This window comes from Jaculus jaculus, chromosome 5, assembly GCF_020740685.1.
Source record: "Jaculus jaculus isolate mJacJac1 chromosome 5, mJacJac1.mat.Y.cur, whole genome shotgun sequence".
Taxonomy (NCBI): domain Eukaryota; kingdom Metazoa; phylum Chordata; class Mammalia; order Rodentia; family Dipodidae; genus Jaculus; species Jaculus jaculus.
Window position 1 is genome coordinate 127,874,086 of NC_059106.1, and position 72,089 is coordinate 127,946,174.

A 72,089-nucleotide genomic window follows, 5' to 3' on the forward strand; every position below is an offset into this window, starting at 1 on the left:
GGCTTACATGGGTCCTAGAGAATCAAACCTGGGTCTTTAAGCTTCACAGGCAGCATATGCCTTAAGTGCTAAGCCATCTCTCTAGCCCTTCCTTCCTTTTTTTTTTTAATTTTTTTTTTTTTTTTTATTTGAGAGTGACAGACACAGAGAGTACAGATAGAGGGAGAGAGAGAATGGGTGTGCCAGGGCTTCCAGCCTCTGCAAACGAACTCCAGACGCGTGCACCCCCTTGTGCATCTGGCTAACGTGGGACCTGGGGAACCGAGCCTCGAACCGGGGTCCTTAGGCTTCACAGGCAAGCGCTTAACCGCTAAGCCATCTCTCCAGCCCCCTTCCTTCCTTTTTAACTTCATGTCGTTTTAAGATGCCAAGAACCACTTGACTCATTAGAATTACATATTTTTACAAAAGCCTCTGTTTTGTACTTAATTTCTCAGGTAAAACCCACTTCTAAAGGCATTGCAACAGTAAGATTGACACTCATGAAATGCATCTGAAGAGCTTACCTCAGAAGCATCAGTCAGTCTTTTAAGACTGTGGACTTCTACAACTCCCTCTAGGTGGGAATCAGCATTGTCCTGAGTTTACAGAGCTGACTTTATGTCTATGTTTAGTAGTTTGCTCAGAGTCAACAACTAGTAAAGCATTACTGTCAAAATTCTGGCCCAGTTCAGTTGATGCTCAAGTGCCCACTGCAGCCGACGGCACTTGGATAGTCTAGCTATGATCCTTAATGCACGATAAGAAAGCTGCACTTCAGCCTTTAATGATGTGTAACCAGAAGCCCCACAGCAGATCCATGTGGCAGGCGTTCAAAGGACAAGGCACAGTGGTGGGACATTGGCCAGAGCATTGGACCATGAGGCTGGGAGTCAGCAAATTGAGACGTGAAAGAGAATCCTTAATGGAGGACAAGGCCACCATCTTCCAGGTTAAATGGCAAAGGGGAAGTGAGGAAAAACAAAGGCAGTGGGTAAGGGCAGGAACTCAAAGGGTCTCCTTCCCTTCCTCAGAGACTTTGGGATCTCCAGTTTCAGAAATTGCAAAAGGCTATGGGATTTCTAGGACTGCAGCTGAGGAAGAGTGGAATGGAAGGTGTGAGGCTCCACTGAGGTGCAGCAGGGAGCATCCTGGACTGAAGGGGCTGCCCCTCGGGCTCGGCGAGGCCACAGCAGGAGGGAGATGTGCTCCTTACCCCCACACTGCAGCCCCCCTCACAAAGTAAATGATGAATTGTTTCTTTAAAAAATGTATATATATATATATGTATATATATATATATACATATATATAATATTTAATTTATGACAGAGGGAGAGGCAGATAGAGTAAGAGAGAGAATGGGTGTGCCAGGGCCTTTAGCCACTGCAAATGAACTCCAGATGCATGTGCTACCTTGTGCATCTGGCTTACGTGGGTTTTGGGGAATTGAACCTGAGTCCTTAGGTTTTGCAGGCAAGTGCCTTAACCGCTAAGCCATCTCTCCAGCCCTAGTTGTTTCCTTTGAGGTTTCCACTGCAACTTCAAATAATAATCTTAAGAATTGGGGCACTGATGATGAGACAGAGTGTTGTCTGGGCTGTGGACTACATTTGGTAAGGCAATGGTCTTCATGTGTTTTTGGATCATAAGCCAGTGACACATTACATATATAAAACTGAAGCAAAAAGTTCTATTTTTTTCTGAAGCAAAATTTCATGGTTCAATACTTGCCCTTACTATGTATGACACACTCAAGTATTTCCTATCTTTTTTTTTTTTAGAGTAAGCCAAAATGTTGGTACCACTTGCTAAATTGATTTCTCAATCCATTAGTGGGTCATGACTTATTGAATGAAAAATCCCCATTCCAAGTTGTCCCATGTACCAGACAAAGAGAACACCTGAAGGTGTCATCATCTGACCCCTCTGGAGCCTTAGGCAGCAGAACGAGACTTGTGAAGAGAGAAGAGATTTAAAAAAAAATAACGGATGTTCTAATTCTGGTTAAGCCCCATCCTTTTAGTCTACAAAAGGATTCAGATGCACATGGGATGGTCCAGAATGTAGATTTGTAAAGCCAGGGCTACAAGCCCTTGTGGAGTATATGCAGAAGTTTCTAGAAGACCACTTTGAGCTCAGCCTTGCTTTTGCTTGAGATAGGGCATCCCGACTCCCCAGCTTCCCAGGACCCCTTGGCTGTGTGCACAAAGAGAACTGGGCTTTTGTTTGGGCCTTTGCTCCTTTCCTATTTGACTGAATGTGCAGAAGAACTGTTTGCCTTTGGCTGCACATCCTGAATCGTAATCAGGATGCTGCTGGCACAGAAAAACCGCCCCCACCCTTGCCTGAAATAACTGAACGGGGAAGTAGAATTCTTCCCCTCTCCAGCCTTAAAGCAAGAGACTCATAATTTATTGTGTGCTGGTGATACATCAAAAGTCAACTCGTTCACTTCCAGTAAAATCGAGGAGGGCAGGCCAGTGAATATAGAGTGGGGTTAAAACATCTCACTAAAAGGAACAAATTGTTCAGTCGGCACCAGTAGAGTGCAGCTTATGTATTTGTCAGCCAGAATCTGGTGGCCTTTGGAGATCATGCCTCCCTCCCAGTAGTACTGAGAAGGTATAAAGCCATACACTCGGCTTTCTCAGCTCTTCGATTTAACAAGTACACTTTGGCTAAGCTGAGTGAGTGAGTATCTTATTCTTCAAGCAATTGCTTTTAACCATTGAGTCATCCTCCCAGTCTAACTTTTCTACCCTTTTGCTATCAGGAGCAGAGCTTAAAGTATGATCCACTCCTTCACAGTGCTGAAGATCAGAAACCTACAAGGAAGGTGGTGGACCATGCTCTGGCTGAAGGATCAGGAGAGGAATCATTTGTCTCATGCAGCTTCTGGTGGCTTCCAGGCATCCCTTGGGTTCTGACTCTGCCTCACGGGTGTCTTCATGTCCCTGAATGCCTCCTCTGTGTCCTCTTGTCTTGATAGACACTTGCCATTGGGTTTAGTACCACTTGGTAATCCAAGATGATCTCACCTGGTGATCCTTAATTTCATTTGCAAAAACCATGTTTCCAAACAAGGTCATTTATCATGCACTGGAGCTTAGGTCTTGCACGGATCTTTCCAGGGACTGTCACTCACTCAACCCACTGCACAGGGATTACAAAATGGAAAAGGACAAGGCTTTTGTTCCCCAAGGGTTTAGTCTAAGGGTGGAGGAAGACAAATAAATAACAATGTCAAAAGACTATGCACACACGGGCTCTGTTCCAGGGCTGAGGGCGTCATCACAGAGTTTATGGTGGGAGTTGACATGGAGGCTGTGGCAGGGCAGAGAAGGGGTGTGTGTGCTTTTCACCTTTGAACACTGTCATTTCCTGTCATTCGTGAAGCAGCTGCGGAGCCCATCAGGCCAGAACACGGGTTTCGTCCGCACAGGGAGGACTGAGACAGCCCCATCAGATCTGCGAAGTTGCGTTGGGTTCAGCCAACCCTGCTGGTTGTCCTAAGGTCTGGGGGAGTTGGCAGCAGAATGAAGGATGGTCAAAGCCATACATGGTTGGGATGTCTGGTGAATATATTGCCGGGAGGCTATGAAACAGGTCACTGGCTCTCTCTGCAGAGAACAGTGGCAAGGAGGAGCATTCGTGTTGGCCTCACACAGCCCGGTGATGCATGTCTGCCAGCCTTCCTAGGACACAGGCCAGGGCAGCTGCCCACTATGGTCTCCCTTCCTCTTCAGCCTTGAATCAATATTCAGGCTGAACCTTGGTGTGTTGAGGATGGTAGCTAATGCCTAAGACCCCAGAAAAATAAGGAAGAAGTTTTGCTTAATCCTCTCTTTCTGTCATTTAGTGACAATACGACGTGATGTAAATAAACATCTCCTGGAACTTACCTAACACCTGTCATGTTCCAGGCACAATGCTACATACTTTTCAATCATCATTTTTAATTCTAAAAACCAGTCTTAGGTTTATGATTAAAGCTGTTTTCCAGTGTTTTGTTTTCTTAAATATCTTTAGTTATTTATTTGTAAAGAGAGAGAGAGAGAGAGAGAGAGGTTGAGCATGTCAAGGCCTCTTGCCACTATAAATGAACTCCAGATGCATGTGCCATGTCATCCATCTGGCATTACATGGGCACTGGGGATTCAAACCCTGACTGTCAGGCCTGTCAAGCAATTGTCTTTAACTGTTGAGCCATCTGGCCAACCCTGGTTTTATGTTATTGAACAGAGTTAAGTTGAAGTAAAGCTGAGTCCAAAACCATGTAGCTGGTAGGGGGCAGAGCTGGAGTTTCAACCTACTTTTTCTTTTTGCCACACCACTTACTGTATAGAAAAATAGCTAAATAAGTTGCAATTGTTATGTTAGCTAAATTTCATTTGCAAACTCTAAGGCATGTCCTTCTACTGTTATAAGACAATGTTTATCTTTCATGATATTCATTAATAACAGTAAGCTCACTCAATGTGTTCTCAACATGAGCCTGGAAATCAAAGTGTTATCACAGATAATAAAACTGTTCTCATCATCAATTCAACTATTTAGAACCAAACTGATCCGATTCAAATGGAAACATGATTCAGATATTGAATTAAAATATTCTATTTAAAGCCGGGCGTGGTGCTGCATGCCTTTAATCCCAGCACTTGGGAGGTAGAAGTAGGTGGATTGCTGTGAGTTCGAGGCCACCCTGAGACTATTAGTGAGTTCCAGGTCAGCCTGGACTAGAGTGAGACCCTACCTCAGAAAACCAAAAAAAAAAAAAAAAAAATGCTATTTAGTCATATACATGAAAATTTGAGATCCCATTTTTTTTTTCCTCTTTTGGATGCTGGAAGCAAAGCCTCACCATGTAGCTCAAGCTGGTCATGCATCATGTTCCTCCTGCCTCTACCTCTGGAGAACATGGACTCCTACTTTTGAGCCATTTCTATACAGAAAGATTCCAGCTTATAATTGTCAGCAACAAATATTAGCCTAAGAATCCCCATGGAGATCACAGTGCTAAAACAATTCAACATGATGAGTTTGCACACACAGAAAACAAAGCCGAGCCTTTCCACACAGCTGGCGTTGTGATGACTTTGTGTTATGTCACTGTCTCTTCATGACATCTGTATTCCCCAAAGTCTGCTTGATGAAATGCCCCAATTGCCAAGGGGGTCTACTCTCCAGCAGCCTTGTGTGGGCTTAGCTGCTATTCCAAAACCCAAAGGAATGTCCGCCATGGAATACACCAGCACTCCATGGAACTGAGAAGTGTTCTCAATGATTTGACCCAGACCAGATTTCGACACGTGGTTTCCATAGAGGGAGGGCTGCTCGGTTCCAGCTCTGTCCACACTTCGTGCTTGGCATAGGGTGCAAGGTAATGAAGAGCTGTAATGTGCAACCAGAACTTGTGTGTCAAGGTGAATTTTCCAAAGCAGGTCCCCAGTGATACCAGCTTATCATTGGAGGTCCTGCCACTGGCTTCAGGATTTTCTCATTCACACAGCACACCCGGTCATGATGTAGCCTGAAGCAGTAGGTGCGGACGGGCTTGTTCACCAGCTGTTGTACATTTTCTCCAATGTCGACCCCTTCCCCTCCAACACTACGCAGGTCTTTTCTTCAAAGACTTCTTTTCCTCCTGGTTGGGCTCAGCAGATCCTCTTTTCTCAATAGCCCGTATTGCAGTCAGGATCACATTAATGGCAGAAAATACATGATCAAGAGCTGCTTGTGGGTAAAAGGTTTAGTTTGTCTTTCTTTTTTAGTTTTTTTTTTAAATTAATTTTTAATTGTTTTTTTTCTTTTATAGAGAGAGACAGAGAGACAGAGGGAATTGGCACATCAGGGCCTCACCTACTGCAACGGAACTCCAGATGCATGCTCCACCTAGTGGGCATGTGCAACATTGCACTTGTCTCACCTTTGTACGTCTGGCTAACATGGGATCTGGAGAGTTGAACATGGGTCCTTAGGCTTTGTCGGCAATCATCTTAACCACTAAGCAATCTCTCCAGTTGTAAAGGTTTATTTTGGCTTATAGACTTTATGGGAAGCTCCATGATGGCAGGAGAAAATGATGGCATGAGCAGAGAGAATGGGCATCACCTCCTGGCCAACATCAGATGGAGAAACAGCAGCAAGACAGTATGCTAAACACTGGCAGGAGGAAGCAGCTATCACACCCATAAGCCCGCCCCCAACAATATGCTGTGTCCAGGACATGTTAATTCCCAAATCGCTATCAGCTGGGAACCTCGCATTCAGAATACCTAAGATTATGGGAGACACCTGAATCAAACCACCACATTCTACCCCTGGCTTCCATAAACTGATACATAATGTAAAATGCAGAACATTCATCCAACTTTAAAAGTCATAATAGTTTTTAATTAATCCCAATGATATTCAACATTTCCATAGTCCAACATCTTTTAACTGAGCTCTAATAGCAAAAAGCTCATAATGGCACAGAATAAACATTCACACTGCAAACCATGGCATTGGGCATAGCAAGGAAATCTTCAACCAATACAAGATTTAAACAGGGCAAACATCAAACTCTGTAGCTCCAAGTCCAATAACTTTAGTAAGTGACAAATCTCCAAGTCTGATAATTCTTTTTGATATTTTTTTTCTCAAGGTAGGGTCTCATTTTAGTCCAGGCTGACCTGGAATTCACTATGTAGTCTCAGGCTGGCCTTGAACTCCCAGGGATCCATTTATATTTGCCTCCTGAGTGCTGGGATTAAAGGCGTGTGCCACCACGCTCGGCTCTAAGTCTAATAATTCTAATCATCAACAAGTCTCTGAAGTTCTAATTCCACCCCTCTAGCTAGGCTACTCACAGTCCTGGAAAACTTCATTCAGTGCTGACAGCTCTCCTTAGCAGCCATTCCATACTTCTGGCATCTCCAATGGGTCTCCACTGCAACCCACGGTCCATCCTCACAGCTCCATCAGGTCTTTATGCAGGTAATCCAGCAAACCTGCTTCACACTGTCCATGGCCATTTCCAAAATACAAGCCCGTGTTGCAAATTCAATGACCCCTCTTTCCTGCATTACGTATGCTCAATAACACCAGGTGGGCTGCCAATTTGTTGATCTGGGGTGGGGGGGGGGATTGAGCAGACTTTGAAGAACAGGACACTCTTTTGGCATTCAGGCCCCTTCAAAATAGTCTATATTCTTCATGTTGCCCCAATGCAGGTCAGCCTTCCCAGTCTCAAAAGTTGTAATCTCTCATATAATTGCAGCTGAATGGGCAGAAGTTTCAGCCCAAAGCTTTTATTTCTGTGCCATATCCATCTGCTCATACCAGTCCATCTCTATGCATTGTAACCCTGCACAAGTTCTCAGGACATGGGCATAACAGCAAGCTTCTCCTGTCAACTGCTTCTAGCCCAGTCCAGGCAAAACACTTTCCCATCCTCATAAGCCAAAACTCACAGTCCATAGTTCTTACTCTACCAGAATAGTCTATCAAGCTTTACTTATAGCACTGCAAGAATCTCTTAAGCCATGATTTCAAACTCATCCACATCCCCCTGCAAAGCAGTTCCAAAAGGCCAAAGCCACACCGAATCAGGTTTCTAGCAGCAATAACACCACTTCTTGGTACCAACTCTACTGTTGTATTCAGGTTCGCATTGCTGACAGAAAGACCAAGAGCAGCTTATGGGAAAAAAAGGTTTATTTTGGCTTGAGGGGAAGCTCCATGAAGGCAGGGGAAAATGATGGCATGAGAAGAGTGGACATCATCTCCTGGCCAACATCAGATGGACAACAGCAACAAGAGAGTGTGCCAAACACTGGCAAGAGGAAGCTGGCTATAGTACCCATAAGCCAGCTCCCAACAATACACTGCCTCTGGGAGGTGTTAATTCCCAAATCACCATCAGCTGGGAACTTAGCGTTCAGAATACCTCAGTTTATGGGACACTTGAATCAAACCACCACAGCCAGAAATAGAGCTTGCAATTACTTATTAATTATTTCTTTAACAGAGAGAGAGAGAGATTATTTCTTTAACAGAGAGAAAGTGACCAATATCTAGAGAGAATAAATATGCCAGGGCTTCTAACCACTGCAAACAAACTCCAGATGCATGAGCCTCTCTGTGCATTGGCTGTATGTGAGTACTAGGGAATTGAAACCAGGTTCTTAGGCTTTTCAGACAAGCACCTTAGCTACTGGAAAATCTCTCCAGCCCATTTTTTTTTGAAAATTGTTTTTGGAGAACCCCGTTGGCAGTTCTTTACACTCTCCTAGAACTTGAACTTCATGATTGTTTATTCCATTAAAAAGATTCCATTATTGTTAATATTCCTGGGTATAATTTGCTTGTTCTTTTGTTTTGTTTTGTTTTTCAAGGTAGGGTCTCAGTCTAGCTCAGGCTGACCTGGAATTCACTATGTAGTCCCAGGTGGCCTTGAACTCACGACGATCCTCCTACCTCAGCCTCCCGAGTGCTGGGATTAAAGGCGTGCGCCACCACGCCTGGCTTGTTCTTTATTATTATCATTTTAGAGAGAGTGAGCAGGAGAGAGAGAGATAGACAGACAGGGAGGAGAGATAGAGAATTGGCCCACCAGGGCCTCAGTCACTGGAATCGAACTCCAGACACTTATGCCATCTAGTGGGCATGTGCGACCTTGGGCTTGCCTCACCTTTGTGCATCTGGCTAACGTGGTATTTGGAGAGTTGAACATGGGTCCTTAGGATGTGCAGGCAAGTGGCTTAATGGCTAAGCCATCTCTCCAGCCCTTTGCTTGCTCTTTTGAAGAAACACGTTTTTATTCTTAGAAGCACATACTCAAGTATTTATGGGTGATGTTGTAATGTCTACAATGTTCAGATATTTTACCAAAAATATAATAGATAAGCAATATAAAAATATAAAGAATTGGGGGCTGGAGAGATGGCTTAGTGGTTAAGTGTTTGCCTGTGAAGCCTAAGGACCCCGGTTTGAGGCTCGATTTCCCAGGACCCACGTAAGCCATATGCACAAGGGGGCACACGCATGTGGAGTTCATTGCAGTGGCTGGAGGCCCTGGCGCACCCATTCTCTCTCTATCTGCCTCTTTCTCTTTCTGTTGCTCTCAAACAAATAGATAACAATAAACAAAAAAAATTAAAAAATATATATATAAAGAATTATAGGCTGGGTGTGGTGATACACACCTTTAATCCTTTTGTTAAGTTTTATTTTATTTATTTATTTTTAAAATTTTTTTGGTTTATTCTTATTTATTTATTTGAGAGCAACAGACAGAGAAAGAGGCAGAGGGGCGGGGAGAGAGAGAGGGAGAGAATGGATGCACCACGGCTTCCAGCCACTGCAAACGAACTCCAGATGCATGTGCACCCCCTTTTGTGCATCTGGCTAACATGGTCCTAGGGAACTGAGCCTTGAACCGGGGTCCTTAGGCTTCACAGGCAAGCGCTTAACCGCTAAACCATCTCTCCAGCCCTTATTTTATTTATTTTAAAGAGGGATAGAAAGAGGAAGAGAGAGAGAGAGAGAGACAGAGAGGGAGAGAGAAAGAGAGAGAGTGTGAGAGAAAATAGGGGTAATGCCAAGGCTTTCAGCCACTTTTAAAAATTTTAATTTAATTTAACTTAATTGAAAGAGAGATGTACACCTTTAATCCTACTACTTAGGAGATTAAGGCAGAAGGATATTGAGTTTGAGGCCAACCTGGGCTACATAGCAAGACCCTGCCTCAAACACATAAAATATAAACAATAAGTAAAAATGGGGGAAAGGTAAAGAATTTCTAAAGCATTCAAATATTTACACTTACAACTTTTCTCTATGCTTGAATATATTTATAATAACAACCTTGAGAAAGTGAAGGATGAAAGATCTTGAAGTAAGATGTATTGCTCTATGCTTCATGAGCTCCAGGAAGGAGGGATGAGTAGGTTTCAGGGACTACAAAACATTTACATTTGTTAACTTTGTATGCATTTCATTTCCTTCCTCCCCATTTTCAGAGAAAAAGTTTATTGTCTGTAACTTTGCTTTACTTTCAAAAGTACTCTACCTTCTCCAAGTTTATTCTTTATTAAATATTTTATTTATTATTTATTTGCAAACAGAAAGAGAGTGAGAGAGATAAAAAAGAGAGAAAGAGTAGAGAATGAGAGAGAGAATGGGTATATCAGGGCTTCTCACCATTGCAACCAAACTCCAGTTGCATGTACCACTTTGTGCATCTGGCTTTATGTAGATAGCAGGGAATTGAACCTGGGCCATCAGGACTTGCAAGCGTCTTTAACAGCTGAGCTGTCTATCTTTCCAGCCTCCTTCCCTAATTTGGTTTAAACATCAATGCTTGGGCTGGATAAATAGCAGTTAAGGTGCTTTCTTACAAAGCTGAAGGACCCAGGTTTAATTTCCCAGAACCCACGTAGGCCCGAATCACAAGGTGGCACATGTGTCTGGAGTTTGTTTGCAGCAGCTGGAGGCCCTGGCATGCCCATTCTTTCTCTCTCTCTTTCAAATTAAAAAAAAAAAAATCAACACTTAAGAGTAGAAATAAAGAGGCTAGAGAGATGGCTTAGCAACTGAGGAACTTGTCTGCTGAGCCTAAAGACCCAAGTTCAATTCCCCAGAACCCACATAAGGCAGATGCACCCGGTGGCCCATGTGCGTAGTGTGTTTGCAGTGGCTGGAGGCCCTGGCATGCCCGATGTCACTCTCTTTTTCTGTCTCTTTTCCTCTCTTTCAAATACATAAATAAGAATAAAAAAAGAAGAGTAGAAATAAATTTGCATGCATTATACTTTCTGTTGACAAATGTAAGCCAGAAAAGTAGTCTATTGGTGTGCTAATACTTTGTTACAAAATTTAGACTGTAAGTATAAATTATATATTTTTATTTTCCTTTATATTTATTAACTAATATTTTGATTTTTTTTCTTAATTAGTACTTTCCTTATTTTGGCTGAATTTGTAGACTTTTCCACAGGTTTAATTTATTGGTTATTAATATTAACAATGTTCCCTGGAACAAATTTGAAACTAAAACAATAATTTTACTATATTTCTAGTCTATAAAAATAATATAGGTTCACAGAACACAATTTTTAAATATAAAAATATATGAAAAGTAAAGAACATCTCTATTAACTCATGCTGTGGAGGGAGACACTGCTAACCATGCTGCCCTCTGGCCTTTTGGGCTCCACATTATGAATTCAGCAATAGTGGATGAAAATATGTTTCTAAAAACAATGCACCTAGTGTGGTGGCACACACCTTTAGTCTCAGTACTCGAGAGGCAGACCTAGAAGGATCTTGTTCGAGGCCACCCTAAGACCACATAGTGAATTCCAGGTCAGCCTGGGCTAGAGCAAAGATGTGTCTAAAAAACAAAACAAAACAAACAAGCAACAAAAAAACAACAAAAAATGAAATGAAAGAAAAATAATGTGTGTCCACTGAACGTGTGTAGACTTATTTTTCTTGTCACGATCTCTTAAACAATGCAGGGCAGTAATAATATAGTGTTTATATGTTAGGTGCTATAAGTAATCTCAAGGTGATTTGGAGTAATGTGAAGATGTTCCTAGGTTACATGTTTCAATTTAACCTGTTATTTTGGCACCTGTGGAAGGATTCTAGTCCTGCCAGACAGTGTGTTCTGACATACTTCTTGCTTTTGATATGTATGTACCTTTGCATATAGATGACCCAAATTTGAATAATGCTAATGTGCAGATTTATGTTATGGAAGAAAATATATTTCAAAAAATTTTACTTTTTCACACTTCTCCAATTTTTCTAAAGAAATATCCAAACTGATTTCTCTGGTCTTCATATTAACTGTAGTTATTTCAAATCAACAACTTTTGGTCTTAGTGAAGATGGACACGTTTCTCCTGAGGCCTCTCTTCTCCTCTGATATTTAGTGGCCTGAGCCATATTATGCCACTCCTCACCAGTAGTTACCGTTCATTTGACTCCATTGAGTTACCATAGCAAAATAGGTTCTGCCGGGCCTGTCGGTTGCTCCCTCTCACGAGGGCTCCCTTCGATGCCTGTAGCTTTCCTCAGCACACGTCCCATGTTAGTGGCATGGCCAATCTTCTGAGGTATCCACTGCAACTTAGGGTTCATGTCCACAGCTTCTCATGTGCAGGCGCTCTGCACAGGGAATCTGGCTCTACTGCCTGTTGCCTGGCCTCAGCAGCTTTCTGAAACCTTGGGGCAAGCCCCCACGACCCCTCCCTCTTACATCTTACATGCTTGAAAAGCGAGCATCATGTGAACGATGCTAAGTTCTGCCAGCTCCAGATGTAGCCTGCTCTCTGTGGACCACAGTAGACTCTGAACATGGGGAAGAGCTTCCATAAGTTGTCCTGCTACAGCAAGGTGCCCTGGAGACTCTGTTCAATCACTCTCTTTTCAAGATATTTTTTCTCAAATGAATCTGCATTGTTACACACTGGAATTTCCCATAAGCGGAGTCTTGTGTTTAAGGTACCTTTCCTATTTATTTAATCACTGCAAAGTCTCTGATTTATTTTTTTAAATTTTATTTACTTTTTATCTGAGAGGGAGAAAGAGGAAGAGGCAGATAGAGTGAGAGAATGGGCAAAGGAGGACCTTCAGCCACTGGAAACAAACTCCAGACTCATGTGCCGCCTCATGCATCTGGCTTATGAGTCCTGGGGAATCGAACCTAGGTCCTTTGGCTTTGTATGCAAGTGCCTTAACTACTAAGCCATCTTTACAGTCCTCTAATTTCTCTTTAATAGTACAAATCTTGTTAATAATTGAAGATATTTTGTCCAAACCTGTCTTGTCCACAACTTTAAACTTTCTCACAACTCCTTACCCCACCAAATTGTACATTTCTCATATTTATCTGCTTTAGATTCTCACTATAATTCTCACTAAATGCAGTGAATAACAATGCCACAGTCTGAATGTTGTACTGTCTTGAAATTTTCTCTGTCAAATACCTTAGTTCACTACTTTTTCAGGTCATAGCCAAACCACAGACACATTCTTTACCAAAATATAACTTACAGTGGTCTCTATTCCCCGCAGAGTACTCATTCCTCTGTGAACATTGTCTACATTTCTCTTGGCAATCTGATCTTCCACACTCCCACCAGAAAGGTCCAGTAAGCTTTACTTCCAGCATTCTACAGTTTTGCTAGACCACAGCTCCACGTGCTTTCATATTCCTCCTGCAAAGGATTTCCAGCAGCCTAAAAACCATGTAGTCATGTTTATCAGAGCATCAAATCCATTCCCCGGCACAAGTTTCCGAATTAGCTATTCTCTTGTGGTTGTGAGGAATACCTGACATCTTAAGGAAGGAGGGGTTTATTTGGGCTCACAGTTGGAGGGTCCAGCCCGTCTGGGTGGCAAAGTCATGGCAGCAGGAATGTGAAGTTATAAGTAAGCACTTAGGAGATCAGAAGCAGAAAAGGGGAAATGCAGAGGCATTCTCTCTTTTTTTTTTATTCCCATTGTATTCAGCCCAGGACCCCAGCCTGGGATGATCCCACACTCAGTAAGGGAAGATCTTTGTCCCTCAGCTAACACCTTCACAGACACACCTAAATATATACCTCACTAATGCCCTAGATGTTTCTTAAGTCAATCAAATCGACAATGAAGATTAACCACCATAATACCCAAGCCATTACAGCACCTCATTTACTTTAACTCTGGGAGTTAGAAGCTAGCACCTCATTCTGGAGATCACTGAAACACAGGGGAAGGAAAGCCCACCAAATTTCCCTCTTGGGTCTTTGCCCCAACCCAAGGGGATAGAGGATAAGTCTTCCCATTTGGGCCATGCTCAGACCCGAGTGCTGAGTGAACAGAGCTGCTGCTCTGTTGTAAGATCATGCACCTGGTGCTGTCAGTGCAAGAAGGGATGGGCACTGCTGTCTCATTCTGAAACGCCATGCCCTTGACCCTGGCACTCCTATATCTGTGCACAAGCTACTCGGGTGGTGAGTTTAAAAAATAAAACACAAACAAGCAGAAAGGAAAAGCGGAAAGGAAGAGACATCAAGGGAAGAAGGAAGGGAGAGAGAGAGAGAGAGAGAGAGAGAGAGAGAGAGAGAGAAAATGGGTTGCCAAGGCCTCTAGCCACTGTAAACAAATTCCAAATGCATGCACCACCTTGTGTATCTGGCTTATGTGGGTACCGGGGAATGGAACCTGGATCCTTTGGCTTTGCAGGTAAGCGTCTTAACTGCTAAGCCATCTCTCAAGCCCACTCCTACGTTCTTCTTGTGGATGAGAAAATGCACTTGTTTAGGAAAGGGATGCATTATGTGAGCCTGATGTTTAATACTTTGAAATAATGCCATGAGAACTCACATTTGAGTAACTTCATGGACAGAGTCCTGGTCTGGTGAGGAGTTCTGCCATTCCCTGTTCCAATCAGCTGCTGAGGCTGGGCCGCAGCCAGAGTGATGACTCCTCTCCCGTATGCAGGAGGGCGAAGCGCGAGGGTGTAACCAGGAATTGAGACCTGGATGGGCTTGCAGGCTGGGCACCCAGCCGAGTCACACCCAAGCAGTGGTTGCTGCTTGCCAGCTTCTGGACTAATCTATTGCCCTAAGAGTCTGGGCAGGGCAAGCAGCTCTGTGCTTGCTGATTCTCTCGTCTCCCAGGGCAACAGCCTGCAGCAGGCTGTGGTCACCCGTGGGAATGCTCCTCCTGAGTCAGCGGGGCCTGCAATGCCCCAGGGTGTGGCTGCCTGTTCTTTGGGCCCCAACACAGATTCCTGTGTATCTCAGGGATGTCACTGCTCCATCATGGGTTTGGGGATAGAGCTAGCTGCAAGACATAGTTAATTTGCTTTGACCTGTTAGATCTCTAGCAAGTCTCAGGGTTTTTTTTTTTTTTCTTTTTTTTAAACCTCTTCTTGGATGTTGCTGTATGCATTAAGTATTTACAACGGGAACACTATACAACTGTGAGGGTACCGTGTGTGACTGATTGGGAGCTTGGTCCTTGAACCAATTTTTCCTCCAATTAGCTAGCAATGTAAAGAATGCACTTTCTCTTCTCGGTTTCCTCATATGTAAAATTAAAACAATGTCATGCCTATCTCTGGATTATCCTGAGAACTAAATAAGACATTGAGTGTAGAATGGCGAATATGCGCATGACATTAACCCAAAGCAAGATGCCATTTGTTAAAAATATTATTTATTTATTTATGTAAGACAGACAGAAAGAGGGAGAGAGAACAGGTTCACCAGAGCCTCTCACCATTACAAATGAATTCGATGCCTAACCCATTTTGTACATCTGGCTTTACTTGGGTACTGAGGATTTGAACCCAAGCCATCAGGCTTTAGAAACAAGTGACTTTAACTGCTGAAGTCTTTTTTTTTTTTTTTTTTTTTTTTTGCTGGGTTTTCTTCTTTCAGTTGCTCTCAGTTTAAATAATCATGACTATGGACAGGCCTTGAAGGATTGGAGTTTGGTTTTTCCCAAGAAAGATGTGTAGATTCTGAGGTGCCATCAGTATCACTAAGAGGTAGGGTGACCTGAGGCTGTGGAGGCCAGGGAATGCAGGCACCCTTCCCTAACCTGAGAGCCTGCCTTCCATCTCCAGCCTCAGTGGTTGGGATCTCCTTACTTTAAGTGAAAAATAAAGGCTTCCCTCCTCAGTGCCTCTCAGCCAGTCTTTCATGATCCTCTTTGTGAAGTCTCCTGCTTTGGAGGCAGAGATTGGGGATGAGGGACATTCTCAGAGTCAAGATTTCTTTGCAAGGATAAGAGTTGTGTTTGCTGAGAACCAAAGATGATGGAGAGGCCCTGATGAGGTGGCATCTCAGCCCCGTGGGTGTCAGAGTGTGGCGAGAGGGACGAAGGGGGCGGTGCTGGCCCGACAACAGCTGCAGACTCTGCTTCGCTAGCTCCACGTGTTTGTGTCAGGAACAACGCAGCGTTTTCAGTTGGCTTTGCAGCAGGGAGATTCAGTGGTATCAGGAGCTGCTTTCCATATGTCCAAGAGCCTGGCATTCCCGGCTTGTGTGTGGAGACACAGCTCCCAGCGCATGGGACTGCCAGGGTGGCACGAGCAATCCTGGCCCAAGAAGTTCTCCACTCTGCTCTGTCGCACACGGCCTGAGGATCTTAGCCAGGAGAGCAATAGACTGGAGCTCATGTCACCAGCAAGCAAAGGGACCAGGGGTATTCAGCCTGAAGCAGTAGGTTTGTCTTCTTGTTCCTGAGGACCCAGCATTGCCAGTTCTTCTAGGCCTTTCTGTGTCCCACCTGCCTCCAATTCTCCCACTCTCCACGGGAAAATTTTGGCTGAACATAATGAAATTTCTTTACGTTAAGACGCCTGAAAGTTGAGAGACAGAAGCTGGCCTACAGCTACCCACCTATCAGAGAGAACACGCGGTTTTGGTCTGAGTTTGAGCCACTTCACTTAACAAGATTTATTCCAAATCTATCTCCCTGCAAAGTTCTTAATTTCATTTTTATGTACAGCTGCATAGAATTCCATCGTGTGTACTTACCACCTTTTCATTATCCACTCGTCTGTCGATGGGCATCTAGGCTGGTTCCAATTTTTTTTTTTTTTTTTTTGAGGTAGGGTCTCACTCTGGCCCAGGCTGACTTGGAATTCACTATATAGTCTCAGGGTGGCCTCGAACTCACTGCAACCCTCCTATCTCTGCCTCTTGAGTGCTAGGATTAAAGGCGTGCAGCTTCCAATACTTAGCTATTGTAAATAGTGTATATGCCCAGGAGTCATAAAGCAAAAGTGCATACAAAAAGATGAGCTGGAAGGGGCAGGGAGGGAAAGGCAAAAGGAGGGAAGAAAGGAATTGGGGGCAGGAGAGAGAGAGAGAGAGAGGGAATAGGAGGCACGAAGGGAATAAAAATTATACTTGAAAATGCCAGAATGAATGACACCTAACTCTGTTCGCAAATTTAAAAACCTGTATAAATACACTTAACAACAGCAGCGTGCCTTCAAGGGCTGAAAGCTCCCCTTCCCTCTGCGCTTGTTGGAAGGGAGGATGGTCCAAATGTATCATCCAGGTTTCTGATGAGACCTCATTTTCATGTTTCCTATTCTATTTTATTCTCAACTTGTTGCACTTGGCACAAAAATTTGTGCAGATTTGATCATAACAATTACTTTCTGCCTTGAGAAGCATATGGCGTGCTTTAGGGATGTTTCTATAATTCTTGGGCCATATTTCTGTGGCTGGAAATTAGCCAGCGTACTGTCAAAATCCAGGCTTGCTCACTCAGCTTTACATCCCGAAGATGCGCAGCCTCCACGTCTCTTGTTAGTGCACTGGAGCCCCGCGGCCCACATGCCCTTCCTGGGACCAGAGCCTTTCTCCCTGGTAAGAACTTTGGGGTTAGGTGCAGGTCTGAGTTTTCATTGTCAAGTCTTTTCAAGCTCTTCTAACCTCCCGGATATTGCCTTTTCTCTTTGATTTCTTTTTCCCCTCACATCAGTCCTCAGTTTCATTTTCTTTCTTGGAAATCCAGTCCCTGAGCTGGAAAGATCTGTCCATCCCCTTGCTTCCTGAAGGGATCTACATAGGTCAAGGGAACCGAGTATGCATATAGCTTAGTTCGTTTTGAAATGGTTTGGTTCTTTTGGGAAAGGAGTTGGTGGGCTGATCAATTCCAGCAATCTTTTTGTTCTGCCACGATTGTAAAATCCTGGTCCGTTTCTGTATTTTGTCTATTTTTGATCTTTTTTTTTTTTTTCAGATTCCAACATTTTCCTGGTGTCAATTATTTTCAAGGTTAAATTGTTGAGGCATCGGGGAGGGCGGGGAACTGAATCATGAATGGTATTCTACAGGATTCTGTTTTCCCACAACTCCACAATGATTGGGCATTGGGATAGGTGCTGAGGACAAGGACATTGATCAGATAGCTTCCTACTCTCAGACATTGTCTCCTTGTGGGTAGAGATACCTACCTACAGTCAGTGCCAGACAAGGCCATGTGGGCCACCAAGGGGAAGCTTGAGTAGAGATGGAGTAGCCAAGTCTTCTCAGGTGAACAGGAAATATCTTAGGTGTGTGTATGACTTTGTTGGCAAGACAGGGTGGTATGGACAAAAGGAAGGGTTATAAAAGGCAAAAAAAAAAAAAAAAAGTAAAGGGTCATGAGACTATTGGCATGCTTAGAAATCAGGGAGGTGGGGGGGGGAGGATCAGCTCAGAGCACTCTTATGAGGGTGTCATATCAGGTTTAGAATTTAGGGGCTAGAGAGGCAGCAGTTAAGGCTCTTGCCTGCAAAGCTTAAGGGCCTGAGCTCGATTCCCCAGTCATGTAAAGCCAAATGCACAAGGTAGCACATGTCTGGAGTTGACTCAATGCCCTGGCATGCCCATTCTCTCTCCCGCTCTCTCTAGCTGCCTGTTTCTCAAATATATAAATAAAGGTTTGGAATTTTTAGATGAGGATCATTGAATTCTTCATTTTTCTCCCTGTTCTGTGACCCTTTGGTGGGACTTTGTAGCCATTCAGGGGATTTCCCACCTCCTTGGAAGATGCTCTGAAACACATGTCTGTGTTTTGAAACTCACTGCAAGCTGCGCAGTGAAGGACGCATGGCAGTACTGCGAGACCAGCCCGCAGGCCATGTTCTTGGGGATTTGTGAGAGGACAGGGGGGAACTCGAGTGACCCCCCAGGTTTTCTGATGGCATGTCTGTACCAATACCTAGTGACACGTGTTTCGCCTGGAATCCCCATACTCTCCGGCTTGCCTTGGGGGTCTTTGTGACCTCCCATTAGCAAGGCTGCAGTCATAGCCTCACTGTCTTGGGCGCTGCCTGAAGCACAGGCGCCCCAGAGGAAGAGCCGCGGACGAGGCCCGGGCCGGGCTGGGGTGGGGGCCGAGCTCTCCGCGGCTGCGCTGCGCTGCGCTGCGCTGCGGTCAAGAGCGTCCGCCTTTTCCTTGCCATTCAGCGCTGTTTCCCCTTCGTTGCCCATCTCACGTGAGTAATGGATCAGTTGGGCTGGGGATGCTGTAGACCTGTTTCTACAGGCTTTCGGCTGAGCCAGGGTGAGTTCCTGTACCTCCTTACCTGGCTGATCAGCTATCCGCTGGTGTCATTCTGAGGACTGTTGGACGTCTCATGTGCCTGGCAGGTGCCCGCTGCCCAGACAGCCAGGCCTCCAACCCCAGCCTCTCCCTCCAGACCGGGCTTCCAAAGGATTAGAGAGGATTTGCCTCAATAGTCTTAAGTGTTTGGCACACACACAAAAAATCTCACGGAGGCAAACACCTTTGGGATAGTTTTTGACTTTAGGTCTTCTCACCATATTTAATTTTTTTTTTAAAGTTAGCATCCAAAATTAATGGTTTTCGTTGTGCTATTTTCACACATTACTATCATTATACCTTTGTTCTACAATGTTTCACTCTTCCCTCTTCTGCTCCTCTTGCTGGCTCCTTTCTTCCCCCCACATAGTCCTTCTTGCTTTCCTGTCATGTATTTTATTATCTCTTGTTCTCCCTTCCCCTTCCCTCCCCTCAGTCCTCTCCCCACTTTCATGTGACAGACACTTGTGGGCACACGCATGCACACACACACACTTAAATATAGATTTTGTGCCTGCTTCTCACCCTCTTCATTTGATAATATGCTTTGTGACTTAACAAATCCAGGTAATGATCCCCATACCCACGTGACCCAGGAACTCCCCTGTGCCCCAGCCACTGCCCCTTGGCATTACAGCTGCTTCTCTCTTGGGAAGAAGGAAGCTGGGCTTTGTCTGGATAGTGAATTCTGAGGGCAGCTAGAGTTTGCCATTTTTATTTATTTATTTATGAGAGGGAAAGAGAATGGGCGTGCCAGGGCCCTCAGCCACTGCTAATGAACTCCAGGTGCATGCACCACCTTGTGCACCTGGCTTAAGTGGGTTCTGGGGAATCGAACCTGGGTCTTTAGGCTTCTTAGGCAAGTACTTTAACTGATACGCTATCTCTCCAGCCCTTGTTTAGCCTTTTGGTTTTGGAGGATTTATAATTAGGGGTAGCTATGTCCATGCTAATCTAGAGCAGTTCAAGCTCCAATGGGGTCCCCCAGCATAATTCTAATCAACTTTCACTGTTTTTGTCCCTCTCAGAAAGTACCCTGGTTTGAGGTATAAATGATATGATCCAGAGCTTAGCCACTTGGTATTTGAAATCCAAAAGGAGCTCATTGTTAAAATTTTGTGTCTGCCCATAACATAGTCTGATGTCACCCAGTGACTCACCCTTTACTCTCTAACAACCTCTGATATTTGCCACTGGGCCCAGAATTCTTTCTCCCTTATTCAGCCATCATATTCAGCCTGGCAAAATGCCTCACCTTCTTGCCACCCACTCTGCAAAGGGGCTGACAGAACATCCGTGCCCCTGGAAAACACAGGCCCGTGTGGCAGGTATTGCCCAGCGTCTTCGTAGGTCATGGCATTTCTGAACAACCTACACCTGCTGTTCTGCTTCCAAATTACATCTCTGTCATCCTTTCTCCCTTTTCTCTTGTCTTCTCATATTCCTGCTTCTGCCAGCAGGTGCTCCGAAGAAACTTGGGGTGTTAGAAATACCAGGAAACTGTCCTCACCCAGGTGATATGAAAATGAAAGAGGGGGAAAGGCAAACACAGCAGAGTTTGAGTTGATGATGAACTTGGGGATCATAATGTTTATTGAGGAAAATGAATGAGTTAGAAAAAACTCTACAGGCATAATCTAATTTTGTTTACCTTATTTTCTTTTTAGCGTTTTATTTATTTATTTGGTTGGGGGGAATGGTCATGCTAGGGCCTCTAGCCACTGCAAACTCCAGACGCATGTGCCACCTTGTGTATCTGGTTTATATAGGTCGTGGGGAACTGAACGTAGGTTCTTTGATTTTGCAGGTAAATGCCTTAACCACTAAGCCATCTCACCAGCCCTCTTTCTTTTTTCTTCTTTCTATTTTTTCCTCTTTCTGTCTTCTTTCTCTATCTTCCATTCCTCCCTCCCTCTCTCCATACCTTCCTCCCTTCATTTCTGTGGACCAAATGTAGTCATCCAAAAGCCAAAATGTACAAGTTTGTATGTCCAGGATTTTTTTTTTTTATATTTTATTTACTTATTTATTTGAGAAAGAGGCTAAAGAAGGAGACAGGAGGGAGGGGAGAATAGGAACATCAGGGCGTCTAGTCACTGCAAATGAACTCCAGATGCATGCACCACCTTGTGCATCTGGTTTATGTGGGTCCTGGGGAATTGAACCTGGGTCTCTTTTGGCTTTGCAGGCTAGTGCCTTAACTGCTAAGCCATCTCTCCAGCCCCAGAATTCTTTAATTCAAAGTGGAAAGTTTATGAAGGCATGCTTTCCTTTATACTTGCTAAGAGTAAATAGTGAGAATTATCATTAACACTTGCAAAAATCTCAAACAAACCCCTAGAAAACCCAAAGCTTCCAAACCCCTCATCAATTAGCAAGCCAAAAGGAAACTCATGACAGGATCAGGTATTGGGGGTCAGGCTTGTTGTGGGTTGCTTTGGATGTAAATTCCATAGACCTGATTCTTATCTGTCTATGAATGTCTCAAGTACTATGGTTTCTACTGTTTTTTCATGTATATTTTGTTTAATATTCTTCCATATGTCTGGAACAAACTGTTAAATCTATCTCTTCAAATAAACAAGCAAAAAACCCCTGGAAATGAACCTTTGTCTTTTAAATTTAGTTTTAAAACATTGCTCAATAGGCTGGAGGGATGGCTTAGGGGTTAAGGCATTTGCCTGCAAAGCCAAAGGACCCACGTTTGATTCCTCAGGACCCACATTAGCCAGATGCACAAGGGGGTACACACATCTGGAGTTAGTTTGCAGTGGCTGGAGGCCCTGGTGTGCCCATTCCCTCTCTCTTTCTCTGTCATATAAATAAATAAAAATAAAATCTTTTTAAAAAATTGTTCAAATTATAGACCTAAACCGGCGTGGTGACACCCACCTTTAATCCCAGCACTTGGGAGGCAGTGGTCGGAGGATCACAGAGAGTTCCAGGCCACCCTGAGACTACATAGTGAATTCCAAGTCAGCCTGAGCTAGAGAGACCCTACCTCAAACATGCCCCCCCCCCCCGAAATAATTATAGACTTTAACAAGTAACTGTCTTCTCAATTCACCATTTTTGTGAGTGGTAACCCTTCTATCTCTTGTCTTTCTCAGAAACTATGAGAGAAATGCAATTTTCTTTCTGTTAATTCTTTTCAAATGATGGGGTTATCTGACATTAACACCATGTTTCTCTGATACGTGGATTCATAGTAGCTTTAACTTGGCCTTGAAAACTAGGGTTTCCAGCTTATTTGCATGTTGGGGAGTTTACCATGAGTTCTCTGACCAAACCAAGCCTAAACTAAACAAAAATTAATGAGATCTGGCCAAAGCATGTTGGGTACTTCAAGTGTCCCCTGGCTCTCAGAAGATAATTAGACCTCTTTCTTCCTGTTTCTTGCTTAAAGATGATACCTATGCATATAAATACATAACAATATTTCATTTCAAATTCTGTTTCAAAAGATATTTAACCCCCAGGATGTGGATAATGGCGGGAAAAAAAGAAATATTTGAACATCGACATTAAAAAATCAAACCTTGGTTACACAAGAATTGCCAGGTTTGATTGACTTATTTTCAGAGGGTAGGCCATTTAATTTAAAAAATACTCCTTTCCTTTCTTTTCCTTTCCTTTCCCTATGACTGCGATTGTCTCCCAGGACCAGGAAGTTGATATGTAAACACAGGCGGTAATGGACCCCTGACCTGCGGGGCTTTCAACCCAGTCAATCCACACAGGGATTAACCCCAAATACCAACTTGCTCTCAGAGGCAAAATTGTTCCTGAGGCGGGTAGCACCAAAGGATTTTCTTCTCTCTTGGCTTTTCATTCACCCCACAAATAAGGTCTCCTCAAAGCAGGGCTTAAAGGCTGCCGCTCGAAAGCAAATTGGCAGCAGACTGGATCCAGCAGGTTGCCGGGGCATCCTCTGAACCCCCAAGCCCGTTACTCTGCCCTTCCTGGCCTTGAATGGTGGGGTTAAGTTTCCAGAGCAAAGAATGCTATGGGAAAGGGCCAGGCTCCTTGGCCTAGTAACTCACCGTCTTTGGATGTATCCACTCTCTGTCCTGTGCACTGCCGGTCCTCTGCCCCGGGCATCTGCGGGATGCTAGTGGGAAGGGGCTGTGGGATGGGTAGGGATCAGTGTTTGCCTCTGTGCAGACAGGAGCCATAGTGCTGGCCCCGTGTACAGAGACACACCCATGTGCCTGCAAGGGGACCATTCACAGCTTTCCTGTTTTCTTCTTCCTTGATGGTTTTATAATGTTCATTCAGAAGGGAGCATCAGGCCATTAAGCTCTGTAACCAGATGCCAGGTCAGCCTTTCTTTAAATTTTTTTTTGTATTAATTAATTAATTTACAGCCTTTCTTTAAATTTTTTTTGTATTAATTAATTAATTTATGAGAGAGAGAGAGAGTGCCTCTAACCACTGCAAGTAAACTCCAGATACATGCACCATTTTGGGCATCTGGCTTATGTGGGTACTAGGGAATCGAACCTGGGTCCTCAGGCTTCTCAGGCAAATGCCTTAACCACTGAGCAAACCCTCCAGCTCTCCCAGGGCACTTTTAAAACGGGAAGAGAGACCCTCCCCTCCTCTGCCTGCTCTGCAGAATGGCTGAAGGTATGTTCCGTCTTCTGCAAGTCCCCAATTCCACTGCATCCCCATGTTGCCTGCACAGCCCTGCTAAACCAAACTCTGGCAAGAACAGTAGATTTTCATTTCTCTTCTTTTTAATATTTTATTTATTTATTTGAGAGAGAGAGAGAGGAAGGCAGACAGACAGAGAATGGGTGCACCATGGCCTCCAGCCACTGCACCACCTTGTGCATCTGGCTTATGCGGGTCCTGGGGAATTGAACCGAGGTCCTTTGACCTTGCAGGAAAACCCCTTAACCACTAAGCCATTTCTCCAGCCCAAGAGCAGTAGATTTCTTACAGGGAACATCCTCTCCTCATCCAGATCCCCCATATTGCTTCCCAGAGAGACAACGTATCTGTGTTTCTTCAAGGCTTCCTGAAGCAGGTCCGGGAGTTTCCCATGTTGTTAAGGGGACAGGGTTGGGGAAGGGACTCGGCGGCTCTTAACAGCCGTGGAAAGTTTGATGCAGCAGGGGCACCCAGACAGAAAATTAAAAAACTAATAAAGTCCTCAGTGTGGGGTGCTGGCATCAGGACAGCTTAACTTCTCCAGACACCTAATAAAGAGACATTCCGGGACACTAACTCATAAGGGAAATGTGCAGGGGTCACGGAGAACAGTGGAAAGTGAGCCATGGAAACATAGCAGTCACTAGCCCCGCGCAGGGCGGTTCACATGCTGCCCCCCTTCCCCACACCCACCCTTTTTCTTCTGCAGTTTAGAAAAAATGGCAGGGTGCTCAAGAGCCGCAGGAAAACTGGGTGAGCCTTGGTGTGGAAACCTCCTTCGTGGCACAATGGCTATGGGACAGCGGTGTGACACTTCAGGGCTGGAGGTGACGGGCACTACAGTGGCTATTGAGACGGGAGGGTGGGGTGATTTCTGAGACAGTGAGAAAGGGAGGTTGGCGAATTAAGGTTTATCCAGCTGCACTCGATGAAGCGCCTTTCTTACGGCAGGTTTCCTACATGCATTTTTTTTTTTCCTCACTGGGTTCACTTGATAATTTTGGAACTGAGTTTTGAGTGGTATTTATGTTATTTAACTTGGTTTTCAAGTTGGACTTTACCAATTCAAGCAAACAAACAACAACAACAACAAAAAAAACAGTGGGGAATTTGGCCTTCAGACCCTCAGTCAGTCATGGAGATACTGTAACCCCTCCCCCCTTTATCCATGTTTTGCTTTCTACAGTTTATTACCAATGATTAGCCAAGGTTCAAAAATATTAAATGGGGCCTGGGGAGATGGCTCAGTGGTTAAAGGTTCTTGCTTGCAAAGCCTGCTGCCCCTGGTTTAATTCCCCAGAACCCACATAAAGTTAGATAGCCCATGTAGCATGTAGTATGAAGTTCATTTGCAGTGGCAAGAGGCCCCTGGCACTGGCATACCACTCTGTCTCTTTTCTCTCTCAAATAAATAAACAAAAATATTAAAAGGACAAGTCCAGAAGCAGTCATGTTTATAGTGCATACCATTCTGAGCCATATGAGGAAATCCTGTTCTGAGATGCTCAGCCCTGCCTGGGACTCAAATCTTCCCTTTGTCCAAAGTGCATCCTACCTGTCCTTCAGAGGTTGTCACTTAGAGTCACCTTAGTTATCACATCGACTGCAGTACTTGTGAAGTGCAGGAGTCATGACGTATAGGAGGGACCAGAGCACAGACTATAAAAGGACGGTTAACTCTGGTCCTAGGGGGCAATGCGGCAGGACACACAGGAAAGAAAGATGGGATTCAGCCTGTCCACGGGGAGTTTGGAAGGTGTTCCCCAGGGACGCAGGGCTATTGCGCTTGGCACCTGTCTTCTCACACAGACAGCGTGCAGGAACAGACAGTGGAAAGAAGCCCATCTGTGAGGGAACCACAGCCAAGCAGACCGGGCTCTAGGTATCAGTCTGCAGTGTTGCGTTCAGCCCAAGCCTTTAGCCAGGCTCCGGGAAGGCATCACTTTCTGTGCAATGCTCCAGCATTTTTGGTGTCCAGAGGCCAGTACTGGAGATGCCCTGGAGGAACCTGAGCACAGCCCGTCGTCACAAGCCTGTGAAGTCGCTTTTGCTTGAGAAAGTACGCGTTCTGTCTTGCACAAATCTGTGCAATGGCTTTCCCATGCTCACCTCCAGTGTCCCTGAACCCATTCACTGAGCAATGAGTGAATGAGGAAAACAGAACTGGAGACGGGTCCCAGCCAGCTCTGCCACTTAAGGGGACAGCTGCCTGGACAGATGGCTTCTTGGGCCTCAATCTGCGGTGCAGGATGAAGGGAAGAGAAAGGACTTCGCAGCCCCTGCCAGCTCCCACACGCGTGATTCCCTGAGGTTGGGAATTTGGGCTGGGGACTCAGTCCCTGGCCCTCCCTCTTCAGAAAGAGTGTTTATTTTCTGGCTTTTCCTTCAGCTGTGGCTTGGCAGAGGCTGGGCTGCAGCCCTTGGGTGTGATGCATGAGAGGTCTGTGGTTTGGTGAGCTCAACAAAACATGGGCTTTTGAACTTCGCACGTCCAGACCTGCCTCTCCTCGCCTCCCCTCTCTCCCCCCTCCTCCCTCTTCTCTCCTCCCTTCCCTTCCCCTCCCCTCCCCTCCCCTCTCCTGCCTCTTCCTTCTTCTCTCCTCTCTACATTCCTTCCCTTTCCTTCTTCCCTTTCCTTCCCTCCCCCTCTCTCTCCCTCCTCTACCCTCTTCATTTTTAAACCAGCATTTCCTTCCCTGAGAACATTTAAGACAAGAACAAATTGCCATGAGATGGCACCGGCTGCCTTCCACGGGGCAGTCTCTCTGAGAGAGACTGTGAAGTTCTGACTAATTCCAGCAGCATCTGGTAGAATACATGTTAAAACTCCCGATGAATGAGACCCTTGAGAGTCTTGACACACACGGTTCTGGTTCCATAGGTTTAGGGTAGGGCACGGGACCTCTCTTTCCAGGGACTCTGCCTCTGTCTCTTGACCACACTGTTATTAGCAAGGCTGGAGGAGCCCAACTCAGCTTTTCCCTAGGCTCCGATGAGAGCAGGGCTCCTGGACTTGGGACCCTGTCTCCTGGCTCTCCAGATGGGGCCTCCTTTTATCAATTCAGAATGAACCTGCCAGGTCAGCTCTCAACACAAGGAATTTTGTCCTCTGGAATGCTGGTCTGTCCCAATTTGGGTGTCGATGGTCCCTTTCACTATCTGACACTGGAGTGGTGGTGTTTAACTTCTCTTCTTTTTCTCTCTAGCACTGGGAGCAGAACTGGACAGCCGGATGAGGAAGGATAGTGCCTCAGTCAGCCTGAAAGCTCTGTGCAAAAGTAAATGAGCTTCGTACTCTGACTCAAGCAACATCCTATTGCTAAACCAGTCTTTCAGCCAAATAGAGAAATGTAAATCATTTAATAAATCTTTCTTTTAGAAAACAGTTTATTTATTTGAAAGAGAGAAAGGGAAAGAGAGAGAGAGAATGAGAGAATGGGTGTGCCAGGGCCTCTAGCCTCTGCAAATGAACTCTAGATACATACTGGCTTACATGGGTACTGTGACTGGGGAATTGAACCTGAGTCCTTGGGATTCACAGGCAAGCACCTTAACCGCTGAGCAATCTCTCCAGCCCTGATACATCTTTGTTAACTGAGCCGCACACCAGGAGTACCCTCCTAATGGTATAATGACACCAATTACCTCATTAGGAGACAAGAGCTGCTTTTATGGCAGGTTTTAGAAGTTAAAATGGCAAACCTTTCATAAGTATTAATTCTGGGTTGGGCTGTGTGCAGCAATATGCATTGACTGTGAGGCCTGAGGACTGAAGGCAGGATGTTAGATGCTGTCTGGTCTGACCCCTGACAGGCACGGGATCTACGCCTACTCTATGGGTTGTTTGACCAAGAATGCCAACCCTGTGTCTCACGTACCCAGTGTGTGCCCAGTCCACAGAAGTTCAGGGCCCAGAGCCCCTTCCTGAGATTCAGACCCAACAAGCCTGGTGGGACCCAGGCCAAATTCTTTTCTGATGAAGTCACTGAGCAGCTTAGGGGTGCAGGAGGCTCAGCAATGCTGTTTGCACCCACATTGCAGAAGTCCCCAGCGACTCCAAGCAAGTGCCAGCTGCGCATGTGCAGCTCTTCCATCTCCCCCGAGAAGGGGCCCAGTGGGGTTCTGCACCTTTAGAAGGTCGCCGCTCTTTCTCTTGCTGAGTCTGCTGTGGCCGGCTGTGGGACCCCGCGGTGGTGATGGCATTGGGCTTGACGGTTCAGTTGATGCTTGTTGACTGTGTGACACTGTGCCCTGGGGACTCTGATTTCCTCAACTGAAAATCTGCATGATCACGTGGGAATTGTAAATCACGCTTGGTGAGACGTGGTTCTTTTTTATTTCAGTGTCCTCGTCCGTAGACTAGAATGTTCATTGCAATAGGTGTTGCAGGAGCCCAGGTAGAAACTATGCTTCTCTTTCTGGCTAAGCCACTTGTGTTCTCCTTCTTGGCAATAACAAGAACTGCAGCCCCCAGGTTTTGGCTGAATATTAGATGTATGGTACTGGTTTTGTAGAGTGTTCCTGGTCCCGGTGTGGACGATTAACGTGGTTTTCTCAGAGAGCGTGATGGCTTTGCAAGAGGCTTTTCCCACCAGTCTTGTGGGTGCATGAAGGTTGTGTCCCTTCCGCTTTCCCTGTACTGTGTGGGGACAGGGAGCAGAAACAGTATTGTGTCACCGGGCAGAAAAGCCATCTGCTGACAGACATGGCGCTAACCTGAAAAGAATTTCCTAGTACTTAGGAAGAACTCCCTGGTTCTCTGCCCAGCATCCCCAGCATTCAACTTTAAAAGATCCTTCCCAAAATGCCCTGTGCCTTCCTCTCCCTAAATACCTTGAACTGTGTGGTTTTAGCTAACTTTTATGATGTTAGTCTGCACCTCTATTTCTTTTTTAAAAATATTTTATTTATTTATTTGAGATGGGGGGGGGAGCAGAATGTGAGCGCTAGAGCCTTCTGATGCTACAAGTGAACTCCAGATGCATGCGGCACTTTTGTGCGGCTTGAGTCACGTGAGTACTGAGGAATTGAATCCCCGGCTGTCAGGCTTTGCAAGCAGGCATCTTTAACCACTGAGTCACCTTTCTGGTCGTATTTCTAACCTAGGTCCTGCTCTGTATTCCCTACAGTCCCCAACACATCTGCAGTGGACTCTTGTCATTAACGGACATTCAAAATGTCCTCAAGCTTATCCTCCAACTTCCTCTTAACCTTGCCACCCTCTCTAGATCTCTCTGTTTTAAAAAACATTTTTATTTATTTGCAAGCAGAGAGAGAGAAAAAAAAAGAGAGACAGAGATAATGTGCACTTTAGAGCCTCCAGCCATTGCAAATGAACTCCAGATGCATGAGCTCTTTTGTGCATCTGGCTTTACATGGGTACTGGGGAATCAAACCCAGGTTGTTAGGCTTTGCAGGCAAGTGCTTAACTGCTGAGCCTTCTCTCCAGCCCCTCTCCCTCTCTATATATGTGTGTTCTAGTGCTGGGGAATGAAGACTAGCTGGTGGGATATCGAATCTCCTCTTGCTAACACCTGATCTTTCACAAAAACCCATTGCTTTGACGTATTTTGGGAGTTGGGGAGATGGTTCAATGGGTAAAGGGCCACGCAAGCATGAGGACCTGAGTTTGGACCCCCAACACCTCCATAGAATGTTGGTCATGGTGGTGAGTGTGTATAATCACAGCACAGGGAACGCAGAGACAGAGTCCTTGCAGTTTTCAGGCTAGCTAGTCTAGCTGAATTGGTGAGCTCTAGGTTGAACAAGTGACCCTGTCTCAAAGAATAAGGTGGAGCCTGGTGTGGTAGCTCACACCTATAATCCTACTGCTTGGAAGGCTGAGGTAGGAGGATCATCATGAGTGAGTTTGTGGTCAACCTGGGCTAGAATGAAACCCTGCCTCAAAACATGACAGGGCTGGAGAGATGACTTAGAGGCTAAGGCGCTTGCCTACCAGCCAAAGAACTTTGGTTCAATTCCCCAGGCTCCACGTAAGCCAGATGCATAAGGTGGTGCATGCATCTGGAGGTTGTTTGCAGTAGTTTGAAGCCCTGGCGTGCCCATTCTCTCTTCTCTGTCTTTCCAACAAACAAATAAAAATAAAATATTAAAAAACAGCAAACAATAAGAGAAAAATGTGCAGATTGAAAGAGAAAGAGATCCAATATTGGCCTCTAAGCCTCCACACATATGTATGCACGTGCACGCGCGCAAACACACACACACTGCCTTCCAGTTTTTATAGCTCATATAGTTTCTTCCTTTAATTCAATAATAAAACCTCTCCAGGTCTTACAGTTCATGGGATTGTCTAAATCTGACACATAGAGGAGAATAGATTGTCAGCAAAGGCTCATAATTAGAACTATTAGCACAGATGAGTTTAAAAGACTAAGCCATTTTATTTATCATTACCTTTACTACATATGCATATTTTTGTCATTATCAAAGTTGCTTATTCTTTTTGCTTTCGTTTTTTGTTATTTATCTATTTATTTATTTATTTTTGTATTTCAAGTCAGGGTCTTGCTCTGGCCCAGGCTGACCTGAAATTCACTATGCAGTCACAGGGTGGCCTTAAACTCATGGCAATCCTCCTACCTCTGCCTCTTGAGTGCTGGGATTAAAGGTGTGTGCCACCATGCCCATCCAGCTTGGTTTCTTTTCTTTTTGCTTCTCTCTTCTTGCTCCTTTTTCTTCTCCTTATTTTTTATTTTTCAAGGTAGGGTCGCACTCTAGCCCAGGCTGACCTGGAATTCACTCTCTATTCTCAGGGTGGCCTCAAACACATTGAAATCCTCCTACCTCTACCTAGTGCTGGGATTAAAGGCATGTGCCACCACACCCAGCTTTAAAAATGTTTTTAAAGACAGGGTTTCTTACAGCCCAGTCTGCTATATAGGTGAAGATGACCTTGAACTCCCAGTCCTTTTTTTTTTCTACCTCCCAGGCACTAGGATTATAAATATGTTTTACCAAACCTAACAACCTCTTAGTTTCTTAAGATATTTTTTTGTTCTTGGTTTTAAAAGTTTTGCTGTGTTGTTTGTATTTCACATTTTTTTTTTGTTTTGTTTTGTTTTGTTTTCAGACTAGTAATACTGAAGGTCTAGGTCCTATTTTTGAATTCTATTTATACTACTGTGAAAATACTAAAACTGTACAAATCTGCATTTTCCTAATTATTGCTTTTAAAAAAAATGCTACCTATTGAGACTCTCCTGTTAAGAAGTAAACACTTTTTTAGTTTCTTTTTTATTGTATTAGATTTTCATTTTATTTAATCTTATCTCTTAGGTTCAGATGTTACTCGTTTCTCCAATAGCCCATTTAATGAAAAATTTCATATATACAGAAAAGTAAATTTTGTAATTCATATTCATATACAAACCACTTAGTTTCCATCATTTTTATGTTATTATATTTGCATTATCATGTATCTATCTATCCTTCTATCTATCCATCAACCCATTTTGTTTTACAAAACTGCATTTCAAATAAATTGAAGGTATCAGTATACTTCCTATGTAATTCAGAACAAATATTCTTAGCTAGATTTTAGTAATTGCTTCTAATTTTATCCTCCATAGTAAAACTTAAAAATAAATAAACACACAAGTTTAAACATATACATAAAATAATTGAATTTTTAATCTGTGCCAGCTATTATATTGAACACTTTATCTTTCCAGAAATATTTTTATATTAGAAGACTTTTTAACAATGATACTTTAAAATTATTTAAGTTTATTGGCAGCTCTATTTTAGCACAACATCCCCATTTAAAAAGCTTGCTTGATCTCTCAGTTGGCTACAATGATTTATAGGCTGTTTTTTTTTCTTTTTTTTTTTCAGGAAGAATGTGAGTAATGTCCCCTAGGAATTTCTGAATAGCTGTTTTTCTTATATTTCTTTCAGACATGAATGATAACTCAGAGAAGTTTAGAATTTTTGACTAGCAGGCAATTTTTTTTTTTTGTACTCAAATTATAGACATTTCTCTCCTATCTGTTGTCACAGGGCTATATGAATTTAGGATGATTTCCCAAACTTTATAGGAAAACTGACATTTTTTTTTCCTGACTAGACAATTATAAAATTCTTTTATCATTCTTTATTTTATTTATTTATTTATTTTTTGAAGGAGGATCTTGCTTTAGCCCAGGCTGACCTAGAATTCACTAAGTAGTCTCAGGCTGGCCTTGAACTCACAAGGATCCTCCTACCTGTAACTCCTAAGTGCTGGGATTAAAGAAAGGTGTGAGCCACCATGCCTGGCTCATTTTTTTTTTTTTTTAATTTAGTTAGCTATTTATGAGAGAGAGAGAGAGAGAATGGGGACACCAGGCTTTCTAGCCACTGCAAATGAATTTCAGACACATGCATCACCTTGTGCATCTGTCTTTACGTGGGTACTGGAGCATTGAACCTGGATCCTTTGGCTTTGCAGACAAGCACCTTAATCACTAAGCTATCTCCCTAGCCCCTCGTTCTTCTTCTTTTTTTTTTTTTTTTTTTTTTGGTTTTTCGAGGTAGGGTCTCACTCTGGTCCAGGCTGACCTGGAATTAACTCTGTAGTCTCAGGGTGGCCTTGAACTCATGGCAGTCTTCCTACCTCTGCCTCCCAAGTGCTGGGATTAAAGGCGTGCACCACCACGCCCGGCTCATTCTTTTTTTAAAAATATATTTTATTTATTTATTTGCAAGGAGAGAGAGAAAGAGAGAGAATATGGGCATGCCAGGGGCCTCTAGCCACTGCAGAGAAACTCCAGATGCATGTGCCACTTTGTGCATCTGGCTTACATGGGTACTTGGGAATTGAACTCCAGTCATTAGGCTTTGCAGGCAAGCAGCTTAATCACTAATCCATCTCTCCAGTCCCTAATTTTTAAATTTTTAAATTTTATTTATTTATTTGCAAGCAGAGAGATATAGAGAAAGAGAGACAGTGAAAGAAAGAAAAAAGTGGGTGGTCCAGGGCCTCCAGCCACAGTAAACAAACTCTAGATGCATGCACCACTTTGTGCATCTGGCTTTACGTAGGTCCTGGAGAATCGATCCTGGGTAGTTAGGCTTTGCAGGCAAATGCTTTAACTGCTGAGCCATCTCTCCAAGCCCTCTTTTATAGTTCTTAAATTTGGATATATCAGCAGTTGAGTTAGCTGAGATAGTTTTGAGGTGTTCACTGTAGTTATGGCAGTTGGTAGTGGTACCCCCACTTCCATACTTTTTCTCAGCTACATAATTTTTGATATTTATATGGACATATAGCTGTTTTATATGGAAACTGTTATGTGTCCACATGACACATAACTGGACTGGAGAGATTGCTTAGTGGTTAAGGCTCTTGCCTGCAAAGCCTAAGAACTCATGTTCGAATTATCAGATCCCATGTAAGCCAGAAACACAGTGATGCAAGAATGCAATGTTGCCCGTGTGCACAAGGGGGCATAGGCATCTGGAGTTCATTTGCAGCAGCTTAAGGCCCTGGTGTGCCCATTCTCTCTCTCTCTCTGCTTCTTTCTCTCAAATAAATAAAAAAGAGAGAGAAAGAGAGGGGGAGGAAGAAAACTATTTTTATTAACGGAAGAAAGATTTTTTTCTTCTGTACTTTTTGTTTTAGTTTTAATTTACTATCCCTATTTCCCCTCCCCAGGAACATCTCTTTGTTGCATTTTCTGGATTATCTGTTCTTCAAGCTCAACAATTTCTCTCTAAGTATTTTAATCCTTCATCTTTTTCTTCCTTGTTCCATAGCTGGTTTTCAAGCCTTAATTTTCTTTTATTAACTAATTTGAGAGAAAGTGAGAGAGAAAGAGGCAGATAAAGAAATAGAGAGAGAGATAGAAAGAGGCAGATAAAGAGAGAGAGAGAGAGAGAGAGGGAGGGAGGGAGAGAACGGGGATGCCAGGGCCTCTAGCTATTGCAAATGAACTCCAGACACATGTGCCATCATGTGCCTCTGGCTTATATGGGTTCTGAGGAGTCAAACCTAGACTTTGCAGGCAAGTGCCTTCACTGCTAAGCCATGTCTCCATCCCTTAAGGCTTTCTTTCTGCATCATTGACTTTAATTTTTTTATTAATATTTTATGTGTTTATTTGCAAGCAGAAAGAGATAGAAAGAAGAGAGACAGAGAGGATGGGCATGCTGAGGTCCCAGCCACTGAAAATCAAGTCCAGACACATGTTCTACTTCATGCATTTGGCTTTACATAGGTATGGGTGAGTCAATTCTGGGGTGTTGATTCTGGGGTGTTAGGCTCTGCAGGCAAATGTTTTAACCACTGAGCTATCTCTCCAGCCCAACCTTGACTTTTTGCAGTCAAATGCTCTACCACTGAGCTATACCTCCAAACTTTGGCTTTTTGAATGCTTCATGCTACTCTGTATTGATCTCAATGGAAATTTTAATTTGCTATTTCTCTTGTATTTCCTTAACTCTTATATATTCTTACCTCTGTGGAGTCAGTGCCCTTTTTACTGTTGGCTTTGTGTCTTTTATCTTTCATCATTTGATTTTCCTTTTTCTGGAATTTCCATGAAACAGACCTGAGGCTTTTATTTTATTTTATTTTGGATTTCTGAGGTAGGGTATTACTCTAGCCTAGATTCACCTGAAATTCATTATGTTACCTCATGGTGGCCTTGAACTCACAGAGATCCTCCTACCTCTGTCTCCTGAATGCTGGTATTAAAGGCGTGCGCCACCATACTCAGCTTCAGAGCTGTTTGTAAGTTGTTTTCTAAATCCTGTCATTGGATTTTGCTTCTAAAAAAGCTAATGTCAGGCTGGAGAGACGGCTCAGCAGTTACAGGTACTTGCTTGCCGAACATGCTATCCTGGGTTAGATTCCCCAAGACCCATGTAAAGCCAGATGCAAAGTGGAGCATGCATCTGGAGTTTGTTTGCAGGGGCTGGAGGCCCTGCTGTGCCCGTTCTTTCTTCTATTCTCTCTTTCTCAGCTCTCTCTCTCCTTGCAAATAAATAAAAAAGTTAGAAAGAAAATAAAAAAGTCTCTGTGTCTTTTCAGCTCCAGGTTTTCTGTCTTTTGTAACTTCTGTGCTAGTTTCCTTTACTTACAAGTGTAAGAAAAGGCATGTCTGCTTCTTGAGTTTGCTCATAAATAATACAGACATACTTGCCTGGCGACTATAAGTTTATTTTAGTGCTCTGGAGGACCAGAAGATAGAGGGAGATGAGAAGAAACTGAAATCAGGGTCAGTCAGGGTGGGGACTGTGCTGGTGAATATTGAGGGTCTACTTGATAGGATGTAGATTCACCTAGGGGACAAATTTCTGGACATGTCTGTGAGGGAGTTTCTAGATTAGGTTATTTCTCTCTCTCTTTCTCTCCATATATATATAATTTTTAGAGAGAGCAAGCAAGAGAGAGAGAGAGAGAGAGAGAGAGAGAGAGAGAGAGACAGAAGGAGAGAATTGACGCACCAGGGCCTCAGCTACTGCAATGGAACGCCAGACGTTTGCACCACCTAGTGGGCATGTGCGACCTTGCATTTGCCTCACCTTCGTGTGTCTGGCTTACATGGAATCTGGAAAGTAGAATATGGGTCCTTCGGCTTTGTAGGCAAGCACCTTAATGGCCAAGCCATCTCTCCAGCCCTAGGTTAATTATTTCTATGTCAACAACCTTTGTAGCCAATGTGATTAATTGTGTGGGAATTCTTGCTTCTTAGCCTCTTATAGCTTTCAACCAGTATGAGGGGTGTGGGTCTCTATGTTCCTATATCCCCCCAGTTTTCCTTGTCTTTCTATCCTGGTTCAGGCATCCTCTAGGTGCCTGACATGGAGCTGCAGGACTTGGTGCTTGCCCTGCTGACTTTTGGGTTTGCTTTGCTCTGATATTTCCCTGTTATATCCCCCTCATTTCTCTGTTTTGGAATGGGAATGTTTATGCTGTGAGATTCTATGTTGGAAGTACATGACTTTTTAAAATTATTTTATTTATTTATTTGAGAAAGAGAGAAAGAATGGATGTGTCAGGGCCTCTAGCCACTGCAAGTGAATTCCAGATGCACGCACCACCATGTGTTTCTGGCTTATGTGGGTTCTGGGGAGCTGGGTCATTAAGCATCACAGGCAAGTGCCTTAACCATTAAGCAATCTCTTGAGCCCCATCCTCTTTTTTTTTTTTTTAACATCATAAGGGCTCACAGTTAAGAGACTGCCTCAGAAGAGACTCTGCACTTATTTTTGAAAAGTGTTAGAACTGTTCAAGTCCATGTAGACTTTTGAAGTTGAATTAAGCACTTTTTCAGTAGGAGATGGCCTAAGAAGATAAGGAGAGGAAGGTTATGGCTAAAAGTGATATGTCAGAATGTCAAGTTGGCATGGAATGGATTGTGACAGTCAATACCGATTGTCAGCTTGATGGGATTTGGAATCAAGTAGGAGACAAATCTCTGGGTCTGTCTGTGGGGAAGTTCCTGGGTTACGCTGAGGTGAGAAGACCCACCCCTAACTGTGGGCAGCACCGTTCCGTGGGCGAGGGTCATCAGATTGACAAAACAGGAGGAAGGGAGCGAGGAGCCGCCATCACTGTCTGTGAGCAGCTGCCTTGAGCTCCCGTCATTGTGACTTCCTCATCATGAGGGACTGTGTCCCAGCACTGTGAGCCAGAATGAAGCATTTCTTCCTTAAGGAGCTTTTGTCAAAACCCAAGTAGAGCATCCTAATAGAGGGAGAGACACAGGGGACCGTGGCAAACAGAGGTTTGGGGAGGACATCCAGGAAGTTAGGATCTTTGCATTTTTCCTTCTTTCTTTTTAAAATTATTGATAACTTCCGTAGTTACAGACAATAAGTCATAATTCCCTCCCATCCCCACTTTCCTATTCACAACTCTACTCTCCATCATATCTCCCCCCCATCTGTCTCTCTTTTATTTTGATGTCATCATCTTTTCCTCCTGTTATGATGGTCTTGTGTAGGCAGTGTCAGGCACTGTGAGGACTTGGATATCCAGGCCATTTTGTGTCTGGAGGAGCACGTTGTAAGGAGTCCTACCCTTCCTTTGGCTCTTACATTCTTTCTACCACCTCTTCCACAATGGATTCTGAGCCTTGGAAGGTGTGATATAGATATTTCGGTGCTAAGCACTCCTCTGTCACTTCTTCTCAGTACTATGGTGCCTTCTGAGTCATCCCAGAGGTCACCACCATCTGAAAAGAGAAGCTTCTCTAGCCAAAAATGAGAGTGACATTAATATATGGATATGAATATTAGGAGCAGTGTTTACTGGGAAGTTTAGTGAGTATGATACGTGCATTTAGCCAGATACTAGCAGGCATTACACCCTGAGGGTTCATGACCTCCCCCACCATAGGTTTTTCAGTATCAGGCATGTATTCCCTCCTGTGGAGCATGCCTCCAGTCCAATTAGAGAATGGTTGGTTTCCCCGATGACAGACATGCCACTATTGTACCTGTTGGCTCATTTGGCCTGGCTTGCAGTGTCCACTGTTGTTTGTTTCAACTGATGACTTCTCTCTCTCCCATGGAGCTGCATGCAGCATGGCTTTTTCCAGCTTTCTGTTAGCTGGTCTATATGGAGGAAGTTTTCAGTTCAGCTGCAGCAGGGTTTTTCAGTGACCTTGCAGCCCAAGCATATGGAGTTTCAGCAATAGGGTCTTACCATCTATTCCTGGTGGGAGACCAAGAGTCTTAGCAATAGCCTTCAATGTTTTGGGGGCATCAGGGACCTTCGTGGCCAACAAATCACTGGAAGGTATCCCATCCCTGGCACTGAAAATTTTCTAGTAATGGTCTGTGGCTTCTGGGTTGCATCATTTTTCTTTAATGATGGTGAAGCTGCTCTGCTGATGTCCTGAGTATTTCCTTCCGCCTGACATCTAGCCTAGGTTGACACTATTTTCAGTTCCCTCCCCCTTCTTGAGTTGTTTTCCACATTATGAAGGCCCCTTCCTTGTAAACGTTTTCTGTGATGGAGTCAGTGTGATGATCCTGCGGCCTCTTGCTGCTTCTGTAGCCAAGCCCTGCCCTTCTTACCTAACCCTTACACAACACTCCCTCTGGTCCTCCACACTTGACAGTGGAAGGGGACAGTCATGTTCCCTGGGGATCTTGGTCTTTCTGCTACTTCCTGTGACCATGGCCATTTCTTATGAGAATCTGACCTTGCTGTCTTCCTTCATTGGGTCCCTTCTGAACCACTGAATAGGATGGAACCCATATTTTGTTTATTTGTTTGTTTTCAAGGTAGGGGTTCACCCTAGCCCAGGCTGATCTGGAATTCACTATGTAGGCTCAAGCGCATGGCAATCCTCCTACCTCTGCCTCCCAAGTGCTGGGATGAAAGGTACCACCACGTCCAGCAAACCCGTATATCTAGCATGTGCAAAGCACGTGTTATTTTTATACATACTCTTTTGCTCTCCACACAAAGCTTTTTTCTTTTTCATTATCCTCAGGGTCATATCAGAGGAGAGTTCGGTATGGAGGAAATTAGGCATTTGCCTCCTAAAGTCTGAACAAGGCATCCTTTAAGGTTTTTCACATTGTGAAAGGGGAGATATAAATTTATTGAACACACCCAAGTCTTTTTAGTAGCAGAGTAGAGAGAAAAGAACACAGCACTTGGAGCCAAAGACCTAAGCTTGTGGCCCTACTGGATGACTTAAAACCCTGTGGACTTGTCATTTGTAAAACCACAGCCATATCTTGCATTGAATGAGAGTATGGGAAGGAATTTTTAAGCTCTTTAAAAATTTGAGAAAAGATGAACCTCCCCTTGCATATGAGCCAGGGCCCAGGTGAAACTGCAGGGGAATTGGTGAGATGAGCAAGAATGCTGCTTCCACAGGGAGCCTGACAACCTGTGCCCAGGTGATGGATTCAGACACTGAGGACACTCAATATGTACCAAAGCAGAAATCCAGAAGCCATTGAGAGCTCAACACTAAAGCAGACTTAAAGCACACCTACCATGGCTCAGGGACTTTGGTCAAAGAGGGTTAAAAGATTCTAAGAACCACAGGGTAGGAGGGAATATCCAGAGACATTACTCACTCCCCCGCCCCCACACACAATGATTGACTGCTGCTCTCATCTCCTAACCCACAACTCCAGGGTGAATACCAGCAGCCCCAAGTAGAGCCCTCAGCAGAATGGGGGTATGTGAAAGGAAATGATGGTACTAACACATGAGCGTCCATACAAAGTTTCTACTTAATAAAAAAAAATAATAATAAAAGTTGTGCTGCCTGGCAAAAAATAAATAAAGATATAAAATAATGTTGAGGCCTGCAATAATTTTAGCAGGACTGGAAAAATAGAGTTTTCTTTGAATATATTCAGAAATAAACATTCCAAGGAGGAAAAAAAGAAGATTTTTGTTTCTAAAAAGACATTAGAGATAACAGTTCATTGTTTTTGTTTTTGTTTCTCATATGCTGGGCCCATAGCATGGAAGGTATCAAATAAATTTATTTTTATTTATTCATTTGTTTTGTTTTGTTTTTTTGAGGTAGGTTCTCATTCTAGTCCAGGCTGACCTAGAATTCACTATGTAGTCTCAGGGTAGCCTTGAACTCACAGCGATCCTCCTACCTTTGCCTCTTGAGTGCTGGGATTAAAGGCGTGCACCATCACACCTGGCTTGTTATTTAATAAATTCTTATTGGCCACTCATTTGGAATGCATATCAGGAAAATTCTGAGGAATAACTGGAGGACAAAAAGGAGTGATTGAGTAATTGACTATATCATTGAGGCCTTTGTTGATGTTTATACTCTTTCCCTGAACCTGTGGTATAATGTACCTAGAAAGTGCCAGGTTTCAACCATTCTCACATTATATCTTTACTCCCTCCTTGAATCCTCACTTCCTATTCCCCTAACACTCAAAAGTTATTGGTAAATGTTCTCTTAAAGACTCTGAAAGAATTGTAACTATGCATGACTCAGTGTCATGTCTAACACAGTCCCTTGGCACTTCCTGGAGATTGCAAAACCTCTTTAATTTCCAAACATTCTTGGAAGCCATCTAACACATTCAAACTGGGAGGGATTATCAGGGTACAGAGTGTACAAGGGGTTTCACCGTGAGTTAGCTGGTATCATATATGACAGGCAATAAGAAGGTATATAAATAACTCCTCTTCAGGGAGATTGTCCACCTAGTGTCCCAAAATGGCTCCATTTCAATAGCCACCACTGATGCTATATTGGATGAGCTAAGCCTGGGCCAAGGTAGACTCCACTAGAACGACATCCAGGAAGGGTTTGCTTCATCAATAATACTATCATGCAGTAAATCAGCCTTTTGTTGTTGTTGTTTGTTTTTTGAGGTAGGGTCTTGCTCTAGACCAGGCTGACTTGGAACTCACCATATAGTCTCAGGCTGGCCTTGAACTCACAGCTATCCTCCTACCTTGGCCTCTTGAGTGCTGGGATTAAAGGCGTGCACCACCAGGCCTGGCAGAAATAAGCTTTGGATTATTAAAAAATGATAGGATTCATCAGCTAACTGAAAATGTGGTTGTTTGAGGTGCAAATGTGTATTTCATGTTCTATAGTTCCATGCTACATGTGTAGCTGAGCACTTACTAAATGTAAGACCCTATGTGTGTCCTGTGGAGGTCAAGGAGAGAACCAGGCTAGCCTTGGCTTTTGGAATTCACACATGTCTTGGAGGTAAAGGCCTATGTATCACCCACAACAGACTAGTTTAGACATGCAAGCAAAGGCTGTTGGATTAGAAAGGAAAACTTGGAGATGCTTCTTGGTAGAGGAAGAATTCAAGCCAGGAATTCTCATGTGTGGTTATTACATAGGCAATTATGGCACTACAAATTTGTTCTCACACTGTACTATTATCACTCAGATGGCCAGTTTTAGTTGTGCCATTATTTACAAAAGAATTAAATTCAAATTTCAGGGTGTAGGAATTGAGATCTTGTGTGCACGTGTACATGTGTGCACACATGTATGCAAATATGCACGTGTAGGTGCATGTGCATTTATGTATTTTTCTTTTACTATATGAGAACAACCTCAGATAGCATTCACCTTTATTTTGGATTGTTTGTTTTTTCTTCAGTTTTCTGGGGTAGGGTCTCATACTAGCTCAGACTGACCTGGAATTCACTATGTAGTCTCAGGGTGGCCTTGAACTATCAGTGATCCTCCTACCTCTGCCTCCTGAGTGCTAGGATTAAAGGCATGCACCACCATACCCAGCCTATTCACCTTTTTTGAAACAGGATCTCTCAATGGCCTGGGACTTGTCAAGTAGATTAAAGTAGCCAGTGATCTCCAGGGATCCACCTGTCTCTGCTTTCCCAGTACTGGAATTACAAGCACATACCACAATGCATGGCATTTTTAAAAGTAGGCTCTGAGTGTTGAATGCAGGTCTTCACATTCGAACAGCAAACAAGCTTATCCACTATGCTATCTCCCTGACCCTGTGTTGAGACCTTGAGGTTGCAGAGTTGTCTGCAAACTGGGGAGGGAGAAGGTGTGGCTCAGGTCAGGGTATTTTCTGGGAGCAGGGGTAGGCTGTGAGGTGGGATGAAGGGGAGGATGGAAAATCAATCAGAGCAAATCTACAGAGGACTCTGAAAGCCCAATAAAAGAATAATTGTTTTACTCCTAAGTCATATTTTTATTAATTGCATGTAACTTTATCATTGCTCCCTTGCAGGTGTAACACATGTGCACCAGATTGGAATGCGACCAGACACTGAACTTGAGTTGTGTCATTCATGGATGAATGCCTGTGGACGAGCCATGTAAGAATGTGGTTTGTGAGGGTTTAGTTAGAAGACTCAGGCAAGGCACCGCAACTGTGCCATCTTTAACGAGTATTCTGTAAAGTGTAGGTGGTGGGACCTGGGAATTTGCATTTCTTTCTTTTCTTTTCTTTTCTTTTCTTTTCTTTTCTTTTCTTTTCTTTTCTTTTCTTTTCTTTTCTTTTCTTTTCTTTTTCTTCAGTTTTTCGAAGTAGGATCCACCCTAACCCTGGCTGACCTGGAATTCATTATATAGTCTCAAGGTGGTCTTGAACTCATGGCAATCCTCTTACCTCTGCCTCCCAAATGCTGGGATTAAAGGTGTGAGCCACCATACTCAGTGGAATTTGCACTTGTAAGGAGGTGCTGATGTTGTCCCATTCCCAGAGATTGATTCTACTTTATCTCAGCTTTCCCTGGGGTAGACCCTGTGAGAACCTTCTCCAACAGCCATCCCATTTTATCTGCTAACAGAGTCCTCTGAACCCCAGGGAAGATGGAAGTCCTATTTGATATTAACTGATGGATCAGGGCTGGAATTTTATATTTATAATGGAACTTAAGTTACAGTCACTAACAATGTTTTCCTTAGCAATAAGGAAATAATATTATTTATCTCAGTTGAAGTACTCAAGTAGTTCACTCATTCTTTCATTCATTCAGCAGATTTTTGTTGGATATTTTATGTGCTGAAGTGTAATTAATAACTATTCATAAGCTAGCATGCATACAGTTTCTCTTCATGTAGTTATTGTTCATACATTATTTAGTTGTAGGTTATTAAACATCTTCTTAGCATTGGAGCTCAGAAATGAGTTCCAGTGGAGAGAAAGTCAGTCAGAACGTGTAGATAAAATATATTTATTTTCCATAGAGGTATTTGTTAATTTAGGCATGCACACATGTACTTATATGTGATATACAGTCGCACTTGTTTCTTATTGCTGTTGTATATGAACACAGCTGTACATGTGGATGGATGTTATTGCTTGCATGTAATTACTAGTTTCTGTTTGAGGATCTTGGCTTCCTATCTTACCACATTTCAGTGTTATTGCCTATAACAAGGTAAGAATCTTGCCATCTATCTTCCCTTCCATTAAGAAAGAAGAGGTTGATTGAGCAGGGCATGGTAGCACACGCCTTTAATCCCAGCACTAGGGAGGCAGAGACAGAGGCAGAGGTAGGAGGATCACCATAAGTATGAGGCCACCCTGAGACTACATAGGGAATTCCAGGTCAGTCTGTGAAACCCTACTTTGAAAAACAAAAACAAAAACAAAAACAAAAACAAAAACGAAAACAAAAAACAAAAAAAAAAGAGAGAAAGAAAGATTAATAAGTTTCTTTCTGTTCTGAGCTTTTCTCTTTTTCTTTTTTTCACCTGGATTTTTTATTGTCCTTTATTAAATAATTAAGTAATTATTTCACCTACATTTACTGAGCAGAGTACAGCTACACTAGACTCTTTGGAAAAAGCAGAGACTAATCAGCTTAGGATTTGGTCACAAGGGGTTCATGTGATTGGAAGAGCTGAGACATGCACCAATCATTGATATATACAATGACAATAAGAGATGAGTATGATATGAATCTACGTATCTATGATATATGACCTATGCACTGGCTGTGTGGAGAGACCTATGCACTGGACTGTGGAGAGAGACCTATGCACTGGGTGTGTTGAGAGATCTATGCCCTGGACTGTGGGGAGGGATCTATGCACTGGACTGTGTGGAGAGACCTATGCACTGGACAGTTGGAGAGATCCATGCACTGGATTGTGTTCATAAATCTATGCACTGGACTGTGGGGAGACACCTATGCACTGGACTGTGGGGAGAGATCTATGCACTGGCTGTGTGGAGAGATCTATGCACTGGACTGTGTGGAGAGATCTATGCACTGGTTGTGTGGAGAGATCTATGCACTGGACTGTGGGGAGAGCTCTATGCACTGGACTGTGGGGAGAGATCTATGCACTGGACTGTGGGGAGAGCTCTATGCACTGGACTGTGGGGAGAGCTCTATGCACTGGACTGTGGGGAGAGATCTATGCACTGGCTGTGGGGAGAGCTCTATGCACTGGACTGTGGGGAGAGCTCTATGCACTGGACTGTGGGGAGAGCTCTATGCACTGGACTGTGGGGAGAGATCTATGCACTGGACTGTGGGGAGAGCTCTATGCACTGGACTGTGGGGAGAGATCTATGCACTGGCTGTGGGGAGAGATCTATGCACTGGACTGTGTGGAGAGATTTATGCACTGGACTGTGGGGAGAGATCTATGCACTGGCTGTGTGGAGAGATCTATGCACTGGACTGTGTGGAGAGATCTATGCACTGGTTGTGTGGAGAGATCTATGCACTGGACTGTGGGGAGAGACCTATGCACTGGACTGTGGGGAGAGCTCTATGCACTGGACTGTGGGGAGAGATCTATGCACTGGACTGTGGGGAGAGCTCTATGCACTGGACTGTGGGGAGAGCTCTATGCACTGGACTGTGGGGAGAGATCTATGCACTGGCTGTGGGGAGAGCTCTATGCACTGGACTGTGGGGAGAGCTCTATGCACTGGACTGTGGGGAGAGCTCTATGCACTGGACTGTGGGGAGAGATCTATGCACTGGACTGTGGGGAGAGCTCTATGCACTGGACTGTGGGGAGAGATCTATGCACTGGCTGTGGGGAGAGATCTATGCACTGGACTGTGTGGAGAGATTTATGCACTGGACTGTGGGGAGAGATCTATGCACTGGCTGTGGGGAGAGACCTATGCACTGGCTGTGGGGAGAGATCTATGCACTGGACTGTGGGGAGAGATCTATGCACTGGATGTGGGGAGAGATCTATGCACTGGACTGTGTGGAGAGCTCTATGCACTGGACTGTGTGGAGAGATCTATGCACTGGACTGTGGGGAGAGATCTATGCACTGGCTGTGGGGAGAGACCTATGCACTGGCTGTGGGGAGAGATCTATGCACTGGACTGTGGGGAGAGATCTATGCACTGGCTGTGGGGAGAGATCTATGCACTGGACTGTGTGGAGAGCTCTATGCACTGGACTGTGGGGAGAGATCTATGAACTGGACTATGGGGAGAGATCTATGCACTGGCTGTGGGGAGAGATCTATGCACTGGCTGTGGGGAGAGATCTATGCACTGGACTGTGTGGAGAGATTTATGCACTGGACTGTGGGGAGAGATCTATGCACTGGCTGTGGGGAGAGACCTATGCACTGGCTGTGGGGAGAGATCTATGCACTGGACTGTGTGGAGAGCTCTATGCACTGGACTGTGGGGAGAGATCTATGCACTGGACTGTGGGGAGAGATCTATGCACTGGACTGTGGGGAGAGATCCATGCACTGGACTGTGGGGAGAGATCTATGCACTGGACTGTGGGGAGAGATCCATGCACTGGACTATGGGGAGAGATCTATGCACTGGACTGTGGGGAGAGATCTATGAACTGGACTGTGGGGAGATATCTATGCACTGGACTGTGGGGAGAGATCTATGCACTGGACTGGGGAGAGATCTATGCACTGGACTGGGGAGAGACCTATGCACTGGACTGTGGGGAGATACCTATGCACTGGACTGTGGGGAGAGATCTATGCACTGGAATGTGGGGAGAGATCTATGCACTGGCTGTGTGGAGAGATCTATGCACTGGACTGTGGGGAGAGATCTATGCACTGGAATGTGGGGAGAGATCCATGCACTGGACTGTGGGGAGAGATCTATGCACTGGACTGTGGGGAGAGATCTATGCACTGGACTGTGGGGAGAGATCTATGCACTGGACTGGGGAGAGATCTATGCACTGGACTGGGGAGAGACCTATGCACTGGACTGTGGGGAGAGATCTATGCACTGGACTGTGGGGAGAGATCTATGCACTGGAATGTGGGGAGAGACCTATGCACTGGACTGTGGGGAGAGATCTATGCACTGGACTGTGGGGAGAGATCTATGCACTGGACTGTGGGGAGAGATCTATGCACTGGACTGTGGGGAGAGATCTATGCACTGGACTGTGGGGAGAGATCTATGCACTGGACTGTGGGGAGAGATCTATACACTGGACTGTGGGGAGAGATCTATGCACTGGACTGTGGGGAGAGACCTATGCACTGGACTGTGGGGAGAGATCTATGCACTGGACTGTGGGGAGAGATCTATGCACTGGACTGTGGGGAGAGATCTATACACTAGACTGTGGGGAGAGATCTATGCACTGGACTGTGGGGAGAGACCTATGCACTGGACTGTGGGGAGAGATCTATGCACTGGACTGTGGGGAGAGATCTATGCACTGGAATGTGGGGAGAGACCTATGCCCTGGACTGTGTGGAGAGACCTATGCACTGGCTGTGTGGAGAGACCTATGCACTGGACTAGTCCAGGATCCTGCAGGATTCTGATACTTTGCATCACAGATTATGGCCCAGGAGGCTAACAAACCCACCCAGCCAATAAGTCTAGCCAATGCTTATCAGCCAAGTCAGATCCTGTTATAGCAATGCAACAGGATTGGTCCTTGCTGGGATTTGCTTGTTGTAGCCTTTGCACCAACATCTCATCTTCAGGGCTCCGTCACAGCTTGGGTAGAGGTTTGGGTAGATGGTTCATGCGTTTGCTGGCCAGTATATTTTCTCAGGAAAGGAGAAAGGCTGCATTAGCTGCACTTGGAAAGTGTCCATAGGTTCTTGGCTCAGGAAGTATCTGGGATGCATTTCTATAATGCTGCTTCTTTTCCTATGGCACAAAGCAATGAAAGACAAGGAGGAGGAAGGCTGATCAGAAAGCAAAATAGTGCACAGCACTTCGACCAAGCCCCTCTGTGTTATCCAAATGTACGATTTTCTCCCCTGCCTCAAGTTATGAGCAGCTGAATTTAATTAGAAAAACAGCCCCTCAGTTGCTGTGACCTGCTCTGCCAAATTCTCAGCTGGCGAGAGTTTTTATAGCTCCGTTATAAACCCCTGAAAAGTGAGGTATATAATGGAAACATTGACATAACCTGAACTCCCGGGAGCTGCTTGTGCCACTCTAATTATCCTGTGGGCTCAGTGGCCGGGGTTTCTCTCTGGCTGCTACAGTGGTACTGCCTCACTGTCCTGGGCACTGGAGGCAAGAAGCTGGGCTTTGCCGGGAATAATGAGATAGTGTCTGCTGGTGGGAAGCCTCCTGTTCCATACATACGAGCCCCCCCTTTCCTCTCTTTCCCTTGTTCTCCCCCCCAACCCTGCACCACCTCCCCAAACCCACACCCCCTCAAAGAGGCAGAACAGTTCAGTTGGTTGTAAAAATTAATGAGTTCAGATACAGACTTGCCTTATTCCGGTCCAGCTGCGTAACCAGGGCGATTCCGACCAGCATTCTAGACGCTGACATCAGCTCCACACCCAGGCACAATGCTGCTCTGTTTGATCTCAGAAACAGATCGGGCTCCTGGGCTTTATACATCCTGCTTCCTCCCTACGTAAACTCATTTTATGACCCACCAGGAGAGCTCATCTCAACTGGTCTCTCCCCAGGCAGCCAATACCAGAGGATCAGGCCCCAATAGTGAACTCTTCTTTTACCAGCTGGACACTTTGATCCCGTTTTTTTTTTCCTGGTTCTCCTAGAGGTTCCCCCCCCACCCCGCTCACCGCCCCCAGGCGTTGACAACTGGCCTGGGAAGATGGTGATAATGATTTCACCACTTTCCGATTGCACAGCGCTGCACCATTTTCAATGCATCGCTATATTAATACCCCTCTGATTCGTGGCTCAGGACCTCTGTGGGAGGTGAAGGCAATGTGCCTGCTTTATAGATAAAGAGAGGCCAGTAGAGCACAGGGCTTGGGGTGTGCACTTGGGGAATGGCCTTCTCAGTGCAGGCACCTGGCAAGGGGGTTTCTATTGGTGACCTGAGCTTGAAGGCTCCATGGACCCACTGTCAGATGAAGGAGCAAGGAAGCTACACAGAAGTGTAGACTCTTCCAAAATGCTCTCTTCTCTCTCTCTCTCATACACACACACACACACACACACACACACACAGCCACAGCAGACAGACCTCTTGCTTACAGCAGCTCCCGACCAGCAACCTGGAAGAGGTGTACAAGCAGTTCTCTAAAGAGACTGCAGGCAAAGTTGCCAGAACAGAGTGGCAAAGCTTTTCAGAAACATGACGCAGGTGGAGTTGGGCCATGTCTTCCAGGGCCAATGTCCCAGAAGTATGCATGGAACAGAGAAAGGGATGGAGGGGTCTGCACTTGTCCGCACATCTCCCGTGGCCAAAGTACCACACAGAGAGCGGATGGTTCCAACAACAGAAACAGTTCTGGGACTGGACGTAAAAGATCAGGGTGCCAGTAAGGCCACAGCCTCCCTGGGACTCTGGAGGTACCTTTCCTTGCCAATTCCAGTTCTTAGGGTGGCTGTCAACCCTTGGCACGCCTCGGCTTACAGCTGCATGATTTCAGTGTCTGCCCATATCCTCATCTGACATTTTCCCAGTGTGCCCGTGTCTTCGTGTGGCACTTTCTTCTTCTTCTAGGGACACCAGTCATATTGGATCAGGATCTATCCTAAGGTAAAATGAAGTCGTACTGGATTGGTGGTGGGGGCACTGGTGGTGAGATGATCCAGTGATTAACATTCACATAAGAATAGATACTTAATTACATTAAGTTAGTACATGCCAGGGCTCCTATTTCCAGTAAAGCCACATTTAAAGATTTGAACATATTTTTTGGAGCACACAATTGGACTGGTAGGTTTTATATTTTGTTTTCATGGTTGTCTAATGCCTTGTTTGTATTTAGAAGCTGAGGGATTAGACTGATTTCCAAATGCTGATTATCAAGGGTGTTCAAAACTCCTTCTACCTGGTCACATTTTTACCTGTATCCTCACTTAACCTGCCCAACAACTCTGGAAATAGCAAGGGGTTAGGATTCCCAGTTTGCAGATAAAGCCCTGGAAATGAGGACAGAAGATGCCCTTGCTTGAGGCAGACAGCTCTGCAAGGCCGGCTCTAGAATTGTATGTATGAATTCCTATCTACCAGCTGTGGCTCATTTCACTTGACCACAGAATGAATCTCAGAGAAGTCAGTGAACCTGCCAAGAAACCCAGCTGGGAAGCCAAGCTGGTTGGCAGGTTCTAAATCCCATATTCACTCTATGTAATCTTTAGTGGATTTTGAATGTGACTCTGACCTCACCTTGACCTTGATGTGATACTAGGAACTACGATCCCACAGAGCCATTTCTTTGAAACCTCTGGGAGCTCAAAAGCAGAACCATGGATTTGGAGGTCCTTGTTTCTCTTGAGCTCTACGTGTGGCTCCTGCCTGTTCACCATCACTCAGCACAGCTCTCTCTAAGGATGCTTAAGCTCGCATTGATGAGCACATTCCCTCAGTCCTATGTTTCTGCGCTCCTTTGCTTTGTGAAGTGCATCCGCTCCGCATTTTAGCTCTTGAAACATTTGCTATACAGTCTTATGGCTCCTTAGTGGCTTAAACTGTTTTGTTGGGCGGGTCTCTGTGCCAGGAACAGCATGTGCTGTGGGAAGCAGCCGGACTCCAGGGATGCTGATGTTTGTTTCATTTTAGGGGCTTTAAGGAATTCCTGAGTACAGACTATATATATACATTTATATATATATATATATATATATATATATATATATATATTCTCTTGTCCCCAGAAGCTGCTTAAATGTTCTAGAAATGACCATGTTTCAGCAACTACGCTGTATATTTCAGATTGCCTCTTGCATTCAGCCTTCCATAAGACACTGTCATGGTTCTGAAATGACTAATGATGTGGTTCCTTCATGTCACAAAAAGCCCTCCCCCTTGTGACTGAACAAATACTGTTATTTTCTTCCAGGGCTGTGATTTATGAAGCACTACATGGGCTCAGTGTTTAATGTACATGGCTGGCTATCCTTAGTGCAGAACACTTTCGGTTTAGTTGTCTCCCCATAAGTAGAAGGATCACCTGTATGTTATACATTTTTGTTTCCATATACAAACAGCCCTCACTTTGCACAGATCTATATGAACTGCAAAGTGAGGACACAACACTAATACATATAAATTTTGGTGAATATGGTACAATTTCAAATTTGAATGAAAAAAATATGTGATTTCTTACATAATGAATGACCACTGGATGCAAAGGCACTACTATACTTGTCTGTGTACTGAGATACAAATGATGCTGAATTCTAGGGTGTGTGTGTGTGTGTGTGTGTGTGTGTGGCTGTTAGGGTCACACATGAGAGACGAGGTACTGCAGAGCTCAGGAGAAAACACTGCCATCGCTCTCTGGGGACAGGAGAATCAGAGATGGTTTATGGAAAAGTCAATGTTTAAGTGACTTGAATAAGGAGTAGATTTGGAAATATACAAGCTGGAAAGGGAGGTAAGGCATTATAGGCTGAGCCAACAACATGAGCTGAAGCTTAGAGATTAGAATTCTACTAGATATTAATACTAGTCTCACTTTTGGTTAGAGAAGCTTCTTTTCAGATGGTGGTGACTTCTGGGATGACTCAAAAGGCATCATAGTCCTGAGAAGAAGTCACAGAGGAGTGTTCAGCACTGAAATATCTCTATCACACCTTCTAAGGCTCAGGGTCTAATGTGGAAGAGGTGGCGGAAAGAATGTAAGAGCCAAAGGAAGGGTAGGACTCCTTACAACGTGCTCCCTCCAGACACAAAATGGCTTGGATATCCATGACCTCACAGTGCCTGACACTACCTACACAAGACCGTCATAATAGGAGGAAAAGATGATGACATCAAAATAAAAGGGAGACTGGTGGAGGGGGGAGATATGATGGAGAGTGGAGTTGTGAACGGGAAGTGGGGGAGGGGAGGGAAGTATCATGGTTTATTGTCTATAATTATAGAAATGTCAATTAAAAAAATAGAATTCTAAACCATGCACCTAGGAAGCTCTCAGTGAGGACTTGTGTGTGATCCAAGCAGACCTCTCCTAAGGTACATGAACCAAAGGTGGCTGGTGATAATCAGCCACAGGATGACCAGGTTTTATTCCTTTCATGACATGACCTGGTATCATCCCCTGAATAACTGCATGAAGAACCCAATCTGGACACATGTTCCTACTTAAGAAGCAGATGTTCAAAAGGCAAGGTCTTGTCCATGTCCAGGATCTGACCAAGCATGAAGAACACAGGTTTCCTGGGGCCCAGCCCACTCCTTTTTCTTTCTTTTTTGTAAAAAGTAATTTTTTAAATTTAATTTTGTTTGTTTTTATTTCTTTGTTTGAGAGCAACAGACAGAGAGAGAGGCAGAGAGAGAGAGAGAGAAAGAGAATGGGTACGCCAGGGCCTCCAGCCACACAAATGAACTCCAGATGCATGCGCCCCCTTATGCATCTGGCTAATGTGGGTCCTGGGGAATCGAGCCTCAAACCAGGGTCCTTAGGCTTCACAGGCAAGTGCTTAACCGCTCCTTTTTCTATTATGCCACCCGGAGAATTTGCTGGTTGGGCAATTGCATTTGATTAGCCATCAGTTGTCCTGTTTCACACAATTTTGTTTACAAAATCTGTAATCATTATAGCTAATCTCTCCTTAAAAAGCATCAACATATGTAAGTGAAATAGCTTTGAATTTTACTATTCACTTAATTCCTTTATAGTCTTTTCTTTTTTTAAACTTACATACTCAGTTTTATTTGGAAAGTACTGTTGACTTGGCTTTGAAGGAGCTCCTCTCCAAAGTATATTTACAGTTGAAAGAAAAAAAAAAGGAAGGAAGGAAGGAAGGAAAAAAGAAAGAAAGAAAGAAAGAAAGAAAGAAAGAAAGAAAGAAAGAAAGAAAGACAGTCCCACTAAAAGAGTTGTGTCTTAAGCCAGGTGTGGTGGCGCACACCTTTAATCCCAGCACTCGGGAGGCAGAGGTAGGAGGATCGCCCTGAGTTCAAGGCCACCCTGAGACTACAGAGTTAATTCCAGGTCAGCCTGGACCAGAGTGAGACCCTACCTCGAAAAACCAAAAAAAAAAGCGAGTTGTGTCCTATTGTCAAGATGCTTTTCCATTTTGGGTAGAATTCTTCTTAGGTCAGTCATGACTGCAGGACTGCTACTCTGCTCGTCTGCAGACACCGTGCTGAAGGGTCCCCCGAAGACCACTGCAGAACACTGCTTCCACATCGCCTCAGTTTACTAGGAGCATCACCGAAGAGCCTGCCCGCCCCTCACTTCCCACAGATTAGCCGGTTCGGTCCTAATCAGAGCATCTGAGAGCCAGCATGATGGGGTTGTCGGGAGGCGCACCCTGGCTCGTCTGAGCCTTTGTCCAAGTAAACACAACCTGAAAGGGCTTCGGAGCTTGAAAGCAGAACTGTAAATGATCCCATCTGTGATTCTTGGCTGATTACTCCTCTGGGGTGGACCAAAGAGGGGAAATCAGAAGAGAGGGTTGCTCCTTGCTTTAAACAAAATATCATTCTGCTTCTTGCATCTCCCTTGTTTGGAGTATTTTCCAAGTGGAAGTTCGTTAGGGAGACAGGAAAGCACGTTCTCCTAATACCCATCAAAGAGGAGTTGAGTTTCAAAGCTCGGAGGAAATACAATAGTGTTGAAGTAAACTGCATGCGAGGGGTCTGTGCCCCTGAAAACACGAGACAAGCAAGAATGGTGACTTGGGTCGTCGTTTTGGGCCACTCTTCTTCGGAAAAAAAGAAGTAAGTGGATCTCAGGAAAATGACAGGTCCTGGGCGCCCTCTTAGTTATGCAGGCAGCTTAAACTAAACATTTTAGAATGTTTGTCAATGTGTGGGCTTCTTTCTCCGTGTTTTCTTCCATTGGCACCAAACCCGAAGGGCTCATGGCTCTCGCCTGGCGTGGCGTGGTCATTAGCGTGTCTGGCGCTGGAGGACGCTCCGATCCAGGATGAAGTACAGCGCATGAGCATGTTAGGTGCCCTTGGGAATAGAACGGGAACAGGGGTTTCTGGGTTGTGGGGAGCCCTAGTGGCTCGTTACAGGTCTGGATTAGGCTAATGGATAGCATGGCTTTGTGCCTGTCCTTGAGCCAGGGAATGGGGTAGATGTGTGTATTTAACCAGACCTCTGGCTTGAACAGGGCCAGAATGTCCTTTCCAAGGGCTGTCCAGTGGTGTCCGAAAGGTCACAGAATGACACAGTTCTCTTTAATAGCTCTATTTTAAGAGAGAGAGAGAGAAAAAGAACTGATTTATAGAGAGCTTGTCTCCAGAAGCTCTGAACCCTAGCTATTCATTTCTTTTTGTTTGTTTATTTTATTTATTTATCTGAGAGCAACAGACAGAGAGAGGGGAAAGAGAGAGAGAGAGATGAGAATGAGTGTGCCAGGGCCTCCAGCCACTGCAAAGGGACTCCAGACGTGTGCGCCCCCTTGTTCACCTGGCTAACGTGGGTCCTGAGCCTTGAACTGGCGTCCTTAGGCTTCACAGGCAAGCGCATAACCGCTAAGCCATTCCTTCAGCCCCCTAACCCATTTCTTTCAAGCATCCTCCTTTCATTCCAGAAGGCTCTACCTCCCTTCGTTGCCCCCAGGAACAGTGGGTGCAGTCAGGGCATCAACCCTTCAACTGTGAACCACCCCAAAGTATCACTTTCAAAACCAGGCCTAAGAATCCAGGTCAGCATATAACAGAGGTGCCTGCATACCTGTGTTCATTGCTGTGCTGCTGACAATAGCCAGGCTGTGGAACCAGTCTAAGCTTCAACAGATGAACTAATAAAAATATCCAGCACACATGCATAATGGTATTTTTATTCATTCCTAAGAAGCCTGAAATTATGCCTTTTGCAGAAAAATGGATGGGACTAGAGATCTCATGCTAAGCAAAGTAAGGTAGAATCAGACAGATATCATGTGTCTCATATGCAAATTTAAATTCTTAAAGATACATATCTTTATATGTTATATAGAGATAGATATTTCATGTCATATTATATATATGTGACATGAAGAAAGAAGAGGACCAGTGGGAGGGAAAAGGAGGAATAAGAGAAAGCAATGTGGTGGGAATATACACGTTGAAAATGTCACCGGGAAATCCATTTTTAATACAATGATTATTTGTGAATAATAATAATAATAAATTATGAAAAAATAGATCGTGGGTAAATATAACATTAATGTCTCAGGAGAAAACTCACCACAAGAACACAGGGCTCCCGTGTGATATGGAACGTGGACTTCCCCCGGTGGATGAGAATGCGGAGCCCCCGATCAGGGTAGACCCACGTCTTCACCCTGCGTGCAAGGCATCCCTGAAGTTCTGCCCCCCATCGTCTGTCTAGACCCTCTGCACTCAGAGATTCACCAGGGGTTACCCTCTGCTCAGTGTTCTCACCTGGGCACTGCCAGTCTCCACAGCACCAGGGACGTGAAGGAAGCAGGGTGTGCAGCTGGCTTATAGCACCACAGGCTTTGGGGTCAGAGCTCTGGCCTCAAACCCTTTGCTCTGAGCAAGCAGCCAAACTGAATGAATGTGATGATGTGTGTGTCTTTTACACAGTCAGTGTAAATAAATGGTAGGGTTATTATTTCTTGTGGATATTTTGCAGATGTGTGGAAAGGGGGCCATTAAAATTTAGGGAGTACCCACTCCATGATATACATGCTTGTATGGAACGTAGAAAATAGACCCTTACTTCCTCAGGGTTGATTTTGGTCTCATTCAAGCCCAGGCTGACCTGGAACTCCCTATGTAGGCCTTGAACTCATGGCGATTCTCCTACCTCTGCCTCCCTAGTGCTGGGATTAAAGATGTGTGTCACCTCACCAAGCCAGCTCCTCAGATTTTGCTCTGGCTGTTGACTTAAGGTGGCGTGGACACCTGGTACCAGGAGGTGAGCATAGAAAAAAATGAACAGTACTTGCTCCTTTTCCTTAGATCTGATATAAAAAGGCTGCTGTGCACTGGTGACTTCATTCATTCTTAACTGATGTAGATGCTGTGACTTCCAATAGCAGCTGAGACTGTACTTTCGAGCCTGTGAAGAAAATCTTTCCATTTTCTCTTGTGACCGGGTTTTGGATCTTACCAAGGTGTATATCCAGGCTGGTTGTCTAGCGGCCCCGTCTTCCCAACCTTCTATCCTCAGCTACTAACACCTCCACAAACCTCATCATTCAGACCCTCAGGGCCTGGCTAAGGAATCCTGAACCATCCTGCTGGGCACCTCAGGAGAAGTAGAGCTTGATGAAATATTTAAGTGAGTCAGTAAGAGAGACAAAAAGATGCCCATACCCAGCTGGGAGTCACTCATGCCGTTTGTTAGCCACTGTGCTTGGTGCTGAGTTACAAGGATACATGACACTCAACCTTTCATCACAGGGTTAGGGATCACCCATTCACTCCAAGCTACCCATACACCATGTAACGTTTGTGTAGTGTGAACTGACTGATGCCTGCTCTGGGTGCTGTTCAACATTTGAAAGCATTCAACAGGTTGCATACTTAAGATTTTCACATGATGGGCTGGAGAGATGGCTTAGCAGTTAAGGCATTTACCTGCAAAGCCAAAGGACCCAGGCTCGATTCCCCAGGGCCCATGTTAGCCAGATGTACAAGGGGGCACACGCATCTGGAGTTCATCTGCAGTGGCTGGATGCCCTGGCACAACCATTCTCTCTCTCTCCCTCCCTCTTTCTCTGTCAAATGAATAAAAAATAAAATATTTTTTTAAAGATTTGCACATAATTTTTTTTAAATTTAATATTTATTTGTGAGAGGGAGAAAAAGGAAAAGAATGGGCGCACCAGGGCCTCTAGCCCCTGCAAATGTACTCCAGACGCATGCACCACCTTGTGCATCTGGCTCCACATGGGTACTGGAGAATTGAACCTGGGTTCTTTGGCTTTGCAATCAAGTACCTTAGCCACTAATCTATCTCTCCAGCCCCTTACATGTTTTTGTGCATGCAATGCTTCGACAAAAAAGTTTGTTTGGTTTTGAATTAGAGTAGCAGATTTACATACCCAAAGAGATGCCCAGGGCTCGTGGGAGTACAAGCATGCAGGTAGGATGTGTGGTGCTTTGGGGAACTTTCCAGAAGGGCAGCTTGGGTGCCTGGCAGAGTCTGGGTGAGCAGAGAAAGGGACAAGGAAAACCATGTGGTATGAGCAGAAGACTATAAACGTCCTCATGTTGCTGATGCAAAAATTGTGAGGCAGGAAATGAACATGGGCTCGGTCTTGTAGGCAGTGGAAGCCTTGGGTAGGTTTCAGTCAAAAGGCGGAAGTGGTCTGATACATTCTTTGTTATTTTTATTCTGAGACAGGGTCTCACTAAGTAGACATAGTTGTCCTGGCACTCACTATGTAGACCAGGCTGGCCTTGAACTTGTGGCTGTACTCCTGTGTATCCCAAGTGCTGTTATTATAGGTGTGTGCCACCATGCCCGACTAGAATTGAGTTTTAGGTGGCAGTGTGGGGATTGGCCCAAGCGTATAAATAGTCCTGAGGTTCTGGCCATTTTCTAAATGAGAGCTGGGTGAGTTTCAAGTAAGATAGAAGTCTTTACATGTGGTGTGGCCACATAAACAAACGCACACATCCACACACACATGCATGCACCCACATGTTTCCAGCAACTGTAATAGATTTTCATGTACCATTTTATGGAAAAGTTTGAACTGGCTAGATACAGAAAGAAACTCATCTTTCTGTCTCTTTAAAAAAGATCTTCTAGGGCTGGGAATTGAACTCAAGACCACAAGCATGCCAGACAAGTGTTCTACCACCAAGCCATATACCCAGCCCTCAAGTTTTTCATGATCAGGAGGTTTTGAGTGTGAATTCAATGGCTTCTATGCCACAAAAAAGCACCACACATCTAGCTTGTATAGTTTTGGTTTTGGAAAAAATGTTTAAAGAAGCAATTCTCCCTTGTTCTTTTAGGCACTATTTGCTGTTTGTCTCTATTTTTTAAATGCTTTTGGTTTTCTGTTTTCCTGGCAAGACTCAAGTCTGGGGAGTAAACACCCTGGATTAGCTCATCTTCCACCTTTTGCCGCTCAGTTTTTCCTCCTAGATGTTCCAAAAGTAACTCCCAAGCAGCAAAACTAAAGAAGATCTCTTCTCTTCTCCATGACCCCAAACGGGCTGATGCATTTTCTCCTGTGCTGGTCCTTTCGCACGGGAGGCTGCAGGGCTGTGTCTTCTATTTCAGAACTGTGGGTGACTCCAGGGAGAGGCAGCAAGGATGTTCTGGGCTCTGAATGGAGAGGGAAGCTTGCAGGCACAGATAGGTGCAGAGAGCAGTCGTGGGGTGGTTGAGGACTCTAAAGACTGGTGGGACAGAGGAGGGGAGTTTCGACAAGCACATGTCTATTCATGTTTATCTACTCAAACTCTCATGTTTCAAGAACATTGATTTGTGCGGTGCCCTAAAGGAAAGCCTATGTAAGGAGGTCGTGTCTAGCTACATTGTCTTCTGCTGAAGGGTGGAATTCTGCAAAGTGCTGAGACGTGGGCTCTGGTCTGTGTAAGCCACCAGTAAAGAGTGCAGTTTTGGGTGAATGACCTTGCTTCTCAAAGACCCACTTCATGTAAAAAAAATATTTATTTATTTATTTATTTGGGGAGGAACAGGCAGATAGAGAAAATGGGCACATCAAGGCCTCCAGCCACTGCAAAAACACTCCAGACGCATGCACTACCTTGTGCATCTGGCTTATATGGATACTGAAGAATGGAACCTGGCTCCTTAGGCTTCATAGGCAAGTGCCTTAACCACTAAGCCATCTCCCCAGCTCTCACCTCTTTTTATAATGGAGATAACGTAGGCTGGCTTTTTGTCTTCACAGCTTGTGTGATGTTGTGTGTGAAGATACTGGAGGTGCTGAAAGCGGTTTTGAAAGTCTAGTCTAAGTATTGTCTCCTGAGCATTAAGCAAAGCCTCCCGAAAGCAGTGTTGATTATAATAACAGGATTTGGAGAAATGAATAGAAAGTGTGCTAAGTGCTCCTTCAATGAGGCAAGAATATATGATGATGTCTGGATTATCTATTCCAGACAGACTGAGGGTATGTGCTCACTAGCCTTTCAGCTTACTTCCCCTATTCTTTGCAGTTTTTTTATAACCTAATTCTCATGCTAGCAAAGGCAAAAACCTACTGGGACATGGGAGCTGATGTTCCATTATATAAAAAGTGGGCCATTGGCTCCTGGCTTTGGGTCTCAGCTCTGACCTTTGCTCTCTGAGGGTATGTAGGCAAATCTCTTCACCTTTCTGTGCCCCAGTTTCCTATTCCTGTATTTGTGAGAATATTATTAAGGTTCCCTCCACACTTAAAATAATTTCTGTTTGTCCCAAAGCATGTAGTAGTAATATATAGGACACCACCACCGTGTGGCTAATGAGACCATTCTGCCATTCATGATAGAACTCAAGACTTGATGCACAGCTCTGATCTTGCTCCTCATAGTGGCAAGATGGGCTGCGTGTGTTCCTGAGGCTACTGCGTGGCTCAGCTTTCTGGGGCATATGCAGCTGCCATATTTTTCGGGAGACTCCTAGGAAGTAGCAGGAAAGAGGCATGGCAGAGGTGTGGTGGCTCCACACAGCAACTGGGGTGAAGGAGAAGGGATGATGGGGTCACTTGGAAAGTAGCAGGCCACCAGCTAAGACCTGCTGGGGGATGAACATTACTCAAAGGGCGGGTCTAGCTCCCATATTAGACCCAAAATAAACTCTCCAAGCCCCGTTGTAGCTGGCTAACAGCAATCCCAAACCACAGGCTCCAGAGATATGAGCCAGTGTTCCAGCAGAAGCCACCCACAGGAGAGGGCAGACAGAGGGAGGAAGGCTGGCCCAGGGTCCTCTCTGCGTCCCATCCTAAGATCTCAAGCAAAATCCGGCCCATGCTCAGGGCTACCAGCCTGGGCAGGTTGTTAACCTCGCTCTCCTCAGAGGACAAGTGCAGAGGACAGTCTCTCCCACGTCCCCAACTCAGGGAGGCAGCACAGCACTGAGGAGGCTGCGTCTGGAAAGTTCTCCAAACCCCTGGTCAAATTGTTATCGTTCAGCTAAAACACAAAGTTAGCAGAACTTTCCTCAAACTTCCGCTCAAGCAAATACCTGTTGACATTTCTTTTGCTGGGTTTCTCTACATTAGAGAGAGAGGTTGTCACATTATCTGAATGAGCGCGATTGAGAAAGGAAGTGTCATTTCTGTCACTGTGCGTAAAGATTCGAGTGTCTGGCAAACATTCACAACCTCGTGAGGGCTGGGTGCCATGGCAAAAAAGGAAACAACATGGGGGTCGGGGGGGTGTGGGGAGAGGATGAGTGTGAGGACCTGAGTTCGAATCCATAGCACCCATATAAATATGCAGACATGGTTTAACTCATTGGAGACCTCTGGGCTCAAAGGAAAGACCCTATCTTCATAAATTAGGTGGACAGCAATTGAGGAAGACACTAGCCATCAACCTCTGGACTCCACATGCATGGACACATATGTGCATGTGTCTACCCACATGCAAACATATATACATGCATCCCCCCCCCACACACACATGCAAGGAAAAAAAAGAAACAAAAACATTCAGAATCATGTAGGCTTGGATGCCTTTGTAACTTGCAAAACTGGAAAGGGACTTTGACATCATCTCTGCAAAGCTCTGCCCTGAGGCAAAGTCATAGCAAATCCTCTGTGTTCGGATCCTGTGGTCATTGAGTTCGCTGGCAGGTGTGTGTGCACACGCGCACACTCACACACTCACACTAGGCTTCTCTTGCCTTTTTGCACCCTCCCCCATAACCTTCTGCAATTAGGAGTTGAATTCCCAGTTGGTCGGGCTGGACTTGAGAGATCCAGGAGAGGGACTCTTGAGAAAGAAAAAGGAATTCCATGCTGGTGAGGTTAGGGATGCAGTGCCTGAAGCCAGATGGTTTCCTGAAGACGCCAGAGGGAGCTGGGTGAGGTGGCATCACGAGTGCCATCCAGAAGCCCCGAAGGCTAGAGTGGGCAGTGGCGTGCAGGAGACGTCTGCCTAGTGCCGTGGGCCTTACCTTCGTGGCGCCCTCACCTGCCTCGTCCTTGCGTAGCCCACGACCCACGTTGCTCCATTCTCTACCATCTCTGTGCTGGAAACCTCCCCGTGCTGATGCTACTTCAAAGCCCCTGGGAATGCCAAGTCGCCAATTAAGCCTCTTTGAGGCAGGTTCTCATTCCTTCCCCACTAATTGAAATGTTACTCCTTTTACTAAACCCATAAACCACCCAAACACAACGGTCTTCCTCATTTGCATTGTAACAATGTCCCTAATGTCCTTCCAAGAGCTTTGCATACGGGCAAACCTTTTCTCTGCTCCCCCACGAGCGGTCAAAAGCAATTCCCAGGTCCAAAGCAAAGGCCTTCATTTCCATCCCTATACAGCTGCTCATTAGCTAAGGTGGAAGAAATTCCTTTTATTCTGGACTCATTTCCCAGGACGATAGCGTCGGGTTTTGTCTTAGGCCGCTGTACCCAAAGTAGGCCTTAATTGCAGATAGTCACTGAGTTAATACATATTTACAGCTGGTGAGGTTGAAGAAGGGCTCCTGTAGTTTTATTTGAGACATTTTATTTAACTTGTAGTAAAATCATTAACAAGTTGTTCCCCTCTTCACTTTCTGGTCTTTTATCATGTCTCTGTCTCTTGGGAAACTGGGGTCAAGGCAGATGGCTTGGTCTGGGATCAATCTGAGGTTGCTGAGGTGGGAAAGCCCAGGCTCACCCCTTACCCAAGTTTCCCTTGCTTCTGAGAGGCCAGCCTCTCCCTCTCTGGGTGAAAGCAGATAGCCTGGGGCCATGCTGCTCTGCCCTCTCCCAGGCACCCAGCCAAGGGGAAGGCGGGGTGATGAAATCCCATCAAAGCCACAGGGCTGGGTTAGGCTCCTGAATCAGCTCCCACCAGCAGCTCAGCCCAAAGTGGCCCACAGGCCGGGCACAGAGCCGAGGTGTCAGGCAGCGTGACAGGTCTGGCTCCGGTGCCTGCTTGGAGAAAGGACCAAAAACAGGGAAGGAGGAGGGACTGATGGCTGAGGGCAATGCCAAGGAAAGCCAGGGGCTTTCCACACCTCACAAGAGGAGGTCAGAGGCCTGATGGGGCAAAGTCAGTCTTCCTAAACCCTTCTATGCCTAATTCTTGAAAACCACAGGGGGAAAAAAAAGATGGAGACCCCTTGTCACTGCTCCCAGAGGCCAGCAGTTCCCACCGTCCTTCTCAGGCCCCGCCTGGGCCTCTGGCCACTTTGTGAGTTCTTCAGAAACTGTTCCCAAGGACTGGGATCACAGGAGGGCAGATGGAGCATCAGCTCCCGAGAACCCACACTGGCATGGGTGTCTCGGGTCCACATAGATTATGTACAACCCCTTCAAGTCAGAAGTGGTCATGTGACAGATGAAATTTGGAGGGAAAGACAACATGGACTAGAAGGAGAGGTGATGGCCCTCTGGGGAAACTTTTGAAGACAAATGTTTAAAGTCCCAGAGGTGCAATCAGCTCAAAAAGCTTAAAGAAGTGGAGCTGGAGAGATGGCTTAGTGGTTAAGGCATTTGCTTGCAAAGCCTAAGGACCTAGGTTGGATTCCCCAGGACCCACGTAAGCCAGCTGCACACAGTGGTGCATGCCTCTGGAGTTCGTTTGCCATGGCTGGAGGCTCTGGCGCACCCATTATCTATCTGCTCCCCTCTCTCCCCTCCTCAAATAAATAAATAAAAATTTATTAAAAAATTGAAAGGGGTGGAAGACAGCTGTCCCACCCTTCCTGTGCATGATCATGAGAGAAATGTGTGTGGAATTTAAACCACTGTACACTGGGGACTGTTTATTGCAACAGAAAAGCATACTCTACAGTCTGGCATGCACAAACACCCTGAGTTGGGGCCTTTGCCTAGAACGCTGGTCCTCTGAGGTCTTTCCCACGTGGCTCTGAGGGTTTGGCTCCCTCTCGTTCAAGCCCATCTGTAAACATGAGCAGAAGAAGCACAAGTCTGGCCTGACCCCGTTGTTATCTTGGTCTTGTACTCAGGCCACATCTGTCTACCTCTAGGCAGAGTGAAACATCTGGAAGTCAGCTGGCCAAGGGAGTAAGATTTAGAAACTCGGCTTTCAGGCCAAGCCTCTCAGGACCGAAGGTGGCTCTTCTGAGACTCATTTCAAAATCATCATTTGTGAAATCAGGCTCTGGAGTTCAGATGAGCGAGCAGGACAGCACTTAGCAGACTTCCTGGGCAGGTCTGCATGTCCGAGAAGTGGGGGGGGAGGTCTGGCAATCTACTCCTGGGCCTTCCCCTGCCAGGTGGGGAGACTGAGGCCCACAGCGAGGGAGGACGGTCAGCTCCGAGGCGGCCTTGTTGAACCCGATGACAGAAATAAAGCAGATGCTCTCTGCTGTCATCCAGCGTCCTTTGCAACTTCCAGAACCTGCTTAATGCTCTCCATCCTCTGTAATTCTGCAGGACATGGGGCATTCCTGTCTCCAGCCCATGACTATTTATAATTACTATTCTTTTAAACATATATTTATATATCTAAGAGAGAGAGAATGAGGCAAACAGAGAATGAGTATGGGCATACCAGGGCCTCCTGCCACTGCAAACACACTCCAGATGCATGTGTCACTTAGTGGATCTGCCTTTATATTGGTACTGGGCAATTGAACCCATGCCATCAGGCTTTGCAAGGAAGTGTTTTTAACCACTGAGCTCTCTCTCTAGCTAATCAATTACTATTCTATGTAGCCACTTTCTCAGGATCATTTTCCATTCAAATTCTAGCACTTCCTGAAACTTCCCAGGTGAGTGTTGTGGGAAACTCAACCTCGCCCAGGTGGCTATATTCCATGCCCACTCAGAGGCAGAGGTCCAGGACTACAGAGTCACCTAGATCTCTCGCTTGTGCTTCCGGGGGGCTTGGGACAACAGGAAGTACAGTGTCCTCAACCTACCCTTGGTTCCCTTACAGCGTCCCCGTCTGGTGGGATGACAAGGGTCCTTGGAGACAGAATTGCCTCCCATGTGTCAGAGGAGGGAACTGAGGCTCCGAGAGGTTTGTTGATATGTCCAGTCACGGCCCTTCTGATCCCAGCTCTCGTCTCTTCACGCAGATATCTTCACACTGACCACACAGAAAGGTTGCTCTTTTTCTCTATCACATGACAAAGTGACACCAGGGCACAGTTAGAAGATATATTTTGCAGTTTAAAACCCCATTGACTACATTTTCTCCGACTACCTCCGGAAACCCGAGCTTGTGTGTCAGGGTCAATTTCCAGGGTCTAGACACACGGTGGCCGAGCGGGGCTTGACCTACCTCATGGGAATATCTGGCCTCATCGCAAGCAGTATGTTCCTGATTGTCATTGTATGTTCAAAACCCATGCTTTCTGCCTTCATGACTTCCTCTCATGCAGCTGCAGGGGAATCAGAGCTTGGCTCTGGAGAAAACGATAAGGCTATGAAATTGCTGTTCTGCCTCAGAGACACCATAAGCTCTCAGCAAGCCTGTGGCAGGGTCCAAGGGTCCTGACCTGTCAGCGCAAAGTATGCAATGAAAGAACACCCAAGACGGAATACAGATTGGTTAGTGTCCCCAATGTTTGTTTGTTTATTTATTTAATATTTTAATCCTGTGACCAGCGACAACAAAGAGGAAGTCACCCACGGCCGCTGTTTCCTTTGGGAAGTGTGTCACACTTCATATGTGAAATGACCTCCTCTTTGGAATGCTGATGCCTGTTTCCCCTCCTCTGTGCACCCTTCAGTTTTCTAGATTAGTGAATGTGCTTTGGGGGGCAGGAAGGAAGCGGTGGTAACAGGGCATGCATGCTGTGGGCAGAGAACCAGCCAATGAGATACTGGAGATGGAGAGGAGAAAGAAGGATTGGCAAGGGTAGAGTTGGGAGTACCACCAGCAGCCAGTTTTCACTATTTATTGTATGCCTCGTGTAATAAAGGAAGCTTTATTATATGCACTCCATGCATACACACTTTAAAATTTACTAGATGTATTTTCCCATTTGTTATCTTTTTTGACTTCTTCCTTCCTTCCTTCCTTCCTTTCTTTTTAAATAAAAACAAACCTTTGGAAAGCAGGGACCTGGAGAAGAAATGCCGACACACTGAGTCATTTTCACATAGATGGCAAGCTCTTTCAGTCTTCAGCAGCTCCATGAAACAAGGACTCACAATTTTGTGGGTGAGCTCCTGGGAATGGAACCCAGGGCTTTATGCATGCTAGGCTCCATGCACTGGCTCCACCCCCAGCTCCAAAGCATCACATACTAGCTGTCATACTAACAAGATCAGTTCTGAGAGCAGTAACTTGTTTCCGATTTCACAGCTGGGGCTGGAGAGGTGTCTCAGCAGTTAAAGGCCTTTGCTTACAAAGCCTGTCAGCCTGGGTTCGAGTCCCCAGTACCCACGTAAAGCCAGGCGCACAGAGGTGCATGTGTCTAGAGTTCCATTTGCAACAGAAGGAAGGCTCTGGTACACTTGTTTTCTCTCTGCCCTCTGTCTCTCAAATAAATAAAGAAAGAAAGAATAGTTTTTACAAAAAGATTTTGTGGCTAATAAGAAGCAGAGGCAAGACATGAACTCAGATCCGCCCAAGTCAAATCCAACTTCCTTTCCAAGGCATCAAATTGCTTTCCTAAGTACATGGAATGAGCAATAAAGAACACTTGTGCCCGATCTAAGGCTGGAGAAGAGCGAGTCTGAGAGTCAGACGTAGAGTCTCACAGGTTCTGATCACAAGACTGTGGCTGAACTCCTGGCAGAAGCAGGAGGACTCCCTCAGCAGGGTGCCATGAGCAATCCTTGTGACCCATCAGAATGGTTCAGTGAGAACACGTAGGCTGGACTGGGTGGTGCAAGTGAGGACAACTGAAGGCTCTCGAGAGGCTAGCACCATGGCTGCCAGCTTGTGAAAATGCTCTTGGCTGCAGCCCTGCATTCTCTTCCATCATTTACCAGAATCTCCTGTGAAACCAGAGGACTCCAACTGCAGACACATATTTTGCTGTCATTGCAGCTCCGGCTCCAAGGGCAGGACTGTGTCCCTTTGGAGACTGAAGCTGGAGTGTGTGTGATTGCGTCAGAACTTTTCACAACGGTGGAGTGTGGACCACCTCTGTCCTCCAAGGCACGCGAGAGTGCAGGAGCCTGTCCCCTCAATGTTACCTCCAAAGTAAACAAGGGATAAAGACCCTTGGAAGACAGTTGGTCTCATTTGGTCAACGTAAATTCAATGGCTCCCAGCCCCATTCTACTCATCCTGGCTCCGGCTTATGTTTTAAGAACTAATTCTTTCTGCATTAATCTGAAAAGACCCTTCAAACAAAAGCTCAACATCTGAGTCTGTTTACCCAGTGTGCAGCTGTGTCAATCGGTCAGGACAAAGCCAGGCTTCCTGGGCAGCCCACAGCGGGCTGCAGGTAGTCCTCCAAACCAAGGAGCCCAAGGCAGGGGCCTCCCTCCAGGCTGCCACGCTCCTTCCAGGGAGCAAGAACTGGAACCCAGGGGTCAAGAGAAAAGGAGGGCGCTCCGCCCCCATCTTCCCCACACAAGTGGGGACTGAAAGATATGATCTGTAAGCCCATCAATTAAGGCTATTAGAAAGGTAATTAGCCTTCTTCCATGGAAACCAAGGACAGAGATGTGAAAAGGGGGAAATTCATTTCCATGTGGCTACATTTTAATGTGACCAGTACCCTTTAGTAATAGAGGTAGTATTGTTGACAATATCATTTGATCAGCTGAAAGGGGAAGATGGCATCAAGTCAGTTACAGAGCTATCTTGTAATTAAAAATGGTTTTTTAAAATATTCTTGGAACAATTTCTTTTTTCCTGCTAATTCTAGCTACAAATTGGATGACTGCATTTGGGAGAAGGAGTAGGAGTAGAAAGAAGGTCGTTTGCCCTTAGCTTCCTTTCTCTAGTACAATCATGGCAGGAAATGAAATCTGAACATGTCCACCCTCAACAATGTGTCTTCAATTCTGATGAGTGTAAAATTCAGCATTGATGTTTCTGTTCCTTCTCTTTTGAGACATGTGGGTATTTTGATAATAAAGCGTAAGAGAGAACAAAACAGTAGAGAAAGAAAAGGCCTTTTTCAGTGAGAGGTGACAATCTCTGTTGAGAGGGCTGCAGAATCCATGCTGTTCTGGGCCACACTGGCTCAGCTCACAACGTAAGTACTTACACATACTTACATTGCCCGTGTGTGCATGCTTGCAAGGAAGGGACAATTTTATGTTTTCTTTTCGCTACCATCTTGTGTTCTCCATCCTCATCCGTCCCACTCTTCTTCTGAGGTAAGATGATCATACGCTGAAACGCCCAGATCTGAAGTTATCATTGTCTATCTATATCACATCCGGTTGGTTGGCACATGCACACCTCATAATGTACACTATTTCCATCATCTCAAAAGCCTCCTGTCCCTCTCCACTCAATATAAGTCCATCCCAGAGAATTATTGTTTGGATTTTATTTTTAAAAAGTATTGATTAATTTGGTTTGGTCTTGAACGCAACACAAGTGAAATCCTATGGTATGAATCCTTTTTGTCTAGCACCTTTTGCTCAAAACAGAATTTTTTGAGATTCATCAGTGATGTTAAGTACATTAGTATGCCACTCTTTTTTGTTGTTTATAAACAATTTCACAGTGGGACGATTCTACGATGTACCCATTCTGGTGTTGATGAACATGTGATTTGTTTTTCCAGACTTGCACTATTATGAATAAAGCTGTTATAAATATTTTCTTTTTTTGTTTTTATTTTATTTACTTATTTTGGCTTTTTGAGGTAGCGTCTCCCTCTAGCTCAGGCTGACCTGGAATTCTCAGGGTGGCCTTGAACTCATGGCAATCCTCCTACCCCTGTCTCCCGAGTGCTGGGATTAAAGGCATGTGCCACCATGCCCAGTAAGACATTTTCATATAAGCTTTTTTTTTGTGGCTATATGTTTTCACTTTTCTTGGGAAATTTCCTAGGAGTAAAATTACTTACTCATAACTTAGGGGTTTTTTTTTTCCTTTTATAAATTATTATTTATTTATTTATGAGGAGAGAGAGAAAGGGCCACTAGGGCCTCTTGCCACTGTAAACCCCAGATGCATATGTCACTTTGTGCATATGGTTTTATGTGGGTACTGGGGAATTGAACACAGGCCAGGAAGCTTTAGAAGCAAACACCATTCATCACTGAGTCATCTCCCCAGCCTTGCCTTTTACTTTTTTAGAAACTAAGAAATTGGCAAATGTTTTCTAAAGCGGCTCTACCACAAATCCTTCCAACAGCAGCATGGTAAGAGCTTCAGAATTTCTACCTCCTACCTTGTAGATGGTGTCATTCTTGGTGAGAATCCCTGTTCCAAAGGGCATGTAAAGGAAATTTCATTGTGTGTGGTTTTTCCCTTCTTTCACCCTCCTATTTCTCTCCTTTGTCTCCTCTCCCCCACCCGATTCCACTGAGCATCCTCCTCTTTCCACGTTGTCCTTCTGTTTTGACGTCTCATTCTTTTTGTCCTCCTCCACCTGTGAGAACACTAATGTGCTCAGCGATATGCAGGAAACAACTTCTACTATGAAGTCACAAAGTCAGGAGTTGGTTTATATCCGGAGGACAGTGCTCCAAAGAAATGCCTGAGCCTTGAAGGGTGTGATAGAGATGTTTCATGTAGTGTGGAGCTCTCAACAACCCCTGATTTTCAGCACTTTGATGAGTCTTGAGTCTCCTCTGCCATTTGCAGAGAAGCTTTCCCAGCAAGTGGTCAGACAGTGGTAGTGATTATTCTCTTTACCACCTCCCTCACAACGTCCTTGAGCCAGGATGGCTGTGACAGAGATGTCTCATCTGTTGCTAAGCACTGGGCTGTCTCTCCTTCTCATCACCTTGATAAGTCTTGTGTTGCCCTGGTCACTGTTATAAAAGAGGCTTCTCTAACCAAAAGTGAGAACAGTGATAATCTATGGACGTAAGCATTACCCATTTCCTTTTATCTGATGCCTAATGATGCCACACTTTTCCCTCCGTGCTTCTTACCATCTGCATACTTTGTTTCACAAATCTTGTTTAAATTTTTTTTCTGTCTAATTTTTGCTGATTTGTAGATGTTCTGTCTTGGCCTGGGCCCTTATTCTTCATGTCCTAATGTCTTCTTTTGATAACTAGGTCTATTACTTTGATGAAATCAAATTTTTCAGATTATTATTTTATGGTGAGTTCTTTTTTATATCTATCTTATGCCTAATCCAAGGTTGTAAGGATATTCTCCTATGCTTACTCCTAGCTGTTTCTTAGCTTTTGTGATTAAACCTATAATTGATTTAAAATTAATTGGTTTTGTGGTGCTGGGAATTGAACCTAGAGTCTTGTGCATGCTGGGCAAGTGCTGTGTTGCTGAGCTATATCCCCAGTCCTCAAATTATTTTTTAAGATTTTTTTTATGTGACAGAGTGAGAGAGAGAGGGAGAGAAAGAGAGAATTGGTGTGCCAGGCCTTCAGCCACTGCAGTCGAATTTCAGACGAGTGCGCCCCCTTGTGTGCATGTGTGTCCTTGCATCACTTTGTGTGTCGGGCTTATGTGGGAGAGTGGGAGAGTCAAACATGAGTCCTTAGGCTTCACAGGAAAGTGCCTTAACTACTAAATCATCTCTCTGTCCCTCAAGTTAATTTTTGTTTTTTGGTTTTTCAAGGTAGGGTCTCGCTCTAGCCCAGACTGACCTAGATTCACTATGTAGTCTCAGGGTGGCCTCAAACTCACGGCACTCCTCCTACCTCTGCCTCCTGGGTGCTGGGATTAAATGTGTGTGCCACCACACCCCAACCCTCAAATTGATTTTTTAATGTAAGATAATACTGAGGTTGATTTTGTTCCAGAGTTATCCAGTAGTTTCAACACCACTGATAAGGATTTTTATAGTTCAATTTCTTTGATGCCTTTGTTATAAATCTACTCTGTGTGGCTCTATTTATCAATTCTATATTTTATTTTTTGTCTATATGTTAATACCACATTACTATAATTATTGCATCCTTTTAATGTCTTGAAATCAGACAAGGTATGTCCTTTAATCTTGGCCCTTTAAAAATATTTTTTATTTATTTATTTGAGAGATGGAAAGAAAGAGGGAGAGAGAGAGACAGAGAAAGAGAGAGAGAATATGGGTGTGCCACTTTGTGCATATGGCTTTATGTGGGTACTGGAGATTTGAACCCAGATCATCAGACTTTGGAAACAAGCACCTTTAACTGCTGAACCATTGCTCCAACCCTAATCTTGGCATTTTAAAGAATACATATTATTTTAACTACAGTAACTTCTTTTCATTTTTATGTCAAGTTTAAAATCAATCAACATAGTTTTGTACCAAAAATTTAAAAAAATTTGATAAGAGTTTGATTGGTTTTGGTAAGTATAGCTCAAATTGATGAGAGGGAGAATTAACACCTGAACATATTTGAACCTTTCAATTAATGAATATGGTATATCTATTTTCTTAGTAATATTGCATACACTTTAATACAGAGATCTGAAGTGCTTTATGTGTTTTGATGCTATCGTAAGTGATATTTTGAAAGTTTTCTTTTCTCTTTGTTGGTTCTTCATAGGTAAAACAAGAATTGTATTTGACCCTGTAGCTTACTATGTTGTTGAATTTTCTATTTAACTTTACAAGTGTCATTATAGATTCCTTTGAGTTTTCTACACATATATCCATTTTATTTGTGAATAAAGTCTTGCTTCTTTCTACCCCATCTTTCTACTATATTTGCCCCTTTTGAAACAGGGTCTGGTTATGTAGCTCAGGTTGGCCTTACACTTAATATGTAGCACTAGCTGGCCTCCTCCCGCTGTCATACTGGGAATGTGCCATACCAGGCCTGGCGTTTATGTTTTTTATCCCATCTCATGGCTCTAGATAGGAATAGGCAGTTAATCACTAGTGGTTCACCTTAATTTTGTGGAGGTCTGTGTTAAGAATTTTCTAGGGTGTGTCTATTTCAGTTTTGTTTTGTGACTATACAGTCAAGTGTCATTTATCAATAGGTTACATTCTGGGAAATGTGCTAGTAGGTAATTTCATCATTGTGTGAACACTTAGATAGTATAACACAAGACAAAATGATGCAACCAAAAGACTTGATAAACACAAGACACATGAGACTGCTGTGGATATGACACTACATTGTTCTATAGCCAACTTTTAAAAATAAGTAGTGGGAGTGTGCTCTCTAACATAATACAAGTAAAGCATGGTATGTACATAGCCCAGTCATGTAATTGCTTTATATATAGTATTATATGCTGTACATGATTGTATGTGCTCTTTTACATGGCTGAGAGTATATTAGGTTCACTCAACCAGTATCACCACAAACATGGGAGCAATGTGTTGTGCCACCTGTTCTGATGGCTGAAAACTCACTAGGCAACAGGAAATATTTGAGCTCTGTTTATATCTTATGGAACCACCATACTCTAACCAGTCCACCATAAATTGAAATGATCTGTGTGTGACACGTGTCTGTGTTTCTTAGCCTACAGCACAGTCTTTTCTCCTAAGGAGCATTTGAAGAGATCACAGTGTCTTCCATGTGCGTGCCTGGAACTCCAAACTCTTTCAACCTTGAATATCTCTGGTGTCTCTGTTCATATTTCATCTTCATTGAATCTATCCTCTGATAAGCCTTGCGGAATTTTACCCCAATGCCCGTGTATCTCTGCTCTTAGCCAGAGACTCACTGGGACTTTCCAGTTCAAGCTCACGGAGACCTTCTTGCGCCATTGAATTTTCTCTGGCACCCTCCAAGCTGTAGATCGCACTGCCTTGGTGCAACAAACTCTTGTCTACTCTTGGTGACATCTGCTTACTATGTTCTGCTTTGGTTCTGTTCTGCTACTTTCCCCAGGCAGAAATTCAGGTGGTCCATTGGGCTCCCCTTCAGTGGTGCTCATATCAGGGAATCACAGTCCTTCTTCCTGTTCATCAAGGACTGACATTCTCGTCTAGTTTAGCCATTGATTATGCATATGTGACTATTTTCCCCCATCATAGTCTAAAGCTGAATTTCACTGGTACATTCTGTTCTGATTTAGATCTCTAATGTCCCCTATAGGCTCATATTTAAATGCTTGAGTGGCTCTGCAAGCTTAGGATGTGAGTGAGTCTTAACTGGAGTAAGTAGGTCACTGGGGCTAGATGACTGGACATAGAGTCTCCTTGGCTGTTTCCTGTCTTGCTCACTCTGCCTCTTGGTCTTGCCACCGTGAGGCAAATGGGAGGAGCTCTACCACATGTCCCTGCTGCCAGTGATTGAGCTGTTTCCCCTCCTGTGCCTGCTCTGCTACAATGGACAGAACCTCTCCTGAAACTGTGAGCCAAACTAAACCTTTTCCCCCTTAAGTTGTTTCTGTCAGATATTTTGCTACTTTGCTGACAAGAGTGGCTGATCTGCGCACTTTGTCCTACTGTCTTTCTGTGTCAAAAATACATCTATGCCATCTTCCTTTTCTTCCTTTTCTTATACTCTTAGCTGAGGGGAATAGTCATACTTTGAGGAGTTTAGAGGACCTATTTGGTGGCTCTCATAATTTCTACCTTCTTTTTCTTTTTGGTTTTTGAGGCAGGATCTCGCTCTAGCCCAGGCTGACCTGGAATTCCCTATGTAGTCTCAGGATGGCCTTGAACTCATGATGCTCCTCCTACCTCTGCCTCCCAAAGTGTTGAGATTAAAGGCATGCACCACCACACCCAACCATAACTTTTATTTTCTAACATCTTCAACAAAGCATCAAGAAAACAAATATGGGGCTGGAGAGATGGTTTAGCGGTTAAGCGCTTGCCTGTGAAGCCTAAGGACCCTGGTTCGAGGCTCGGTTCCCCAGGTCCCACGTTAGCCAGATGCACAAGGGGGCGCACGCGTCTGGAGTTCGTTTGCAGAGGCTGGAAGCCCTGGCACGCCCATTCTCTCTCTCTCCCTCTATCTGTCTTTCTCTCTGTGTCTGTCGCTCTCAAATAAATAAATAAAAAATTTTTTAAAAAAAGAAAACAAATATGTAAATGTAAATCAATCATATTTTCTACAAATCCAAATGAGTCCCTCAGGAGTGGTCTTTAGGCTAGATCTTCCCAGCCTGTGTACCAAGCAATGCTGACTCCACAGAAGCTGTTTGGTAGGTCATCTGGGAACACAGGAGTCCCCAGCCAGAAACTTATGAAAAATAGTTTGCCTAATTTTCTTCCTGAAGGTCACATGTACCTGAACATGCTAACAGCTCTGAGAAATGTATCAAAACTTCAAATCTTTCATTAATTTAATGGTTCCAAAACTTAATTTTGTTTTCAAGGTAGGGTCTTACTCTAGCCCAGGCTGACCTGGAATTCACTATGGAGTCTCAGGGTGGCCCCGAACTCATGGCAATCCTCCTACCTCTGCCTTCCAAGTGCTGGGACTAAAGGCATACACTACCATGCCTGGCCAAAACTTACTTATTGATGGGACTTCTTGTTTAGGGACTCTCCATTAATATA

At 44.6% G+C, this 72,089-nt stretch overlaps 1 pseudogene; it reads right to left on the reverse strand.

Annotated features, from left to right (window-relative positions):
* Positions 1-5,083: 5,083 nt before the first annotated feature.
* LOC101606019 lies at positions 5,084-18,962 on the reverse strand (annotated as a pseudogene).
* Between the last annotated feature and the right edge of the window lie 53,127 nt (positions 18,963-72,089).